Raw genomic sequence first — 66,283 nt, forward strand, 5'->3', positions numbered from 1 at the left:
CATTCAATAAAAGCCAAGTTCTACCATGATACCTCAGCTAATTTCAACCCCTGTGCTCAATTTCTCTTTGAGGCTGAACTTTCCTCGCGGCTTCCCCGACGAGTACTCCGTCATGGTGACCTTCCGTATGATAAAAAACACAGTGAGCAAGGTGTGGAACGTCTGGCAAATAGTGGACGAAGACGGCTACAAACAAGCCGGACTGAGGCTCAATGGGGACCAGCAGTCTCTGGAGTACTTCCTGATGGGCGCTGATGGCAACCTGCAGACCGTCACCTTCCCCGGCCTTTCTGTGCTCTTCAACACCAAATGGCACAAAGTGATGATCGGCGTGGAGCGCGACCAGGTCACTCTGTACGTGGACTGCCAGCCTGTGGATCAGAGACCCATCAAGGGCAAAGGCCCCATCAACACGGAGGGAGACACACTTATTGGCAGGCTGGATGCTGATCCCGACGCCTCCGTAGTGGTAAGCGAGGATGGAGAATTGCCCGCTGCATTTAATAATGTTCACTGACTCCACTTACAGGCTCTATCAGTGAAATGGTGCTCTCTGTGAACAAACACATTCAGGTTTATATGTGTGCTGAGCTCTGCTATAATTCTTAAGTGCTGCTGTCACAGCAAAGCTGCTCAGCTGGGTTCCAGTGGGGAAAAAAAGAAAAACTTAATCCCTGCACAAAGTAGCATTGATGGAACATCCAGCTCAACAACCCATGGAGGGAACTGATTCAAAACTACAAAGAAGCAATTGCGCCATGAAGAAGCAGTTCAACATTATTTTGCCAGTGTCTGAAAATGAATGCAAAGTATTGTATTTGCGGTAACATTGACATCTCTTTTCAGTTTGAACTCCAGTGGATGTTGATTCACTGTGACCCAAAGAGGGCCCAGAGAGAGAGCTGCAACGAGCTGCCTGCCACCGAGGTACAGTAACAAGGACTTGGATCTGCGCAGCATCTGCTGTGGTTTGTGGTTTTATTCAGGTTGATAGGGATTCCAGCATGCTGAGAGAAAACAAGGGCAGAAATGCTGAGATATGGAGTTGCAGAAGTGTCAAACGTACTGACAAGCAGTTTCCTTTCGAACATCCAGAGGTTGCAGTTTATCCAAAATAATTTGCAAGTTGGACAACAGTTGCAGCTCCACAAACATTTCTTGGAGGCAGAGCTGTTAAGGGGAAGGCTGACATGATCTCCTTGGCTGTGTTAAACCGCAATACATGGAGCCAAACCACAAATGCTAGGCTCCTTAGCTAACTTTAATAACAAAGAGGAAGTTCGATCAAATAAAAAAATGTGAGATCAGAAACCCAACCTGCATTGTGTGCATAGTGCAAGATCTTTGTGGTTACCATTTCATATAAAGTCAGCAAAGAATACAGCATGTGCCACTTGTGTTAACGATATAGTTGGCTGAAAAGGTTTCCAATTACTACTGACTTTGCTTTCACGAAAAGTGGGACAAGATGAAAGATTTTGTGATGGGTACGTAAAATGTGGTACCCATCTGTTAAAGAAAATGCTTTTAACAGGTTACATATGTTGCCCTGCCTGAAATAACTTTCCAAATAGAGGCACACTACCTGCTGCTACTTGATCATCAGCTGACAGGAATGCAATATAACACCTGCCGCCTGCTGTTTAAGACCATTAAAAGTGATTTTCTCCACCCATGTTGCCAAGGAACAAGGGTGGAGCAACCTAGCAACACCAAACAGAGTGAACTCTAAGAAAAAACTTCTGCTGAATTTTTTTTGTTTTACCATTTTGCTATGATGGAGGGTCAGTAGGTCGTTGTTTTATGTTATTTAGCCAGAACAAATGTGGTTCTCTAGCTTCAACATTAAAGTTAAAAGTCGGGAATGATATTCTCAAGGTAAGTTGTTGCCTTATTTTCATGAGTTGGACCTCTAACAGGTTTATATGCAACAGCCAATACATCAATTGTAGACGTTAGCTCAAATGCATTTGCCCGGTTGAAACATTGCAAAGATTTTGCACAACCCTGGGCATATTGTACACAATCACGCTGCTGTCACATTCCGTCTGAAAACTATAAAAACTAGCCTCTGTCATTTCCTGATAAAACCTCATTCTTTTGCATTAATGTCATTTTTTTTAAATTATTTTTTTAACCAGTTTCTGCCTTGTCGATATCTTTCATGTCAACAAAGAAGTTGTAATATATAAAGTTTTTATGACGGTCAACTTGACACTTAGTGGTATGGTAAACAAGCCCGAAAGGTAAACAAATATAGATGTTCAATGTCAGCTAAAATCCCGTAATGAGTTATGACACCCAAATGTACTTGATATAGTTCTATATTCCAACGTGCCATATGTCCATGTGGCTTCAGCACAATTAATGAGATTTAGGCCTGAGAGAAATACTTGTAGCCTATAGTGAAAATGAAAGTGAAAGCGTTTTTATACGGTATATCAAAATGCAAATATACCTTTCCACTGTAGACAGAAATATTTCCTGGCCTGGTGCACTCTATTAAGTTTCAGGCTAACATTCCTGCATCAAGCTGTGAGGTGGTTCTGTACGTGGGGAGTGTTGGTACTATGGGCTGTATATTCAAATGACAGCATGATATACTCACTACTAAGAACATGAACAGGCTTCTGCTGACACGTTTGGTGATGGTGGTGTGACTACTTTCACTAACTCTCCCTTTATCTGATTTCTCTTGCTTCTTCAGATGTATGCCAATGCTGAGGTATTTATTTATCTACCTACTCTACTTCCTGTTTGCTTTGTCATTTTAAGCCAATAATCTACTTCAGTGCTTCGGTTGCCTAATTGCCTCATTCCTTTGTTCTAAGCCTAATTGATGGGGGTTGTTTTGCTTGGTTTCTGTTTTAGAGCACAGATATATATATATATATATATATATATATAAATTGTATCTGAAATGTACCAAATTAGAAACAGGCCTGCAGGCTGTAAAAAGACACATGCACTTTAACAAAGGTACATTAACATAAAGATACCAAATTAAATGGACCTGCTTAGAGCAAGCATTTGTTAAATGTTTCTGTTGTATTAATTTAAAAGAAAAATATATAATAAGCCTTTGGTGTAATGTAATGTATCTTACTATTGCGGATGAATGATTTGATGAGTCCAGTCCCTGAAGGTGTACGTTTCATAATTTGTTTTATTCATGAGTATCATTAAAAGCTATATTTATAGTTTTTATTCAGTCATTTCACTGTCATTTGCTGACTGGTTGTCTTTACTCTCAGCCTGACAAATCAATCCAAGGCCCCCCAGGAGTCCCTGGCCCAGAGGGCCCCAGAGGGCCCCTAGGGGAAAACGGCAGGGATGGAAGAGATGTAAGTGTTTTCTCCTGGAGTCCTTTGATTGTCTGAATCACTTCTACTAACACAAAGCAAGTGTTTTCTTTGGATGACCCTGCTTTCTTTAACTATGTTGTTTTATTCGTCTCTCCAGGGTCTTCCAGGTTCTACTGGCAGTCCAGGCTCTCCTGTGAGTATGAAATGTTGAATAATGTTCTGACAAAATACTTTGCAGGCTGTGGATCCAGTCTCCCTCTTTCTGTGTGATACCTCAGGGATATGCTTCACTTTACTTCTGTTATCAAGCATTGAAAGACTCTTAAAACTGATCTGTCCAATGAATTGGCATGACATACTATCATGACTTGTAGAGATGGCAGAGATGGCACCAAGGACCTAAGTGTTAAGTGCAGGCAACATATGTACTTGTGTCTCTGCCATTTGTCTCTGCCCTTTTCCCTTCCAACCCACTTATCTGCATAGCCTTACAGAAGCTTGAGTTGTCGTTGAACAACAAGAGCGGTCTACCTGTTATTGATTAAATGTTGAATTGTCACTGGCTCTAGTTGTCTTAGCAACATTGCAGAGAGATGCAGGAAGAAGATAAAGCTGTTTTATTCTAGTTGTGTCTGTTTTCCAGGGCACCAAAGGAGAGCTGGGTGAGATCGGTCTTCCTGGACAGAGGGGCCTGCCTGGCCTTCAAGGATCTGGTGTAGGAAAAATCACCTCATCCACTGACACACAATCTTTCTAATACCTGCCAGTACTGTCTGTGTGTAATGGTTTATTTACTGTCGGCAGGGTTCTTCTGGTCCAATGGGTCCCAGGGGGTCTGTAGGGGAGAGAGTGAGTAACCATTTATGTAATTCCAAAATCATTAAATTAAAACGAATTGTAATTCTTCACAGACATAGCTATAAATAAAAACCTGTAGAAATCACGTAAAAAATGCCACAGTATAGTATGTAGTAAAATGTCATAAAAAGTCACAATATACTGTGTCATAACATATATCTTTAAAAGTAATAGAATAGTAAAATAATATCGTTATGTTTACCTCCTGACTGCAGGGACTTCCTGGCTTTCCTGGACCCTCAGGTCCTCCTGTAAGTGGAAACATCTCTCATTAAAGCAACATGTATGGAAATAACACTGTAAGACACTGTAATACTAATACACAGCTTATGTCTATTGTTTCACAGGGCCCAGAAAGTGAAGGACCCCCTGTATGTGTTTGCAACATCTTCTGTTTTATTGTGAAACTTTGTTGAAATGCGCATACATAATTTACCAGTTTATATGCTGCTGTATTAACTGTATTAATCTGTCTCTCACAGGGACCACCAGGGAAATCAGGAATCCCAGGAGACGAAGGAAACATCGGGCCTGAGGTCAGAAAAACACATAAGTTCGAAAACATTTTGATATGAAAACAATGTGAAAATAGTCAGTGGTGGAAAGTAACTAAGTACATTTACTCAGGTACTTCAGTAAAGTTATTGTACTTTCCTGAAGTATTTCCATTTGATGCTATACTTTATACTCATACTTCACTACGTTTCAGAGGGAAATGTTTTTCTTTCCTCCAATATATATAATTTAAAGCTATAGTTTCAACTTCCGTTAAGATTTTACATTTACAAAATAAGATATGCTAATAAAATATGATACATCATTAAAGATTAAATTGGTAGTTCCCACTCTATTTGGTTGGGAACCACTAAAATACCGAACTGTGTTAAGTAATTAAAACTAACTGCAGCCACTAACATCAGTAAAACGCTGCTTCCAATCTTCTGCATCAGTATTAACAATCTGATGTCATTATGTAATATTAGTCTGTCACAGGGAATACTTTTTGTGGATACTTTATGTAAATTTAGCTGATAATACTTAAGTACTTTCAGTGATACCACTTACTTATAATGGAGTATTTTTACATTGTTGTATTGTATTGTTTCACTGAAGGAACTGAGTACTTCTTCCACCACATCAAATACCTGTAGACGAGTTTTATAGCGCTATAAAACAGTTTAATATGTTGAAGTTACGGTTATATATCAAAGATTGCTTTTAAATGTTTGATATCAAATGTTATGAAAATATTTTCTGTACTTGCAGGGTCAACCTGGACCTAGAGGGGTAGCCGGCACCTCAGGACTTCCTGGTCCTCCTGGTCCACCAGGGCCTGTGGTAAGGACCCATTTTTATCAACACCAACAAGTGTATTTTTCATACATTTCATCCAATACACATATTACAATGTGTTTGTCTAAATTATTTGTAATTCATTTAATTTTAGACAGTTAATATCTGAGAGCATATTTGCAGATACTGATATGTAGCTGCTGATTGTTAATATTACCTGATGTCACTGTGTTTGAATTGGACACTTTTCATGCCAAAATGCTAAATTACTCCAGTGTCATTAGAGGCTCCTCATAGACGATATAGGTCTGGTCAAATCTAAAACAAGACAGCTGATTGTGCCATGCAAAAGTTAACAAAAATAAACCATCAGTATCTGCATGCCTATTCATTTGAGCTCAATCTCAGCTACATACTGTATGTTGACCAACTGCTGAACAGGTGTAACCCCATGCTAATTTGTCATCTCTATTTGGACACTGGTACATTTCTTCTTGAGCTCAGACTCTATGTGAAATCATGAGTGCATCGTGTCATTGCACGCTGCAGTGTCTTTTGACATTTCCTCTCTTGGGATTTTCTGCTGGTGGCTTTGTGAGGACATCTAAACCCTCCGCCGCTGTTTTAGATCTCACTCTGCTGTGTTTTAGGGACCGTCTGGTGCCAGCAATGAGGGAAGTGGGGAACCTGTGAGTGTTTTTCTGTCTTTCACACTCCGAAGTTAGTTTCCTGGATGCATGGCATTTGGATTGGTGGCAGTGCATTTCTAATCAAATGGAGTGATTCAAGTTAAGAGGCTCTGCAGCAGCTATGATGGTTGAGTCTGTTTTGTCTGTCCCATCTCTCGTTCGTAGTGTCCTGCTGCCTGCCCTGCTGGCCGACCGGGAATGAATGGGCTACCAGGGTTGAAGGTAACAAATGTCACTATTACACTTTCGATTTGGTATTATTTAGTTTTGAGTTAGAGATTCAGTGGCAAGTGAGACAATTTCGGGATTCACAAGAGTCAGATCAGATGATTTACAGCATTGAATTCAAAGTAACAGGAAAACGTGTAGACAAAAATAACTAAGCAAACATGGATATCATGCGAAAAAAAGATTTTAACAACAAAGTAATTTCTGATTCTGTATTTCATTGCATGATGCAAAATTTGAGAACACATTGAAATTCAAAATTTATAATATCTTTTGCACTGAAATATTTCAATAAATGGATTGTCATGAAAGCGTGTGCACACATTCATGGTTCCCTGCAGATAAATTGTAATAACTTTGTGAAAAAAAATGTATTTTCATAATTTAGGCTATACATTCACTTCACTAGGAGAGAAAACTCTGGGACACAATTAGACCTTTAAAAAAAAAATGAATACGCTTAAGCCAGTGGTTCCCAAAGTGGGGGTCGCGACCCCTAGGGGGGGCGCGGTGGTACTACAGGGGGGTCGCGGCTTCATCACCAACCCACACACACAGACGCACACATACACCGGTAAAACAATATAAAATAACCGACGTGACATGCACTGTGTTCCAACCACGCCACCAGAGCGGCTCATGTCACAGACCGACTGTGGCAAAACCAGCGAGAGCGAGAGCGAGCGCGCGCCCGAGCGAGAGAGCGAGCGCGCGCCCGAGCGAGAGAGCGCGAACGAGCGAGGGAGAGAGAGAGTGAGGGAGCGCGAACGAGAGAGAGACACACAGCGACACAGAGCGAGAAAGATACGGAGCGACAGAGAAAGATAAAGATTGGAGTGGAGAAAGACTACCCACTACTAGGCCAAAGAGCTATGGGCATACTGTTGCCTTTTGCCACATCCTATTTATGTGAAACAGGGTTTTCTGCAGTTGCTGCAATGAAGACCAAATACAGATCAAAGTTGAACATTGAGAATGAACTGAGAGTAGCTATCTCCAACCAGCAACCCCGCTTTGACAAAATCTGTAAAGCAAAGCAAGCCCACACCAGTCACTGATTGATATATATGAATAGGAATATACATAGGAATATGATCACAAAATAATATGGTCCATGTAGACCTGCACACCTTGTTCATAATTGTGTTATTTTATTGTTTGAGAAAACCTGCTGTTCAATGTGAGGAAATACAGTATATGTTGTTTGCACTTTGTTTGAAATTAAGTTAATTGTATTTACAAATTATTTTATATATTTTTTATTTTATATATATTTTATTATTGCTATTTTTTTCCCCAGTTAAACAAACTGAAGAATAAACTGTGAAGTGATATGTACTTATTTTAGAAAGAAATAAAAATATTTTATACAGTTCATGCATTATAATGCAATTCATTAAAAACCAAGAAAAATTTGGGGTCGGGTTGCGGGGGGGGGGGGGGGGGGGGGGGGGGGGGGGGGGGGGTCGTCCAATGTTCCTATATCATCAAAGGGGGTCTTGACAGAAAAAGTTTGGGAACCACTGGCTTAAGCTATGGCAGTGAGAAGATTAAATCTAAGAAATGTGTTTATAAAGTTGAACAAAATTGTTTTGTTGCCTTCAGGGACATGCAGGTTTGGCTGGGGAACCTGGAAAAGATGGAGTGGCAGGAGATAAGGTACTGTATGCGAGAGAATGGAAACTGAAAAATATCTGTTCAACAATGAGTTTTTTGTCTTAATATCCCTCCCTTATTTATAACACTTGACAAGCTGACAAACTACTGAGTGAATTCCCATTTCCAGTGAAAGGTTATATGTGTGGAAAGAAATGGAGAACAAATTGCACATACATGATTTGATTGCAGCCTGTAGACAGCTTAATGTGATTATCTATGTTCTCGCTAATTGATTCATTTGTTCTTGTTTACCACAGGGAGACGTTGGAGAGCAAGGTCCTCAGGGGCCAATAGGACGCATGGGAGATGATGTGAGGGAACTTATTCATCAGACATAGTTTGTTATGATATAACTGTATGTTATTCAATGAGAGGAATTGATATACACACATATATATATATATATATATATATATATATATATATATATATAATTGAAAGTGCTGTTTTGTCATTTCAGGGGCAAAGAGGGCCCATTGGATTCCCTGGAACCCTGGGAGAAAAGGGAGACAGAGTAAGTTACAGCAAAGTTTCATCACATTTTTTGCTTCCAAGGCATGCTTACAACAAATAAAGGTAACGTTTACTGGCATGTGATGCTGATACAAACATTTGTTTCCTCCTCTGTTCCCAGGGTCCTCCTGGTTTCAATGGTGTCCCTGGACCGACCGGCCCACCTGGAGCTCCTGTAAGCACTCTTAGTTTGATCAGCTTCATGTCCTCTGGTCTTTAACGTTTGCTCTATGAGCACTAGGACGGCATGTAGTTGAAAACTAACTCTCAGATGTACGTCGCATATCTTCTCTCAGGGTGTGGAGGGAATCCGTGGACGTCAAGGTTTGGAGGGGCCCAAGGGTGACGAGGTGAGTTCTACAATTCAACTTCTGGATCATTTTGCAAAAGCGTTATCTAAAAGACTGTTTCGTTTAAATTAGGGAGCTATGGGACCTCAAGGAGAGCAAGGTGCTTCAGGGGGAAAAGGAGACGCTGTGAGTACGCGGAAGGGATCGAAGGACATTTTTATTCTTTAGCACACTGTTTTTTACTGTGACTGGGTTATAACTGTGTTTGTGACATTACAGGGAGAACCTGGTAAAGATGGCTTAGATGGACTCTCTGGATCTGATGGAGCTAAGGTGACTTCTCTTTATTTATTCAAATATTTTTCAATGACTACTTTTTTTTATCAAAAATATCCATATTTCCCCCCAAGTTCCATTCTTTTTTTTTAGATGTAAAGCTTGTGATACAATTTGATTCATTATAATATTTGTTTGCATAATCTTCTATTCAACAGGGAGAGTCTGGTACTGCTGGAGGTGTTGGTCTCAGGGGGATTGTGGGTATTCCAGTAAGTCCATCTTCATTTTCATTCATTTCATTACTTCTTTTCAACTTACTATAGTGCGAAATATTTCCGACCTGCTATACTATGACCTTTTTACGGCTTTTTATTCAATATTTTATACTATAACTTTTTTCAACATATAGTATCTTTCCTCTCACGCCACCAGCAGGTTGACTTTGGTGGATTTTAGAGAATTATCTTAACACTAAACTAAGATGGTGAACAAGGAGAACATTACACATGCTTTATATCAGCGTGTTAGCATGCTGTGAGCATTTAGCTCAAAGCTTTGCAGTTCATAATGCCACGTTAACGTCATATGGGATGGGTTGTAGATATGGAAAAGACTCACATGAGACTTGCTGGCGTTCACGTGAGGGTACGATAACTCTGATTTGGCATTAACTCAACATAAGTAAAGACTCAGAGCCACTAACATGGCTGTAGACATATTGTCTTGTTTAAAAGTAATTTAAAACATGTTATATATTTTTAATGCTACTTCATTGACCCTTTTATTTGTGAATACATTCTAAGTTCTTTAATAACAAATTATTTTCTGTTTTCATATGATGTGTTGTTGTTCCCAGGGGCTGCCAGGAAAGCAGGGACTCGTTGGAGCCACTGGTCCAAAGGTAATTGGAATAATTTCCTATTTAATGAGGCATGTCCAAATGGTGCCACAATAACATGTGGATGCACTATTATACTTCAACAGAACTTACTTAACCAGGCTGAACGAATATAAATATAAATTTGAAGACTGACACAATCTCTGTTCTGGATTTAGGGCGATACTGGTGGTGAGGGACCCATCGGGCCAGTTGGACTTCCCGGAAAGACCGTGAGATTCTCCCATAAAGCCTCCTCTATAACTCAGTATATCTGTTAGTTTGATGCGTGTGCCTCAGATTATCAAACCCAATATCTGTTTTCATATAGGGTGAGCCTGGAAAAGATGGAGAAGATGGGGAACAAGGAGATAAAGGAGGAACCGTGAGTATACATTTACTTTTTAGTTGTGTTTGGGCCATTTTAAGGTTACACATCTAAAGACTTTTGAGTGTTTAATGGATTTTAGTTTTACTTTTTCTTAAAGGTTTCAGGTACATTAATATTACTAAATTGATATGTAATGGCATGTGTCATATGTTGTGTTAACTCTATCTTTAATCAATTTCCAGGGTGCAACGGGAAAACAGGGGCCATTGGGGGCTGCTGGTCCTCCAGGCATCCATGTGAGACTTACTGATTATTGATATAAAGTTCCATAAACTCATACTTTGATGATTAAACCATAATAAACCACATTAAAAGAGCACATGTAATAGCCAACATGCTTTACAAAGCAGTTCATGCTAATGATGACGAGAATTTATGACAAAAAAATTACAAAATATGAAACGTAAGAATGTATGGAATACATGTATGTAAAATGTTTTATTTCCAGGGTGACAAAGGAGATAAAGGTTATGCTGGTGCCAAAGGACTGAAGGGTCATCCTGGGTACAAAGGGGATCAGGTTAGACAAATCTCATTTTACCACCGTCACTTTCAACATCCATAATGATAACAATCTTTAGATCCTTTGACGAACCTCAAATTAAATGTTGTTGTTTAGGGGCCTATGGGACCAATGGGACCAAAAGGAAGTCTGGTAAGAACTATTCTAATCTCAGTATTTGTTTCAAATGTTTATGGTATTGACACTTTCACTGGTGAGACAGTAACATACTTGCCCTGTTACTTTTGCGTACAGGGGGACACAGGTATAGCAGGAGATTCAGGGGTCAAGGGAGACCAGGTATGTAAAGCTAAATGTTTTTTGAGAACTCATGTCTGTTGAAAATGCTATAACCTGTCTGAGTAGATTTGAAAGAAGTCAACTAATCCTTGTGTTTTCAGGGCCCGCCTGGTGTTACTGGAGTCAAAGGAGAGGTATTAAAGTCTGTACTGCAGCTCTCAAACAACACTTCTGTTCCCAAACTTAAACAAACTTAAGTACTGCCTTAAGATCACATAGAAATTGATAATTCCACCACTGTGCTGTAACACCTGCTATTACTGGTTGCGTGCATTGTATTTGAACAAAATAATGTAAACTGAACTTACTCTCACTGCCACACATGTAAAATACACAAGGAATTAAAAAGTAGCAGTTCAAAAATGAATGGACATACCGGTTTGTAGTCTTGTCAGAATGGGATGGTAATGACTTTTTTTTTTTTTTCAAGCGTGGTGAGAAGGGCATACGAGGAGCTACAGGAGATGAGGGCAGACCAGGCCAAACAGGCCACGGGGGTTTGGCTGGTCCAATGGGAACTCGAGGGCTGGACGGTGAACTAGGCCTTCCTGGAGCAACAGGCCCCAGAGGTCTACCTGTAAGTGTTACCATTGACAATGTACTGTATGTTGTTGGTTTAAGACCAAATACCATCAAAACTAATGATAATTCCTTCAGCTTCAGATGTAATTTGTGCTAATTAGCAAATATTAGCATGCTAAAATGGTGGGGCTCAGAGGAAGGGAGGGGTTCAATCCCAGGCTCCTCCAGTCCGTGTCAATGTTTTCTTGGGCAAGACACTTCACACCAATTCATAGACCGACGCCTCGGGAGCCATTTGGGGTTAATTAGTTTAGTCCTGTTTGGCAGGTGGCACCTTGCATGGTAGCCCCTGCCATCAGTGTATGAATGTGTGTGAATAGGTGAATGATGACATGTACTTTGGAGTTAGTGGTCCGAAGACTAGAAAGGCGCTATACAAATGCAAGTCCATTTACCATGAAAAGCTAAACTAAGATGGTGAACATGGTAAACATTAAAGATAGTGAAATGAAAAATACAAGTTCCAAAATTGGGCCCCTGTGTGACTTGTTCAATTAAAGATTTCATTCACATCTTGCTTTTAAGCAATCGTGATTCAGTTTGTGTGTTCTGCTAATGCAGCAACCAGCAGTCACTTTGCAGTGTTCATGGTAATTCATTCATTCACAGGGCCCAAAAGTGAATGACGAGAAGCTTCGGGATATGTGCTCAGCCGTTGTTCAAGGTGCAGTTTGTTCACTTTAAATTGACATCATCACATCCATATCTGCACTTATAATTAACCCATGATACAACTAATCATGGCTACTTCCTGTTTTAAGCTGATCTGTTCTTTGTCCTTGTAGAACAAATAGCAGAGTTTATGAAAGAGTTTCTGAAGAAGCCGGCAGCCATTGGTTCCCCCGGTATTCCTGGACCGGCAGGAGTTACTGGTCCCCCTGGACCAGCAGGAGTTGCAGGAGCAGCAGGGGCTCCAGGCCTGAACGGTGTCAAAGGCCATCCAGGGTTTTATGGACTTCCAGGTGCATCAGGCAAAAAAGGTCAGTGAGCTTTTTAAATCCATTTTCTGAACTAATTACAAATGCTGAACTCCAAAAACAGAAAGTCCTAAGATAACCAAAGCTGCTGCCTTCAGAGATCTTCAGTCAAGCCTTAATCGGTTTGCAAACACTGTATGTGTTTCACCAGCACTGCCTTAGATAAGCTGTGGTAGCTGCTTTATGCTATACCTTTATTTTCCTGGTGGGCATCCAGAACTCATATGGTGGATGTAGTGACAGGAAATTAAGTAAAGCCTTTAGATGAAACAAAAGAAGACAGTAAGACTTTGTCTTCACACTGCCACAGCACACTGAAGGAAGTTATGCATAGCACTCAGTATTTGAGTTATGCATAGCACTCTATGGAGAGAAGGGATTTGCCCATGCATAACTTTATACATTCAACGATTCCCTAAACAAGGCTGAATTAGAGTGGGGTCATTAAGTGTCCGGATTACATTCCCGTATTTGTGAAAACAGTAGGCCTCTCCATTTGATCTCAGCGCTAACTTTTGTGTCCTTTACGCGCTCTTCTGTTCTGCAGGTGATGCTGGGGAAAAGGGAGATAAGGGAGACAAGGGAGAGGACGGTTTAGGAATCAAAGGAAGCCCAGGCGCACCAGGTAAGCCAGGTAAGCCAACAATTTTGCTGCACTGCTAAGAATGTTCCTCTTTATGAACAATTGTAACTGAAATTTGAATTATCCTTACTGTTTGTGTCAGGAAATATAATCTTTTATGGTACTGCTGACAGGGGAAAACACTGTTTTTGGACATATTGTGGAATCCACATGTAGTACGGTATTCAAATGTCATCAAAATAAGACAAAGTATAGTATGCCATGAAAATGTCAAAAATTATGTCATAGTATAGTATCCCGTAAATATGTTGTACAAAAGCATAACAAAATGTTATATATAAGTCATATTATTGTATGTCTAAAAAAAGTCATAGTATAGTAGGTCTGAAAAACACATTGTACCACAATAATTTCATGAAAATATCATAAAAATGTATAGTATGCAATAAAATATTATGAAATGTCATCCTATAGTGTGGCATTCAAATATCATAAAATAATGATTATAGTATGTCAAAAAAGCCGTAGTTTAGTGTGTTAAAAAATTGTTATTTTGTACGTGAGAAGGAAGCCATAGTATATTATGTTAACAAAAAAGTAAAACGCATGTTTTGAACCTCCATCTCAGGTGCACCAGGTGCTGCTGGCATTGGCAAGGATGGCAAAAATGGACAACGTGGTGAGGCAGGAAGCCCTGGTGTCCCTGGAGCAGCTGGTCCACGGGGACCTTTAGGGCAGACCGGCCTTTGTGATCCATCGACCTGTATAGGCAGACTTCCGCCTCACTATATGCTCAGTGGAAAGAAGTCTGCCAGCTACAAAAACCAATGACACACCAGAACTCATTAATACACTCCAGATTGCATCGTGCAGTGACCAGGTTTCAGAGCTTCTCAGAAGTCTGGACGACATGATCTTTGGGAGTCCTCAAATGTCTCCATCTGAACCACGGACCTAAGAGACGCAAAGGGAAACAGAGACAAGGCACGATTGTAGAATACTGTAAAGACATTTTAACTTGTATGTGATTTTAGTGAGAGCTTATCTAATGTTCAAAGATAGCTGCTACTGATGCCAAAGCCACTTCTTCCAGCCGACGACAGGCGCGCATGCCCATGACTATTCCCATACAAATCTGAGCGGTTACAACCTGCTCATTTTAGTTTTTCTGACGATAAGGGTTCAGCAGTTGTAAAGTAATTTAAAAGTACATCTCTCTGATTTCTCTTATGCGTGTACTTTTTCATTCTTTCAATAAGCTCCCTGAAAACATTGCTTCTTCTCTTTTAGCCACAAGTAAAGCCCACAGCATATGATGTGCCATTTTGAACCACTGATTCTCCCCCGCAGTCATGAGCCAGTTAGAAACCAAATTTGGTAAAGATGAATTATGTTTTGAGGCTTTGCTGCCAAGTCAAAACTTTTAAAATGTTAACGTCTACAATTCACTACAAGTGCAGACATGATGTGACATCTCCAACAATGTGGACCTTTATCATCTCGGATCGCACATTTGTTTTGTCTGATTTTGTCATATTGATTTGTTCTTTTTCAAACAATGGAATAAAGTGATGTGTTTTTGAAGTGTTGCACATTACTGTATTAAGTTTCACATTTAATGGAGCATATCATCTATCTTGGAGCCGCTGCAGTGACAAAAAGTCTCATTACACAGAACGATACAATTACCTAGATTGGTATGTTGACAGATGACAGCCCCTCTACAGTAAAATGGTTTTATATTGAAAACAAGGTCCCTGGGTTGTTATGGATATAATCTGTACTCAGGAGGGCAAATCACTGTTGTCTGGTTACAAAGAACAGTCAACATCCGCCCTACCTCTGTCTGCACAGCACAAATACAGTCACAGATCAAATATGACCTTTACCAAGCTGCTGGGGAGAGTTAGCATAGCGGCCGTCCCAAGGACATCCCTTTGATTTAACAGATTGTGTCGTGGCTTAGAGCCAGTGGATTTTAAGTTGTGTGCACAAGTGAAAGGGTACGCAAGGGTCATACAATTTGATTCAGCAAAAGCCAGGTGATTGGTTTACATATTTAGCTTACAGATATTAAACATGATGGATTTTGATGTACAGGCACGGAAATGAGCAGTATTTTTAAAATAATGTGAGACGGACATTACCTATTAAAAAAACAAATCAAAATGTGTATTATAAAATGAATCCTTTCCAGTCTTTATTATACAGTACAGTACATGTGTCTTTGCAATACTTACAATATGCTACTATTTTAAAATCTCTTAGCACCAATTCATGAAGAAAAAAAAGGGGGGAAAACAGAATAATACATTTTAGTTAATGGGTTAAAAACGCATTTGTAATGGTTCAAATCATGAATAATTTAGCAGTATAACTTAAAACAAGTTAGCAAAAACAGCTATTTGAATAATGAAAGGTGTTTGCTTGTATGCATTACAACATTTTTGATCTGTGCGCAGCAACTTATCACACACGATAACACAAAGTATATTGGTGACTGTTACAAACATTAACATTAAGGGCGTTACTGATATGGTTCAATTGTTCAATAATAAACCATTGACAATGGAGCAGCAAACAGACATCTTAAATGGTATCATACCATTGAAAGAACAGGTAATTTATTCCACACATTTAGGGCCAAATTTTATTCTGAACTTACTGTAAATTTGAACTTCATTGCATTTCAAGCTCCTCTTTACCAATTTGATGAAAGGAGACATAATGTGATGCAGCTACAAATATTTGCTAAAATATGATGATTTCTCAAAGGCAGAGCTGATTTGAAGGCAAGACAAATTTAATTGGTTGAGTTAAATCTCAGAGGTACTGTAACTGTGTAGTTTGGTTTTGTAGTTTGTTAGCCTTGACAAGTCATTTTAAACCATTTTTAGGTAAAGTGCAAGCTAGTAAATCCAATCTGCTGAATACTTAACCTCAGTCATTTCCATTTATTTGGTTTTTACTTTGAGACAACATATTGCCTTTCGCATATACCACTACATAGCCAACTTTCTTAAAAAATAACATTCAATAACTATAGTTTGAGTAGAGGCCACAGCCCACAGCCCACGGGCCACTGTCCACATGTGGCAAAAAGTGAAAGTTGCAGGATAATGTTGATTGTTAAATGTGCCATATATGAGATTGGGAGCATGTCTAGTGACTCTCAATGGCTATCAATATGGGGGAGGCTGAGCCGGTAGCTCGCAGCTAACGGTGCTAAGAGCGCCATCAGTGAAAACAACAGCAAGTGCTGTGAACAGTGTTTACCTGCGGGGCAACCTAGGGGTGGGTTCTACGCCTCTGCTACGACACTGTCAGCTGTCACTGCTGTATGAGTGCAGTGCAGTGGTGGCCTTGAGCTAGCCAGTGGGACCTATGCACTGAAAGCATGCACGGCCGGCCATGTCAACACAGCAAGGAAAAACTCAGCTTACAACACACAGTGGGAATACGACTTCATACTCTGCTCCAGTAAACATTACTCCACTATATCTTTACATAGAAAATAGTTGTTTGCCGCTATATCAATGTTCTGAATTCCGTATATTGCACATTTAAAGTCAACCTTTTGCAAACATTACTCAACACTAGCCACCATACACTAATGGTCATACCAGACAAAGTGCGGCTGCAGCAACAAAACCCCTGATTGTACTGAATGTAGCAAGGGTGCATTTTATTGCTTATGAATTCAACTTTTCATTTGAAAAATGTCCTATTTCTTCTTTTAAAATATTACAAAGTGTTGCTTTAACTCTACAAATGAAATGACTCCTGCCTCCAGAGCAGCCAAGAAACATAGGTCAAAGAAAAATCTCCATTCAGCTTCGCCAACATCTTCAAAACTAAGTTGTGTCAGAGCCACTTTACTTTATTCATGAATGAACTTCCATTAGGTAACCTGAGAAAAAGATGACGAGTATGACTGATCCATATAGTGATGGATTAGTTTGTCCTGGCAAGCTCTCATAACATTTCTATATTCTCTTCTTGAAAATTGCTTCCCACATCCCTTTTGCTGTAGTGTGTATTGATGCGTTTCTTCACGTTTGTGAAAGGAAGACAAATGTGATACCTTTAGTGGAGGTTATTAAATAAGTTCAAGATGACCAGCACCTCTGAGGTTTTGGGAGAGGTGTAATTGGTCCATGAGGGGCGTAAAGGCAACACATCTTTCAAATGGTTACCACAATGGTCTGGTCATCAGGATGCAAGGAAGCAACTCTCCAATTTTAGTTTCTAGGGGACAAATAAGAAAAGCGATGTCTTTTCAGAGCAGGGCTGAGCTGCCCGGACGCTGCCACAGCGTAGGCACTTAATAGGCCTCACCGAACAGAAAGGAAGTGACACATTAAGAGAAAGCGAATGCGAAACAGGCAGCTTTTCAAGAAAGGTAAACAAAGGCTGCAATTAAACCACCTCCTCAAAGCTGTTTACTGCTCAAGTCTTTGCATACCCCACAAAGATAATGACCAGAGCCACTTCATTAAACACAAAAGTACAAATCTAACAATGACATTTCTTCCTGTCTCGACTTCTATCTTTAATACTCAGGTTTAATAATCATCCTGAGGGTTAGCTTGGCACAAATCATGGCATATATGAATTAAGCGTACACGTCACATTATTACTGTTTAGGACAGATTTTCAAGCACATTCAAATAAGATAGCCACCTGTAAATTATACAACATCATGTCTGTGTTGCATTTTCTCAGGCAAATAAACAGAATTTTGGAATGAAAGTCTAGGAATCTCTCCAAAAGCTTGAAACAACATTGCCAAGGCTGGCTCTAATTTCTGAGTTGTGACAGAGAGGTAATATCTTCTGCCTCTGGTTTATTCCCATAATAAAATCTTGTTTTGTTTATGTCTAAATAAATCAGACGGGTTTAGAAATTGAACAAAATTCCAATTTGTTTAAGGGGGAATTTTATTTTTCACGCCTGTTTTGGGGTGCCAATAATATCTGAAACAACCAGCTTAGAGGCAATAAGTGCAGGAAAGTGGTCATTCATCGCTCTCCACACTCACTCATTAACACTCCTCCTACACAGAATTGAGATCGTCCCTCACACTGTCTGTCCTCCCCAATTCCCATCAAACAGATAATTCCCCTGACTGAGTCATTATCTCGCAGAGGATCCTAAGCAAGAGAAGAAGTTAGTGAGCAGTGACTGACATCTATTGCTTGACATAGAACAGTGTGGGCTGTGAATGGTAACTGATGCAAAATGGTGTGAGGCATAAAAAAAAGCCTGTGGTGCAGACATATTCCTGCAAGAAAACGCCAAACTGAACTTTTGAGATAATTACTGATGAAAAGATACAATATCAGACTTCCAAATCTTCCCTACCGATGGGAGGTTTAAGAGGAGGGAATTGCATCGTCCTTGTTATCTCCCTATATATTTTACAGGAAGCATGCAAGTGAGGAAAAAAATAAACCTGTTTAGCTGCCCTCTCTACCCCATATTTAATCTGAAAAGGTCCCTCGATGCTTAACCCCCATCCTTCCCAAGCTTCTTACCAAAAATAAACAAAACAAAGAATCTGACCGGCAGCACGTGTTGCTTCAGCCCTCCATACTGAGGTTATCTTAAAAAAAAAAAAAAGTTCTTGATTCAGACCAAGTTCATAAATACAGCTGGACTTCAAGCTCTTTGTGTCCCTTCTCTCTTAAGTCCCCTTGACATTTGTGGTGTGGGGTCTGTGTGCCAGGCTGGCGTAGTAGGCACACTGGCTGAGGTCACACTGGCCAGTAGGACCTGGAGGTCCAGATTGACCGTGGGGGCCGGGGTTTCCTGGCTCTCCCTGGGCTCCAGCTTGCCCTGGGCCTCCGTCTTTACCATAACCAGGCAGACCAGCTGGACCTATAGTAGGAAGGACGACAATTTGAGGCTCCAAATCTGGTGAAACCAACCTAAGAAGAAGGAATACAGTAAGCAAGAGACTGGTTGTTACCTATCGGGCCAGAGGGTCCTTGCTCTCCTCTTTCGCCAATACCAGGTTCTCCCTTTTCTCCTCTTGTTCCTTTGTCACCTGGAAATTCAGAAAACAGGAGCCACATTAGCCGTTATATTTATTCGTCAACCAATTTTAACAACCTTGAGCATTACTGTATGTTGACATTCATGACACATGGCTGGACTGGAATATCGGGCATGTTCTTAGTGTGTGTGTGTGTGTGTGTGTGTGTGTGTGTGTGTGTGTACCAAGCCCTTGTAGCTGCCTCTGCTCAGCTTTTCTCAGCTATCTTAGAGTGAAAAAGTGATCTTGAAGAGGCACTCCACTGATTTTATCAGAGCCAAAATCTACCAGTGTAGGATAGTACTATCTCTGAACTCTGTTGTATAATATCTTCTGTTGCTCTGGTGAAGTGTTGTCAAGTCTGTGAAAATGACTTGAATGATACCAGTTGAGTTCAATAAGCTTGACTGAATGCATTTTACATGGAATTGATGCAATACAAACAGGGCTTGTTGGCTTAATTTGTACAAAAACTGCAGTGTAACAGAAATATGTTGTAGTTTTACGGGGATTATGTCCCGGACCATTTCTGTGCCGGGCACATCCACTTCCTGGAGTCTCTGCTGGGTGTCTGGCAACCTCACAGTCACAACAGGATTTAAATAAATCACTGTGGCAGGCCGAGACAAAGTCTGGCACATTTAGTGTACAGCCATCTAACTCTCTGGACAAATTAGAGTTTTTGACAAAACGTAAAACTATTCCTTCAGAATTTATCTCAAACATCCGTCAGATACAAATGTTCTTTATGTCCTCTTTGATCTGATGTAGATCTTTCTTAGTCAGCATTATATGAAGTAAAGGATATTTTTCACTGGCAATACAGAAAGTGATTTCATTGACAAAATTGTCTTGGAGACATCAAGTTGGACCAATCTGAGAGTTGGAAAGTAGTAAACACTGTGGAAATAATAAAGGAACAAAAACACATTAAAAAAGGACACACACAGGAAATAATAATACTGCCAAAAGTCTCTGTCCTACCTTTAGGGCCCATGGGTCCCCTGGATCCTTCTCCGCCATTTTGTCCGGGCATACCAGGCTCTCCAGGGGAGCCAGGTCGTCCAGAACTGCCTTCCTTACCTGAAGGGCCTGGAGCTCCTGGACGGCCAGCTGTACTCTTCACGTGGGCTGGCTGGATCTGAGCCATGAGGTAAGCCATTTTGGCTGGACACAAAAGCAAAGTTATTTGATCCCACTTTCATGAATTTAGATCCATTTTAACTGTAATGATTTTATTGTTAAAGAGGTACTGCACACTTAAACCGGTCTTAATATTGACATTTCTTTACAAGTGTATTAAAATCTGTATTTCATGGGTTTAAAAATGGCTCAAACCTGGAGGTGAAGTTACACTTTAATGTTTCCATGTATTGTTATCAAATCGTTTTTGTTTCGTTTACCTGTTTTGCGAAGGCCTTTTGGCTGCATCTTTGCATGCAATGTGCTACACAAATAAAGCTATTATTATTACTACTTAACTTTCAAACTACTCTGTTAAGGTTATCTTCGTCAGGTCAACATGGAGAGGAGACAGACAAAAAGAAATCGCCGCCTCACCATCTAATTGTTTCGCCAGCTCCTCCTGGATGAGTCGTCTCATCTGCTCCAGTGATACCGACTCTCCCTGAGACATGAAATATGGTAATCAGTAAATAAATTATTTATGCCTAAATTTAATGAATCTGTGAATATTTTTGTGGCATCAACAATAAAGTTTTCAGGACTATGACTCACTCTTTGGCCTGGAATACCGGGATTTCCTGAAGTTCCTTGTGGCCCCGGAGCTCCTAATTCTCCTGGTGGTCCAGACATGCCCATCATCCCTGTGTGGCCCTTTCTACCAGGGGGTCCAGGGTTTCCAGGCATACCTGGATCTGCTGATTGTCCTTTATCTCCCTTCACACCTGAATCTCCCTGGATCAGATGACAGCAATTGTACATTTTCAGACTTGAAGAACCTCCAATTTGCATCTCTCAGTTGTGTCAATCAGGCGACAGATTTGTATCTATTATGAGCACATTATCTGTCAGATTTTGCATCTCTAGTACTCGCCTTCTCTCCTTTGAGGCCTCGATCACCAACCCTGCCTGGCATCCCCTACAAAACACAAAAAACAGTGGACGTGAGCAAAAAATCTGTTTGTATTATATCATAGTTTATCGACATTGGTTCGATGAGGTCCTTACCTGTTTACCTTCTGGACCGATTGGACCAGGTGGACCCTGGAAATCAAGATAAAAGTCAACATTACCCACAACTGCTCATATTTGTGAGCTGCAAATAATCTTGGAATGAAAATGTTACAAATCTACCACTCACCTCGGGGCCTTTAGGCCCACTAAAGCCTGGTAATCCTGGGTTGCCGGCCTCTCCCTTGTGTCCTCTAAGACCCTATGCGACAGCAGAGACATGGCCGCTCATCACATGGCACACACATGGCACACACATGGCACACACATGGCACACACATGGCATACTGTACTTGTACTCTAAAAGCCTCGCTCATTACTGTGGATTCAGTAAGGATTAATATTTAGCTTCTTATCAACATGCAGCAGTGGCCTGGATAAAAGTCTCATAAACCAATCTTGCGGTGAGACATGCCAGCTTGAAGAGTTTAATATCCATATTTACAGGGCACATGTAGGCCTGAAGAACAGCAGGTTATGGCAACCACAGAGCGATTTGAACTAAAACAGAGTTAGCCTAATAAAACTAGAAAGTTTGGCAATATTACAACAGTTTTAGCTTCCCTTCATGTCACCGGTCCACGTCAGATCAGACTTTAAGGTGATTGTGATGTCCTACAATATTGTAAATGAACACGCCAATCCCTATCTGTCTGATCTCCTTTAACCTTATACTCCCATCAGGAGGGCTCCTATTGCTCCCCAGACTCACAGGGTTGTTCTCAGTTTCAATGTATAACATAAGCCTAAGTTGTCCCAGCAACAAGAATAATATTAATGTGTGATGCGCTCCTTTTTTAGCTTCTTGTGTTTGTAAAACCTGTGTTCTGTCCAGGTTTCATGGTTGAGAGGAGGTCTTGTGCCTCAGGCTCTTGCTCTATGGCGACACCTGAAAGCTGAGATTCATCCGTATCATTTTGTCATAGTAATTGTAAAGCCCCCTAAGGCAAATTTGTGATATTGGGCTGCTTTACATATAAAATTGACTTACATTGGCTTGAAGGAGTTTATTAATGCTTGCAGAATTGGGAGAATGTTTCACTTTCTCTTTTTCATCTAAACTTTTCTTATTATTGTTGAATATACAGTATACACCATCTCCTCTGCCTTTTTCCACTCACTGCATCATCCTCTCTCTCTCTGTGTGGTAAATCTGTCCATCTGATAACATTTTTGGAAATATCAGATCCTGACTCTAAATAGCTTCACCCTGCACTGAAATCACTCTCTACCTCCTCTCCCAACCCTTTCTGCATCTGGCTCCTGCCCTCCTCCCTCCTCCAGGCTATTTCTGGTGATCTGCTCCCCCTGCTGACTGATATCATCCACTCCTCTCTGATAGCTGGCTGCATATCGTCTGCCCTCGAGTTAGCAACGGTTACTCCTTCTCCCAAGAAACCGTCCTCCAGCCCACGGACCAGTGTGCAGCTCCATCTATTTCTGTCCAGAACACATTTTGTTGTGGACAGAATGTCAAATTAAGAATTCTCCTCACTGACAGGTCTCACTATCTCTGTCTACATTTCATATCTGTGACATATCTGTTATGGTGACCTCTGCCTGCCTCTTCATCTCCAGGCACAAGTGCCAGTGTTAGCCTATAAACCCTGTAATCACCGAACCCTCGCTGACTTTAATTAACCTCATCTTCGTGCTCAGCCAAATTAGTACACGGGCTCCAAAAGCTTTATGACGACTGGGACAGCGCTTTAAAATGACATTTTACCTTGGCAGTTAAGTGCAAAGCTCATATTTTACGTGTAGCTTAAACATATTCTAACATTAGCTTAATATGAGCTATGGGGACTCAAACACTCGCTCATGTCAAAGTAGAGCCGTCCTGAACCATCGCAGACGTACCTGGAGCACACAGTACGTGTATGCTGTGAATCTGTGATTCACTCCCTAACCCAGTCACCTGACTGATGCTGACTTTAAGCCTCATCCTAACCACGGTAAACTGCCCTCTCATCCCACCTGCCAACTCGTTGTGTCTGCTTTTGGGTTCTTACCTACCAGAACCTATAGGACTAGAAATGCACCGATTGCAGTTTTCCCGGCCGATTTTTGCTTCTTAAGTTTGACCTGCTGATTCGAATTTTTTCTTTTTTCTAAGACCTAAAATTGACCCCAGAATAACTTTTTTTAGATTCAGAAATAAAAACTAGTTTTTTTTTATATATGTTCACATTGAACATTTCATTTCGTCATATGGATTGTCTATACTGTGATTTTATTTTGTCCGTGTATTCTGTACACAACACGTCTGTCCGTCCTGGGAGAGGGATCCCTTCTTTAATTGCTCCTCCTGAGGTTTCTTCCATTCGTCGCCCTGTTAAAGGCTCTGGCTGGTTTCGATCGGTCCATCTCTACCTTAGACTGTAGCTGTACCCATTGCAAGTGATGGGCCTCACTTGTTAGTTGTTACAGAGTTTGTTTTTGGCTTTAACACATGTCTACAACACTGCGAGGTCGACAGGGACCGACTCCTCCTCTGTCTAAAACTACTCTACAGATTCAGCATTGCAGACCGTTAAAATTGGATCAAAATCAATGCAGCAGAAATGTCGTCTTTTTCAATTCCTTCCATTATTCTTCCTCGTCAAAACCAAACACAAAAGGCTTTGAATAATATGTTTGACATGTTCAGTAGTAGAGTTCCTCTTTAACAACTGATGTCACATATACAGAGTTGGGATGATAATTAAGCTCAAATTTACATTTATCAATAAAATGAAACTCTGGTATGAATATTGAAAGTAGACGTCTATTTTCTCAAGCAAAATACAGATTGCCTTGCTCTTATATTCTACCAACACTGGGAGAAAATTTGCTAAATCTGCTGTGCAATGGCCACTCTTTTTTTTAATTTATTGATATTTGGAAATATTTACTGTTGGATTTGGTTAATTTTTCCATAAATTGAATTGCAATCTGTGCTCTGATATGTCAACTCCCTTAAACTCATCAAGGGCAAATAGATGTTCCCACCCTGGTCAGGGCAACATTTACTCAAATCTTCCATCATAATCTGACAGATCATCTCTTCTAGAAATACTTCACACCCTCCTCTCGTCTTCATTTACACCCCTGCTTGCACAAGTAGCAATGAAAATGCTACTTTTTTCCTAATTCCTCTTATCTATGCTATTCACTGCCCTTCTCCTTTAAATGTGTTCACTCTGTGTAACAAAGAATTTTGTTTGTACTGAGTGTTGTGGTGAAGTGTTTCGGTGTCACTATTGTTTGTTTGCACCGTTAGTCATCCCATTGTTGTTTTAAAGATAGAAAATTGATAACTCACCGGAGTTCCAGGGAGACCTGCTTTTCCTGATGGCCCTGGTTCACCTGGCTTGCCCTGGGATGCAAAGGGGGGGGGGGGGGGGGGGGGGGACACAGGATGAGAAAATTGATGTTGAAGGACAGCGAGAGGAACGACTTGAGTGCCACCCTCATGTCAATATCCATCTGTCTGCTTGACAGCGCTGCAAGTGATTGAAAATGACTCACCGACTCTCCTCTTGGTCCACTAAGACCTTCTCTGCCTGGAGGTCCCGTAGAGCCCTGCCATGACAAAAAAAATAGACATGTTATATTCTGGCTTTCACATGCTGAAAAAGAGGGAACAGAACCATGTATCATCTGTAGGGCATGCTGAGAAAAAACTGCAGGCTTGATCACTTTAATCTTATTGGAAAACAGCCTCTACTGTAGCAGTGAGGTCAATCTGAAGTCCTTCCTTTTTTTGTGGAAGGAGTATGTAGGTGAGGAGGAAAAGATTCTTACTTTAGAAGACATACTGTGAGAATAATCCATCTCCAAGCCTCACAGCCAGAGGATGAGTTAAAAAGTTATTTGTGTGAGTGTGTGTGTGTGTGTGTGTGTGTGTGTGTGTGTGTGTGTGTGAAGTGTTACATCCTGCTTCTAGACAAATGGGGGAATAAAAGTGCTGCAGCCTTTGACTGTGTGCATGAAATGGATTTCAGTTTGTCATTTGGTGAAGATGAATTGCATGAAACTGTGTCAAAGGATATAAAGCTGCTGGTTCATAAACGTACTCTGCTGCTAATGAAGCTCTAGTATTATATACACGCGATTAAATATTCTGTGCTCTGCTGGAAACTTTGCATTCTGTCCAAAACCGTTTTTTAATCTCAGGAGTTTTGTCTGCATTCCCTCAATCAATGGAGGATTGGTTCCAGGCAGCAACAATAATTATTCTCATTGTGACGCAGCCAGGAAGGGATGCTGCATAGAAAGGAATGGCAGATAGGATTTTAATAGGGAAGACAAACATCTTCTGTGGGGGGCATATTACTTTTATAATGAAAATGCTTAAGTGAAAGCTATATTTTAAAGTTAGTTCTCTGTATTGTAGTATACTGAATGCAGTCACTTTATTGCACCTATTTGTTTCCTTGTGTGTGTGTGTGTGTTGTGTGTGTGTGTGTGTGTGTGTGTGTGTGTGTGTGTGTGTGTGTGTGTGTGTGTGTGTGTGTGTGTGTGTGTGTGTGTGTGTGCGTGAAATAGATAAAGATTGAGGGAACTGCAGATTGAAAATCAGAAATTCACAATTTTGACGTGTATGCAGCACAGTGCTCTCAGAAAGTATCAGGTATGTATGAAGGAAACAAAAAACATTCTGAGTAGAGTTACAATAGGGATGTTAATAATAATATATATTTAATTATTCCATTATTATGGAGTGCACATGAATTAATTTCACTTGTTCATTAGATACTTGAACTTCATGGTGTCTTCCTACCTCTGAAACTAAATCTACACACTAACACTAACCAATAATTAACAAATGTGTAATGTTGAACATACCTCTTTCCCAGGTTTGCCATCACGCCCAGATGATCCAGACTTTCCATCTTCTCCCTGTTTGGCACAGAAGAAAATAAGACTAAATAAGAGAAACCTCGAGGCAAAGTTAAGGTACAGTTCAGTCGATCGCTCAGGAGAAAATTCTCTTGGATCAGAAACCAAGTTTGACAGGTTTTGTTTTTATATCATCATTGTATTGTCATGTTCTTAAAAAGTTGAATTCAGCCAAGAGGTGAGACACTTAACTTAGAAAACATTATATACTACAAACAGTATGCAACATAGAGTTTCATGGAAACTGTTCTATAATTGTAGGATTCGCACCACAATCACTAAAGCTAATGGAAGATAATGTTATGGAGACAGGAGTGTGTTTGCGAATGGCTAATTAGTTCAAACTTTCTTGTTTTAGCTGCTGTTACAAGAGTTTATACAATGTCTTAGATTACCATTTTTGTCACCGTGTGATTTATTTTTAATTTCACAAGGATGGTTGGAGGGAGCCTGCAGATTTAAGATTTTCTTTGCCAACAAGTGTTTCTGTAATTGTAGTAATTGCTTTATATACGACAATAAATAACAGATAGGGCAGACTTGAGATCTTGAGATCTACAGAGTTAGTCATAAGAATCCATGACACATCTACATTGTACTGAGGTGCAGCGCTAAATCTGTGCCTCTAATTGTGTACAGTATGTCAACTTTCAATATCCTGGATAATAGTGACTATCATTTCCGTACGACTGACAGTTAGTGACAGTATATGAGTAGTGAAGGGCAATTTTCAGTGCATCTATGGAAACACCTTACGGCTCCTCTGATAAGTTGTCTAATGTCCGTGTGGCAGCGCGGGCTGCAGAGCTGAGAGGCTGCCCGCCACGCTGTGGCTCAGTCAGAGTTGTCCGTAATGAGCCATGCTATTGGTCACGGTGCTGTGGCAGAACCTCTCCTGTGGGTGTGTGCCGAGTGAGAGACAAAGCAGCAGGTGCAGTGGTTCTCTCGGAGAAGGTGTTTTCAAAGTGTCAGACGTATCTTGAAATCGCAGTGCGGCATGCCAAACGCTGACTGTGAGCTATTCCAACTGCAGGTAATAGTTCCAGTTATGGCTCTTGAGCAAAGGCAGTTATCTTTCTAAATGCATAATTTATACTATACTTCCCATACTTTTATGTTCTTATGTTCTTTCGTGAAGGTGCCAGTTTTCGAATCCAAGAATACGAGCAGAGAACGTTCTGCCAAATGTATCACAGTCTAATTGGATGTCTCCTTTTCTTCTTTTTTCACTTTAATACTGTCATTTGATGAAAATAATTGACATAATTCCAATTGTGTGATACATTTAGTGATAACGTTTATTTGTCAAACCTCCATAGAAGACATGTGACTGCATTGGACCTGTAGAGAGTCGAGCACTATCCCAATAACTGTCCCAGCATGCAGCACCATTGACTTGTTGTCTGGGAGACTGCAGGTCTCATCAAAATAGAGCAAAAACACTATCGTATACTAAACTGCACCAGGGGAAGGTGTTCTGCTTTTCCATACAGACTCACATTCTCTAAAGCTTTTTAGCTCACATTGTCAGGGTGGAAATGTTTAAATTCAACACTGCTGTCACAAAAAGTAGAAGCTTTCACTGCTTGGCCTCGTCAAAGGAAAAGTAAAACAGTTTGCTGCTTTTTGCCCTTGAAATCTTAAGTATTGTGTTTTTTTATTAATCATTGGCATTGCAAAAATTAGATTTTCTATGCACCAATATGTGAGATTTAATTTGACGAGGTAAAGAGAGTAAGTAGCTTCAAGTCTTATAAACATGAGTCAAACACCACCCCGAAAAAAAGCTAGTACTATTTAATGTATATCTACGTGTGGTGATGCTCATTAGGCAGGAAAATAGTGCCAAAGATGAATAATGGCAAAGTCTCTGTTTCAGAAAAAAAACATTGTGGTTTTTGCAAATGGACCTGTTCAAATGCACGAAAAGTACTAACCGTAGGTCCTGGAGCTCCAGGTTCTCCTCGGTGGCCCTTAAAGCCCTGCATAGGAAAAGAGACCACAGTGAATCAGTCACAGCTATTTGCTCTGCCAGCCTGCTTCATCAGATCCGTTTACTGGTGGTTACTTACCGGGAGTCCCCTGAGCCCCGAGTTTCCTTGTGGTCCAAGCTCACCTTGCTTGCCCTGAGATGAAAACAAAAATTGTTACAGCATCATTGTCTGGCCATGTTTTACTATGACATTTTTCTAAAAACAGAAGATGTGTTGTAGCTCAAGCTTCATATACTCTTTGGATCACTGACGAACATCCTCATCTACTTACAGGCTCTCCTGGTTCACCTGGTCTGCCGTCTTTTCCCATTTTCCCAGGCTGACCCTGCAGATCAATGAAATCTTTCATTTACCTTCTGCAACTGTTAACACCTACAATTGCATTTACAACTCAGACTATTTATGCCACACTGCAGGAACTGTGTGCATATTCATGAGGCTGTACATCCAATCATTTTTCTTACGATCAAGCCGGGAAGACCCGGTGGTCCCTGGATTCCTTTGAGACCCTCTTTGCCCTAGAAAACAAACAAACACAAACAGGTCAGTGTCACTAAGGAAAAAGAAATGATAAATGGCCACTATTACCACACGGGCTGGCTGACCTATATGGTAGAGGGAAGAGGTTTGTACAGTAATGACACATGGGTAATAAGTTTCTGAGGGGAAAAGTACATGGAGTGCAGCCTGACCTTTTCTCCAGGGGACCCCGGGGGGCCGACGGGGCCAGGCTGTCCATCGTTGCCCTGAAGAGGAAAGAGTCAATGTCAGTGGAGGTCAACCGAAATAGAAAGAATGAGTGAGGGACAAAATCCAATACAAATGGGCCTGTTTACAAAAAGCTTAATTAGACCATTTGGAGTGCATATAGTGGAAAGAAATAAGCCCGAAACAATAACTTACAGGTGTGCCCATCAAGCCAGCGGTACCTGGATGACCAGGGGGTCCTGGGTGACCCTGTAAATGCAGAAAAAAGAATTAAAATATAATTATGTGATTCATACCAGACAATATTTCTCTGAACATTTTATTAATAAACAAGGAGAGAGTGGAGGATATGAGTGAGACTGAGTCATAATGACAAATATACCTTTTCTCCTTTCTCTCCAGGGCCTCCTGGGGGTCCTCGATCACCTTTAATACCCTGTGGTGAGAAAGAAAGAAAGACCGTAAGAAATGTCACATTTCAAGAGGAAAGCATTATTCTGAAAAACTATTTGTCAAAGATATTTAATATTACAAAGGAGGAGAATGTAGTAATAGCTATGTTGTTTCAGAAACACAATTCAATACCCTTTTTTAGTGGCGCTAACATAAACCTTGTGAGGTTAATTAAACAAAAATGTTGACAAAGGCAACTAATTAGCATTTGGCACTTTGGGAGAAATAAGGGTGCAGTTAGTGCGCAAACTTGCCTTTCCTCCGTCGGCTCCAGAGGGCCCTTGAGCTCCGGCTGTTCCCGGGGGGCCCTGTAATATACACAGCAGAGCATCAGTCTCTGTCCGGGCAGACAGGGCCGAGCACCGGCACCGGGTTCTAATCGTTCACTGCTGCCCCCAGAGGACGCCCAGCTAATGATGCAGACAGAGCCTCTCCATCCGTCACACCAACTGTGGCTGATGATGATAAACGTGCAGCACGGACCTCATGCCTCACTTAGGACTAATATGGTGGAGACACACACTTTATAATACTCGTTTAAAGATGAGCCATAGTCTTTACATTACAGGAGAGGTGAGGTTATGGTTGAATATTAATGACCGTGTCCTACTTGGTAACCATCTTGACCATTTTTTCCCGGAGGTCCAAGGTGTCCTTTGTCCCCTGGGACTCCTGGGAGACCAGGTAGTCCAGGTGGACCTGCAGGGCAGTCTGAGCAAACATCCTATAAGATGGCAGAGACATGTTTGTGATGAAGTGATCCCTCTCAGGGTCCAAACATAAAGACTTTTCTCACTGAAGAGGGACGGAAATGCTCCTTACCTTCAGATTTAGGTCAGAGAGGTCTGCTGCCTTTCCCTGAGAGACGGGGAATAAAAGAGTTAATCCAGAGCGGTTCAATTACTGACTCAATTGGGCCAGATGTTAAAACCAGGAAATGTAGATGGGCCAGTCATTTTCAGCAGCCTAAAGTACATTCATCACAACCAGTATCTCAGATAATACTGGTTGTTCGCTGCCAATTTCTGTACTTACAGGATCTCCTGCTGATCCCTTGTCTCCCGGCCGTCCTGGTAAACCCTGCATTTGGTGCAAAGGCAAAAAAAATTACATTCTCTGACGATTTTAGAACCCTTAAAAATATTCCAATCAAGTTAAAACTCTGCTCATGATCTTTCATAATGTCACTTTTCATTACACAGTTTTCTGTCCGACTATCAAGGCAGGCAGATCAGAGCCAGTTATGTGATAGATGTGGCTGATTTGGGTGTCCATAGCTATGGAAGCATGGATCTCATAGTAATGCAACATGTATAAAATGATTTATCCATTTATTCATTGTTGGACTCACATTATGTCCTGCTGGGCCCTCAGGACCGGCGACTCCTGGCAGACCCCTAATGCCCTGGAACCCAGATAAACAGATATTAGAGAAACACCTTTTATACCAACATATTCAATATGAATGTTTAGAAAATATTTACCGAAGCTCCAAGGTCCCCATTATTTCCTGGAGGCCCCTACATAAATAAAGAAAAGAAACATGTCACATTTCCAAATATGTAAATAAATGCACTGGAGGAAATGACATGACCCTGGTTTGCATCGATGCTCGTACCGGTTGTCCCACTTTGCCTTCTCCTGCAGGACCCCTGTCCCCGGGTAACCCTGGTTCTCCTCGCGACCCGGTTTGGCCCTGAGAAAAAAAATTAAATAAATTGACTTCACCCCTTTAGATAATGTCAGCTCAGCAGTAATGTTTGGCTAAGAGCCTCGCTTGGCAAGAAAGTGTCACATTCAGCGATGCCTTCTGATCCCAGACATACCACCCTGTTTCTGTGATGAAAGAAATATAAGAAAAATACAATCAGCAGTTGACATTCTGGTGCTCAGAAGACGAAACAGCGTCGGTGATGAGGGTGAGCAACTTGACACCATAAATCCAGCAAATGCCCCTGTCCTCCCGGCCCTGACATCCAGCTCTTCAAGGCAAAGAGCCGGTCATTATCACAGCAGTGGTCACAGTGCAGTGGACATAGAAATTGCTTTTGCTGCTTTCAACAAAAACGAATTGTTCTTCTCATCCGTGCCAGAAAAACACATCAACAAAAGAGAACCTGTGCATGATTTAAAAAAAACAAAAAAACCTCAGGCAACCTACAAAGCTCTCACACACACGCACATATATATCTTGCTAACTTTAGAGTTACCTTTAGCCCCAGGGGTCCTTGAATTCCTTGTGGTCCCAGATCCCCCTGTAATATCACAAATTACATCAATCAAATTGCTCGCCACTCAAAGACAGCAATTATTATCTTTTGAATAAATAATTCAGAGGTGAAAGTGTGTACGAGTTGCTGTTCTTCATGCACATAAGTGTAGCGAGGCCTCGGGGCCTCGGGGCCACACCTGGCAGCTGTAAAAAAAAAACAGAGCTGCTGTGAGCCAAATGTGCTGTGCTCCTGTGCTGCTTTAATGCGATATGTCTTAACAATGTTTTTCCCTGTGTGCTCCTGCCTCGTCAGCAGGACGGCCACATGTCTGGGGTGAAAAATGATGAAGAAACGTGTTGAGCTGCAGCGCAGAATGTGCCTACTCAGGCACACGTTTTCCTGCCTTACAGCCGCTCATATTGTGCTGTGGTTCAACGTGCATTACAGGCAGGGAGAGGCCTACAAGCAGAACACATGTGGAGTACAACAGACCGTTCACAGGCACATTAATGAGGTTTCTGTTGAAAGTGAACTGACAAACATGCATTTCTATCATAAAAATTCCCTGTGATTTATAATCACACTTTACCGCTGACTTGCTGGTGGACTAGTCCTTACAAACTTTGTATTACATAAAGATGTATTTTAAGTATTAGTGGAGATGCAAATGTTTCCAAAGATACTAAATATATCAGGAAATGTGTACAAAACAACACACAAGACTTCTAGAATACTTTAAGGATTGTTTTCCAGCCTTAAAGCTACTTACAGAGAAATAAAAGGGAGCAGTGTGATGTTAACGGAGTTTTACTGGACGGAAAGATTTTGAGGAACCAGAGTGGAAACAACATCTGAAGTTATGTATCCAGGTCTTGGTTGAATCTATTTCACTTATATTTGTTGGCTCTTTCCCTTTAAGTGTCCGAACACCACATGCCTTTTATATACATTAAGAAACTGTCACTAAAAAGTAGTCCAAACATTATTCTGGAATGTTTGAAGTATAAACTGAAGTTATAAATACAACGTGACAGAAATAATATGTCTTACATTTTGTCCATCTTTCCCCTTTCCTGGAGGTCCGGGGGGTCCAGTCAAACCGCCATCTCCGGGTGGGCCTGTGGGACCTGATTGTCCTGGTTTACCTGGTTCACCCTAAAACAAATGTTACAATGAAGAATGAAGAATGAACTTAATTGTCTCTCAAGGCTACAGCAGCTACACCTGTAGGTGGCTTATATACTCCGAGGTGAAACCTTTATTGTGTTCTGCTAGTTTCTACTTTTAATGGCAAATGTTATCCTCTGTGTAATACTTGTATTGTGATTGAAGTTGTGTTATTTATAATCACAGCACTGTACAGAAAAACAGATATGTATCACTGGTATAGGAATTGGTGAAATACCAGCCCCTGGTCCCCCTAACAGTGAACTGAACAGCAATGACGTGATGGGAACAGAATCAAATCACACTTTTGTTCTTTTTTTAAATCAGTAACTTGTGGAATAAGTCAAAGAAATGAAACAAAGAGAGCGAACAAAGAAAATGAACAGGCCATGAGAGACAGTAGGGAGTGTAGCTACGTGGAGCCGCTGCTGCTTCAAGATTAAAATGAACTCAAAAGCTTCTCTGCTGAAACAATAACGGAGGACACACAGGGTCACACTCTCCTCTCTGCAGACTTATTTTCGCTCCGCATTGCCAAACTCACTCTGAACATAGTGTGAATACTTTCAAAAGAACCTCTTTCCAAATATACCGATAGCTTTTAAAAATAGAAGACTGACCTTGTCTCCTCTCTGTCCGCCTGGCCCGGGAGGCCCAATGATCCCTGGTATGCCCTGGAAGAAAGACAACTGGTATAGTTCCATGCTGAAGTGATTTGTGGCTACTGATCATATTTCATTGTATAGTCACAGAAAACACAAGCAGGCATCACTGACTTCCACGTTAAATTCCTCTCCAGAACCTTAGAATGGACTTACCACACTCCCTGGTAGTCCACGAGCACCTTGAGGACCAACAATGCCAGGTGGGCCCTGGGAGAAACACATCAGCCATTACACTACAGTACATCTTCCCATTTGGTGAGAAAAGGTGTAAGGCATTGAAACAGACAACGTACAGGGTCTCCAACACGTCCCGTCTCTCCCGTTAGTCCGATGTCACCTTTTGGACCCTGGAATAAAAATGGCAAATTAGACGTACTTAAAAATAGACAATAATAATCAATACACTGACTATAGGAGGTACAAGATTCCTAGCATCTTACCGCTAGTCCAGGTGGTCCCTTAAAGCCTTGTTCACCAGGTAACCCTCTTTGACCCTTCAGGAGAAGGCACATGAATTCACACAGTAGTGGTGTAAGAATAGGTGCCAATACGATATCACCTCCACGTATTCTTGTCAAAATGATTACGTCACGTTTCTCATGAGATGACGATGTGAAATTAATGAGGGGTTGTGTCGTGAAGATTATAGATAATAACAACATCTATGTTTGAAGAATTGCTACAATATTCTGTGACAAAACTTCATCACCTGAATAGTCAGAGGTAATGGAAATAGATACGAGCATTTGCAGGTGTGTGTGTGTTAGTTGTTGCATCCTGGGATGCTTCAACGTAAACATAGCAACATATTATGCATGCTATTCTGGTCCACCTATTATTCTGTACATATATAAACTGCAGCGGATAGAGAGTCAGGCCAGTGCATTACCGTCTCTTATAGTTTTATTTAATTAGCACAGTTAAGGCTCCATATTATAGCTCGTCATACCTAATCTCTACTGACATCTAGTGGACACTTTTGGACATTGCAAAAAGTAGTTTTGTTCATTTAAAGAGAAAGAAGACAAGATAGCAAAAGAGAAAAAAACTCACAATCTCTCCTGGTTTCCCTTGATCCCCCTTCTCTCCATTCGCTCCAGGTTCCCCCTAGAGGAAGATGCGAGGAAGAACAGATATTTTGACTCGTAAACCTTTAGGCGCCTCTTAGACAGAACAAAAATATCTACTTTTGAACCATCGACTAAAGCTGCAATAATCTTACAAGAGGGTTTGGTCTGTGTAATAAAATAGGTCGACTCACAGGCTCACCAGGCTCAGGGATCACATTTGCCACCTGTGAAGAAAAAAATCAGACAGTAGATAAAAACTTTCTGAAGCAGTATCCGTTACTTCATGTCTTGAATCCTATTTATATCAGGCTTGTGATTTTACAGTATGTTAAAGTGCAAGGTAGCAAAAGCTAAAATGTTACTTACATTTCCTGGAATGCCAGGTATTCCCCTGGCTCCCACTTCACCCTGAAGCAAGAGACAATACGGTCACATTGTGTGCATAGTAATGACCTCATCAGAGCTAATACTACAGGGTAACTGCTGTAAAACGGTGCGATACACAGCGAGAAGTCTTTTGATGGTTTGACCTTGTACATCATGTGACACTGGTTCCTTATTTACCTTGTCTCCCTTGTCACCTTTTGGTCCAAGTGTTCCATCCTGTCCTCTTTCTCCCTATGGAAGATAAGCCGAAAATCAAGATTATTGATGATACATTTCTACAGATCACAGAACCTATTTGCACATTAATGCAGGAATATGGGAACTTGACTAATTGGAAGTAGGAACTCAAGAGCAGTGAGTCTGAAAGTGGCATTTGGGGAAACCCAGCCGAACCTGAAGGTGTCCCAGGACGTTACCCAGCTAAACTAGGCACAGTTCATTTCACTAGAGTTTATTTCACCAGAAATTATTTCTGTTGCACAATAAAATAAGTGTCCTTCAGAGGTCGCAAAGCAATTTGTAGATATTACACAATTCAACCCTAAACCAACAACATGGGAAGATCTTGTGAAACAGTGCGTGAATGAACATTGTGTCGCTTGCCACACCTACCGGAACACCCCTATCTCCTCTAACTCCATCACCACCTGTTTGACCAGGGGCACCAGCTGCTCCCTGTAAAAAAAAAAAAAAAGAAGATATACATGTGACATGATGAACTATGTATCATTACAAAATATCAAACCCAAAACAGTCAACAGCTGTGAGCTCACTCTATCCCCTGGAGGTCCTCTTGGTCCGGGAGGCCCATCGTCCCCCTGGGGAGAAGACACGCAGCCGTTAAAATGTCAGATAAGCATATGGAAAACACACATGCTATATCATAAGCTGCATATGTCCGTTGTGTTTCTGGGTTCATAATGAAGTCACAGTAGTACCTTAGGTCCGGGCTTGCCCGCAAAACCATCTGCTCCGCGCTCTCCCCTGGGCCCCTTCAGACACACAAGATTTACATTTAGATGTCAAAATGTTGCTGTTTAAAAACCTGTGTTTGCTACAAGCGTACTGTAGTAAAGGTAAACCCACCACAACCTTTAGCCACTGTACTAATGTCATTGTGTCAATTCAATATCCCACAAGCTGTGTTTTCATTGTTTGCTCATACTGTTAGTTGTTGTAGCCTGATAATCAGACTGAAATGCCATTTTGTCTTGCTTGATTCGTACGTGAATCTCTGAAAAAACAGATGGTGGCAGTGATTCAGAGGCCTGGAAACACACTTAGTTCCTTATTTTTCATGGAATTTCCCAGGAAAATTGTCTTTGCTTACAAATTCTGTTTCTTCAACATTCTGCAGTCTATGTCTAAATATATGTGCTACTCAAATACCCAGCAAATTGTATAAGTAATGCAGCTATTTGCCATATTTGCATCTTATGACTTGTAGCTTAAAGACTTGGAAGTCATAAGCCTCAAAGTCAACATTCGTGCAGTGCTCACAGTGACTGAACATGAAGCAGTATTCATCTTTTTTTTGTTTCCTTGTGAGCAGAACTTCACAACAAGCTGAACGACACACATTTGACATATCCTGGCCTTGCAAAGTTGACATGGCTAACATGTTAGCAAACAGTTGCCTATTTATATATCTAAGGGACACACAGAGCAATATTGGCATGTATTTGAAGTTGTGTCTCTGGCCATCTGATGGACGTAAGTCCAATATTTACTTTCAGCTTTGTTTTTCTGCTCACTTAAGCTGCTAGTTGCTAACTTTCTCTGCTATTTAACAGCATACAGTTCAGATCTTTTTCACTAAAAATGTCTGCCTGCTGCAGCTGGAAACAAAATTTCAATGAGTAAACCAAAACAATGAGCTAAAAGACACTAGTAAGCACCATGGAGCATACAGAACTGCAGATTTGGGTGATAATTCTCTGTGGTTTTGACCCTGAAAGAGGCTCCTTTCATATTACAAATAGCATGTGAGCCATTGTTCACATAAGAGTTTTGTTTGGCACAGCTTTAAAGTGTCATGGTAAGTTGTGTCACTGCAAAAATCAAACAGAAAGAAAGAAAAGAAAGATGATTCTAAATATACTGACCAAAGCACCGTCGTTTCCAGGAAGACCGTCCAGACCGTCTTTACCAGGAAGACCCTTTGAAGATCAAGTGACGAAAGGTCGACATTTAGTGACGTGAACAGAGAAACGACAACAGAGTTTGAACACCTATGAATGAAAATACCATTAACAACATGTGGTTTTATTTGAGAATAAAAGGCCGACTCACAGGCTTTCCAGACTCTCCATGTTTGCCTGAAAATCCAATTTCACCAGGTAGACCCTTCATAAAGAAATAACAGGCTATTCATTCATTTCTTGCCAAAACAAATTATAATTTTTAAGAATTATTCTGTCCGGATTTGTATGTCTGGTGACTTACAGGAGGTCCAGTGTGTCCTTGGTTTCCTGGTGGCCCAGATAGACCCTGAGGACCCTGCAAAATAAAAGATATCAGTGAAAATGTATATCACTTGATGATGATCTCATGAATATTAAAATAATGTGGGCTTTTAAAGGTATCTATACTTTTTCAAGCAATATATTTGGATGTATGTTGAAAGCAAATATTAATATTTCCCCCATGAATTCTACTCATAAGTACTTTCAAGAGACAGTGTGCATCAGTACCAGTGAACAGCCACTAGAGGGGGATATGGCAGCACTGCTTACAGCTCATTCAACCTTGAATAGCACTTGAAGACAGGTGTGCTGTATTTCTATTTCGCTCCAGGGAGAAGTTTGGCAAAGTAATTGACGTAAAATGTTGGTTTAGATCTAGCTTGTTTTTCTTCCAGCTGTCCAAACAAACAGTGAAGACACCTTGGAGAGAGCAAATTGTGGATCGTATCAAATATTGAGCAGCCTACACAATTAAAATGCCAAATTAAATCTCCTCAATTGTCCTTAAGGTCTGACACATATGTGTGTACATTGTGCTTGTCATGAAACTGAAATTGTCCTTACAGGGGATCCAGGAAGGCCATCCACTCCAGGCAATCCACTTTCACCTTTCTTTCCCTGAAAGACATTTAAATTATATTAAAAACTAAATTAAAAGACATTCAATGCAAAACATTATTGGTTTCCAGGGCCAATAAGACTGTGGACGCTGGGGTCATGACCAATGTATTTTTCTTTTGTTCCATGTTGGGAGGTTTAGCAATAAAAGGATTTTAGAAAAGTTTCCGTTTTCCGAGTTTTTTTCTCCATTTGCAGCGTTTTGTCCAAATGCTGCACATGTTGTCTAATCGGTGAAGATGTGTATGTTAATTTAAATATAGAAATTATTAGTAGACAGACAGTCACAAGAAAACTGTGCATTTAATCGCTACGCACTACTGACTCTAAATAATCAGAAATATATAGTTGAAGGTAATTGTCTTTTCACAATGTAGTTGAAATGGACAACAAAGCTAAATGAACGAATTCTGTCTGTGGAAGTTTTTCACTTGCGTTCCTGTCACATTTCCACCCGTATGTCCACAGTACTTTAATGTTCTTTTCTTTATAATGTTTCTTGGTGCTGTCCTTCACATTCACATTCCAACTCAGGCTGCCCTCAGCTGTCGTATCAGGATAGAGGTGAATATAAAAGGCCTCAGCAGCGGTGACACACACGACTGATGAGAGCTTTGCTAGAGTGGAGGTGAAAGTGGCTCAATCTATAGCAACTCAACCATACAGCCAACTCTATCAGTGCTGGCAGGAGTGGAGACCCCACTCACACTCTCTACCGGTGCATCTTCAGATGAGGTACAACAACCATAAACCTGAAGAAAATAGGTCAAGCTCGTCACTATCTGTATTTTTCACTTGGAAAGCATCCATGAGGCTGTAAAAATGCTTCAGCGGGACTTCCAATTATATTACAAAGTAAAAGCAGAGCTGCACAGAGTGAGATTTTATTTGATCTTGTGGAATCTGAACCCAATGTGATGGCTTTATTCATCGAAACGTCTCTCATTTAGGCCCAGTGGAGGTTTGCCTCGTCTCTGCTGCCCAGCTGAGCAGCTGCAAATGTTGATTTCAACATATTGCTAATGAAAAGTGAATTGCTCCCAGAGGAGACGGGGAGTGGAGGTCACTATCTTTGTTAATGTGTTGGAAGAACAAATCATGTAGAACCAATGTGTCTGTTTTAATTACACACTGCCGTGTGAATGGAACAACGTGCACTGAGACAGTGTAGAGGAATATGAGAGAGACACTTTTTGTAGGTAATTATACAAACACTGATAACAGCTACAGTATCAGCTGAGGAATAAATATCAGTTGTCTTCATTCTAAATAATCCCATTGGAATATGATAAATACAGTTATGGGAGCACAGTGTGAACTTCCAATTACTGTAGATTAGAGTAGCAAGAGCTTCTCTGGAGGCAAAGTAATCTAATTTTAGTCCAAACTCAGTGGACTAAAGCAGGAAAAAGCACATGATCTTAATAAGATGCAATGCATGACAACATTTCAATCATTTTGGTTTATCTCCTTATCACAGGATTGTTGTTTTGTTAAACATCATAAGGTTTGGTTTCTTGTGATCACAGAAATAGTCATTGCATTGCAAGAAAACGGTTTCAATTTTCTCAAGATTACAAAGAAATTCACTTTTGATGCAAATCTCCATTAAATTGCGTGTATATACTGTGCTTGTTTGATTATAGTTTGATGGGAAACATTATTGCTCTCAGAGACAGTTTGCATCCTGAGTCCTGGTTGTGGTTCAGTTTAGGCAACAAAGGCCTTTTGGTTAAAGAACAGTGTGTAGCATTTAGGTTCTATTGAAACGGAATAAACTATACATAAGTATGTTTTCTCTAGTGTATAATCCCCTGGAAATAAGAATTGTTGTGTTTAGAATGAACGTTTAAAACTACGGAGCGGATCCTCTTCACAGAGCCCCCCACCCCCCATGTTTCTACAGTATCCCAGAATGCTCTACAATAGGGCCATTCATGGTTTCACATGTTCGTGTTGTCCACCTTAGTTCTAAACACGCTTCAGTTGTTTGCATTTTGCAACCTCACCACTAGATGCCGCCAAATCCTAAACACTTTTAAGGTTACTGAAAGATCGGGGATACGTCTGTTTTTAAGTTTTAAACCGCACAAATATCTTTATCTAACTGAATGTCTGTATATTCAAGACATTTATTAATAACGTTTATTTATTATGTTGGTAAACATGCTTCTTTAAAAACGTATGTTGTCTTGGAATGTAATAATTCAGTCTTACATAAATGAGCAATCATGAGTGATCATAAAATAATGAAACAAATGTGTCATTTGTGTGTCATTTTCCATCATAATCATGGGAAAATGTATTTGCCATAGAAATATTTGGCCATAGAAAAAGGCAGGAGATAAAAGAGGAGGAAGCTACTTTAAATTTTGGGTAGGGAACTTTCTTGCAAGGAATTGAGCCTCCTGTCAGGTTTTCAGACAGATTCTGTCTGCTTCACAAGTATATGGGGTATAGAGCCATGGTTGGTGTGAAGGTCTGCCATCCTAGAAACTGGGCCTGATTTGTATACAGACTGAGTCAAATCACGGAGAAAAGTCCCTAAAGGAGTCTTGCAAAGTTCATGGTTCAAGTTAATGGTTTCGTCAAAGTTCAGATTTGCCGTAATTTGCTTGAATCGTAAATGCGCGGTGCATAAATAAAAAGGAAGAAGGATGGATTGCCAATCGCACTCCTTTTGCCCTATGATATAACTCAACCAATACGATTCATTCTTCCTCCAGAGCAGTTTTGCTTCTGAGAAATAAAGAGATGAACTCAGTCCTCTGAAGCCAGGAACAACAGAAGTAAGCAACACGAACAGGTATTTAAACAATATGTACTTTGTTGAGCATCTTTACGTACCAAGTACTGAAATAATGAAGAAATGTGGAGAACAAATGACAGTCCCATAAAAATGAGATTCTTACCCTCTGGCCGAACTCTCCAGGTTCCCCAGGAAGTCCCTGTAGACCCGGAGGGCCCTGAAGAACAAAATGATCAGATACATACAGCACAACTGGCATTTTCATGAACTGCTCAGCACTACAACTGAACAGGTGACCTTTCCACTGCAACAAAATACCAAACACTACACTGCAGGAAAGAGGAAGTAATGAATCATGATCCTTACTTGAGGCCCCTGGGGGCCCTCGGGCCCTGGAGGCCCAGAAGATCCACCGTCTCCCTGAAACAGGTCAAACACAATAGACATATTACGTGATATAACTTATATTGCTATTTGAGACTAAACTTACAGTTTACACTGTATGGTTGAACATTTTCAGATATCATATCCTTTACAACATGGCACACAATGGTAGTGTGTTCATTTGTGTTCATGGTGGTGTATTTAGTTGTCTTTGAGGTACTCTTTGAATCTTTACATTCCTATGATAAATAATTAGATTATTGAACGATTACTCACCTTGTCACCCCGTAGACCTTCTTTTTGAAACTGAAATTAAAAGATAAGATAAACAAATAATTGTTTTTGAATCAAGTCATCGACAGATCGACTGTGCTACCACGGAACAATCGTTGTGAAACATTGAGGCCATAGACAGTATAACTGGCAACCCTTATCTCACACAAACGGTATTTGTACAAAATAAATCCTCTGTGGCTTCATGGAGAAAAGATAATTGCTTCTTCTGTCAAAGTATTCCCCTTTTGAAGAAAATAAACATATCGGAACGATGTGTTTCTCTGTGCTTCATAGGGCTGCAACTAATGATTTTTTTTCATCATCAAATAATCTGCTCAATATTTTTTGATGGATCGTTTTTAATCTGTACAATATCAGAAAATAGTAAATAAAAAAGGAAGAAACGGCCCATCGCTTTTCAGAAGTATTCAAATTGTTTGTTTTTTCCGAGTGATTATGTTTACTATCATTCATCCTCCAAGAAAAGCATCCTTAAGAATATATATATTTGCTTGATAATGACATAAATGATTGATCCAATATCAAAATACAGTAGCTGCCTGTCGATCAACTTATCGGTTAAAGCACTAATTGTTCTGTCTGTCAGCGATCCCTCTAGATGTGCTTACAGTTAAAGAACAAGGTCAGCAGGTCCATCTCGCCCATGATTACCTGGTTAGACTTAAGTAATAATCATGTGCCGTTTGTCTTTCTAACTCCATCCCTCCATTATGTTCTTCATCGCTAAACAAGCCTGTAATTCTTTATCATTTTGGTCTATTTTTGGTACTTACCACATCCCCAGGTAATCCGCGAAGGCCTCTCTCCCCCTGTGACGTAGTTCACACAAGAAAGATGAAAACCCCGTTATTATAATCAAGAGACTTTCAGGATAAGGCACCTAGGGCAATATGGTAATGATACGGCAGCGACCATAATTTATGAGATGACACGTGTGTACTTATTGTAGGCCTAAAGGAAAGTGAAACTTGTGGGTAAAGAGACATGGGAATTTGCTGCGCATATGTGTGTATGCGTGCGTCCGTGTGCACGCATATGGGTGTGGTGTAAGCATGTGTGCTCCACTGGAAGATTCATCAAAGTCAGTAATTAGAGACAGACAAATGAACTCACAGAGGAGACGAAGGAATGTCTGGAGAGAACAGACAGTAGCTTGAAAAACTGATGATACCTCCTTGAAATGATTTACATCAGCGCAGCTTAATAACATGCTTACGACAATATCTACCTTGAATTGTTTCTAATCAAGTGAACATTTTTTTTCATATAGCACAGGAGGGGGCACATACCTTGATGCCATTATTTCCGCTGGGCCCGGGTGTACCAACCAGTCCTCTCAAACCCTTATCAATTTCAGACAAAAGCTTCATTAATACAAAGGTGACTCATCAAATATGTCGCAGATTAATATCCGTGGTCTGTTCGTAACTGCAGGATCTTAAATAGAGGACTTACATCTTTCCCAGGAACACCAGGTTTGCCAGGAAATCCATCGAGACCTGCCTCACCCTTAATAAATGAAAGAGTAGAGGAAAGCATTGATAACGTACTGCTAACTGTTGTGGAAAACAGTCAACTCAGGAAGTGATTTATGTTACATTTTGTTTACAAAAAAAAAAGCATAATTAGCATGTGCAGTGAGGGGGCAGTTTTTAGAGTTCATCCTAAGGTAGACATGAATGGCTATACCAAAATTTGATGATAATCTATCCGGTAGATGTTGACATATTTCAATCAAAGCTACAAACGAATGCTGAATAAGGAATGTTTAGGCCACAAAAACGGCTACAATTAACTTCTATGAACTGGAAACGCACTCTGAAACGCTGGAATTCGAACACGCAGACTACAACCCACTCAGACATCGCCGTGGCACCAACCTGTCAATCAAAAGGTAGCCGCACCCTAAAGCATACCCTGCTTTATTGTCTACTTTACTCTGAATGGGACCGTAACTTACGAAATAAACATCATGCTGTATTGAAGAAGACTTGAAACTGGAGATTGAGACCATAAACTCATGTTTACAATGTTTACTGAGGTAATAAATCAAGAGAGAAGTAGAGTCATTCTCTCATAGACCTCTATATAATCTGACTTCTTTTTGCAACCAGAGGAGCCGCCCCTTATTGGCCAGAAGAGACAATGCAAGTTGAAGTTACTTTCGCATTGGCTTCACTTTTCAGACATGGGGGTTGCTGCCTGAGTATATATCAGTTGCAATGGATATGTGAAAACCTTGACCTCCTGGTGTTGCAAGTAGATCACCAAAGTCACCACCACAAAGGGGCACCATTACATCCGTACCGAATTCCACGGTAATCCATTCAGTCAAGATATTTCCGTCTGGTCCAAAGCGGTGGACCGACGGGCCAGCATAACCGTCCAGAAGAAGCGCTGTGTTTTCAGTCATCAAACATTGCCATGACTTCAACCCCAGGTGCCTCCTCTAAACCACCTATTCCCTTAATCGCTTTACTGAGACAAGTACTTTTCCAGTCTTCAACTACAGGAAATTGCTTACTGATTGACTGACAGACAGCTCTAAACCTGGCATCAGCATGTTTGAATGGAGCTTCAGTATGAACTTGCTGCACATCCTCATGCCATATGGCAAAGTAGTTATTCCATGTTTACTGCTTTATACAGGCCCCTTGTTAAAGTCACAAAAACATCTTGAAAACTTGACTTCCGTTGGAGATCATTGTGATGCTGGGAAAGAACCTTTCACGGATTTATTAGAAGTCTGACTTGCATTCTAACATCATCGTGATGGCTGAAGAGGGGAGGTGTTAGCAGCTCGGAGGAAACTTCAGACATCAACAAAGCTTCAGTAGGCCTGAATGAGCGGCACTATAGCCAAACGCCCCCACAGGATCCCAGACAGGAAGTGTGGAGAGTGAATCAAGGAAGCCACATCTGTTTGCACCATTACTCCCCTCAGCTCTCTGTTCCTCTGAGAAGAATTGCCTCTGTCAGAAGTTAACTCTGTGGTCAGGGTTTTTTGCAGTTTGAACTCTATTCTGTACAGGTTCAAGCTAACATACATGGTTCAAATCCTGGGACATGCTGGTGAAACATGGACAGTAAAAATAAATGTGTAACCCAGCACCTACTATTTTTTTCAAGTGCTTTTGAGCAAGACGCTGAACCCCTATCTGCTGCAGTATATGCTGATCTGTCACTTTTGATTTATTTATATCAAAGAACGTAGTGCAGTATTACTTACCCGGGCTCCCGAAGTTCCTTTTTCTCCTTTTCCCCCTGATTCACCCTACAGCAAAATGCAGCAACATTATAATATAATCCATAAAAAAATATATATTTGATAATTTATCAATATCAGATCTTCACTCGGTGAAGTGCATTCAGATCATACTCACAGTGACACCTTTTGGACCTGGGGTGCCAGAAATTCCTTCATCCCCTTGAATTCCCTGAAATAAATTGAGCAACATTCTGTTAGCGGGAGTTTTTTAGACTTGGCACTCTTCCTAACAGTGTTGCAGTGACATACTGTAGGCCAACTGGGGGGCTGCTGAGTCAGAGGTCAATCAATGTAAGAAATGTAACTGACGAACTAGGAACCTGCCCCAGCATACACAGCGTATGAATGTTAGCATGTATTTGGTGTCGCTCAATGATGAATTTATGTCTAATATTCACTTTAATGTTCGGTCTTTACAAACTCCTGAGAAGAATATAGGTTGCTAACTTTAATGCTTGAGACGGATGCTGTTGCAGCAAAATCGTTAAACCATACAATAGCCTACATGAACCATAAAAACAAAACAATGAGTTAGGCTAATAAGGATAAATTTGGTGATAATTCCCTTATCCCCTTGGAAAAACATAAGCCTACTGTAGATTAGACACCATATTTGAAAATTAGAAATGCTAAAATGCTTCTTTTAGAGTGTAGCATAGGACGGTAGCATTTAACTAATTGAGTATTCTCTGTATTGTATCAAAGGGGGCAATCAGTCCCTCCAGTCCTGGTTCGAGCAGCCTGTCACAGTCCATTGACCGAACCTGAGCCAACACCCTGCTTCCTCCCCCTCCTTGGCTCTTTCCCCAGCTGCTGCTTCATCCAAGGGAAAGTCAAACAAACTGCCCCCTTTTTCACAGGAAATCGATAACGGGCTGAGAGGTAATTGTCCAGAAAAATGAATGTACGGCCATTAAACAGAACAAGTGTCTCTCTGAGATCAGTGCCAATAACGGAATGATTAAAGATAACCTTTTTTTTTCCCCCGCATCAACATCATGATAAGTAAAATGTATGTGCACTGGCTCGTGAATTAATTTTAAAAATGGGAAGACTACATTCACAGACCTTTTGTCCAGCTTGACCTGTCAGCCCTGGACCACCAGCCAGTCCTGCTCCACCCTATTTACAGAAGAAGAAAAAAACACTCGGATGAAAACACACAAGTGTTGCAAACCCTGACTGAAATATCAAAACATTTATGACTTACTTTGTCTCCTTTGTCTCCAGATAAGCCATCGATGCCTGGCACACCACCAAGTCCCTGTCAGATGATGGGAAACACAAAATGAATACCAGAAGAATATGTGAACGTTTTTAGATTCGACATATTAAAGAAATCCGCCACATGTCCGGGTTCACCAGTGCCACACCTTCTCTCCTTTTTGTCCAGGAGCACCTGTCAACCCTATCCTGCCTGTATCACCCTGTGAACAGAAGGCAAGTATTTACTTTGACTGCTCTGTCGAACATAAGCATGCAGGATGGCCGGTAACACAGGAGACGATGGCGTGCTGTCAGAATATCAACCTGGTGGCATCGCAGAACGAGGTTTAGTGCATGATGGTCGGAGGGTTAATGTAGAACAAATGTTCGAGAGGAATTAATGGATTTCATTATTTGAACAGTGATGCATACATTTGGACAAAAGACAGGCGTTAATATCACACAGAACACAAAGAGTTACACACGACAAGATACACAGAGACACTTTTGAGTGAATGTTTGGGAGCCGGAATGTGCGAACAGCTGTCATCACCTTCACCAAGACCCACTATGGTCTGGTCACACATCCAACTAAAGACTCAAGGAACAATGGCTTTCCATTGGCTTCACAGTGTTGCACTTTTGGTTTGAACACTGATGTCATAAGCTATACCAAGGACTCCCTTGGAATTCGAAGGCTGGACTGAGTGAAAAGTAATAGCAGTTAAATTACACAGCACCACGAGGTCTTGCCCACCGCAAGACTTCCCTCTGCTTCATAAACCACTTTACAAGTCACAGAAGGTCGCCCTTTAATTATTTTAGGAGCTTTTATCGTTTTAACGCACGTCATTTCATGCATCACAGAGATTAGGAGAAAGGCCCCCCGCTCCGCTGCCCCATATAACGAAGAAGACATTATCTACAACAACACTGCTACGCGGGGAATTGCCCGCCATTGTCGGCTAAAGATGCAATTAGAAGCAATCAAAGCCGCATGAATTCACTTTCACCCTATGCGACTCGATGACCGACACAGCCGCTTTCAACCGCTGCTTGGAGTCGCCTTACGTCATGTTTCCGCATCAGCTTTAGAAATGTTTGCGACAACAAATTGCAGCCTTCTCCAGGAGGAAAGGAAAACAGATGCTCATGCAGAAAGTAAGACATAGGAAAAGCAACAGGGATATGCTGCATTAAAGTTTGATTTAATGCAGTTTTATCAACCCAGCAGGGTTTCCAGCACCAAGAACAACAAGATGAAAATCAATGTATCACGAAATTAGTACTGCTGTCTGTCTGACTGCTTTACTGACATTAAAATAACGCTTGACAGCTCCCCACTGGCTTTTTAAAACACTTTACATAAATCTGTATTATTCAAAGTAATTACAGATGCATTTTTACAACTATCACAACCAAAGTAGATAACACAAGTGAGAAGACCATGTCTCAGCTTCCAGACCTCTTGGGGCCATTTTTAAGTGTCCCTCTCTGGACAGCTTGAATGATGCATACTCAGGATTTTGTCTCAAGGAATAAATTATACTGTGAGACTTCCAGCTGGCAGTGCCAGGCAGCACAGAGGCTGTGATTTGAACAGACTTGGTGGGCATCTGCGTAGGCCTGCCCTCTCGTCTACATATCCTCTGTGGTACCCTGACCTCTAATTCTGACAATCACAGCTGTTTGAGCATTTTCCTACACACTCCCTGACAAAAAAGAGTCAAAGTGATAAAAATATACATAAACTACCAAAATGGAAAAAAACATAAAATGAAAGAGAGGAAAAAAGAAAGATGTAAAATAGAAAATTGAGGGAGAAATTACAAAATTGTGTCCAAGATGTACATGCATATAAAATATGCATGGAGCCAAACATGCAGCACCAGGAATAGCAGGTGTACTTACCTTCTCACCTATGTTACCTTCGACAGAGACTATTTTGCCCTGCAAATAATTAATCGATAAGGATCAATTATTCTCGAGGCGGCAAGAAAAGCAGAGATAATAGCTGGAAGGCATGCAATCTGAAATAAATGAAATGTGTATCATAGTATATCTACAGAAAGTCATTACAACATTGAACATGATGTGCTGAAAATCAACCAATTAGCTATTATCTCTCCATTAAATGGAAAAGCACGCTTGTAAATGTGCACATTTTAATTTTTCATACAGTTTCTCCTTTTTCTCCTCTGATTCCTTGAGCTCCGATGGCGCCCTTAAGGCCAGTGTCACCCTAAAAACGTAAGTTCACAAAGTAAACAAACCACTCTGTAATGAAAACTGTAAGCTTTTGTTACACACAAACTAGTACTTAAAAGCAATTGTAGATGACCTTTCCACCCTTAGGACCTGCCACACCGGGCGCACCGATTTCTCCCTGTGAGAAATGAAAATACAGAAGTCTTTCGAAAGCCATTCAAGAAAGGATTCCCACTCATCTGTGAAAATAATAGACGGGGATAAAGTCTGGTAGAATCAGGTGGCTTTACCGTATCTCCTGCAGGGCACGAACAGTTCACTTGAGGGCCTCTTTGTTGCTCCCCAGTAGTAGGTGTTGGAGCGGGGATTTCAATTGGGGGGGCCTCCGTAACAACTTTCTTGGGGCACTGAAAAGATTAAACGTATGGCAAAAGTAATGGTCAAACCAAAAAATAGCATTAGTGGTGTCAGGACTGTGTGATGAGCATTACACAATAATAATAATAGGCTTTCAGGTGATGTCACTAAAGTTGCTGATTGCTTTTTAAAGTTAAAGTAGTTTGATATTGGGCCACGTTCATTGGAAGCTGCTCAGTGGCACATGAAGCAAAAAAAGTTTGACTTCCGAGTATAAAACAACCCAGATCTTCCGGCGATCTTCCGCATCCATTGGCCTATAGAGCAAGCGCACAAGCGTTTCTTATAACTCCGCCTCCCTGCCTTTCGGTCAAGCCTCGATCTCGTGCTTGACCGAAAGGCCATTATTTCTACAAGCCTCTTTCCCAGTGTAAGTCTATGGGGAAAGTCTTTTTAGGCATCACGTGATGGACCCGGAAGTTGTAAATACAAAATGTCTTCAAAGCCCGGTGCTCCTCTTGGGGGCTTGGATTAGCATTAAGCTTATTTTACTGTAGCCATTAGCTTAGCTTAGCATAAAGACTTAAAGCAGTGAAATACAATAGTAGTATTTTGTTGCTGTACAAAATGAGCCTGGTTATATGTCAGCTATAGAAAATAACAAAGCCAGAAACAGAAAGTTCATGTTAACCTATCTAATTGTTTTCCAGCTAAAAATCTAACTTTAAATTAGAAACTAGCTTGACCTAAAGACAAGGCAGCTTACTCTGTTAAACCTGTAGTTACATCTACTTTTAGACACTGCCGAAAATACTCACAGGTCCATTGGGTATATCACAGCAGGTTTCCAGCTCTGCATGCTTGGAATCACAGTAAATCATCATCCTCTGGAGGTCAAACTGCACAGAAACAGACAGACAATTGATGAAATTATCAACGTGGAGGGTATTGGGAAATTTAAAATCTATTACAACCTCTCACAATGCTTCATTCCACTATAGGAGTGTAGTAAACAAGCACAGATATGGGGCAAAGACTCACATCAATTGGCACACTGTCATACAGCCTCTTCCCAATCACTGTCTTCCCCTGGATATCAATGTCCTCCCTGTCTCCAATGGGCAGAGTCTGGATGTGTTTGCAGTCCAGGTACAGAGACACAGACTTGGCCTCCACGCTGAGGGCAATCTTGTGCCAGTTGCGGTCAAACAGGTTGTCAACTTCAGGGTTCTTGAACACAGCTCTGACGGCGTCTTTTGTCAGGCCGACAGCATTGTACTCCACCCCCTTGTTCTCACCGTCCAGGCGGATGGACACCTGACAGGACAGAGGCAGGATAATGTTAACGACAGCAGCTGAAAGATACAGGCCGACAGGTTCAGGGATGGAATGTACCCACTGAGGACATGTACTCAAGTAGTGTTCTTATTACAATTTTGAGGTACTTGTACTTTATTTCAATATTTCCATTTTCTGCGGCTTTGTGCTTTTAATCCAAACCGATACATTATGATGATTATATGTATTATTATAGCTTAAGATAAGTATTTACTGATTCCCATGGGGAAATTCACAAACTACCCATGAAGCATATAAAGTGATTAAAATTAGCCCCACCGTTAACAGATGCAATATTAAAATGTATCCATTCATTCATCAATAATTACAACCCACAACTATAATATATCTGCATAATGAGTACTTTGGTATTTATCATTTTGAATGTAGGACAGAAAGAAAACTTGTTGTCTGTGGAGTCAAATATGAAAGTTAATAATCAAGCCGGAGTAAATCCGTCTTGACAGAAGTAAATATGATATTTTCATGTTTTAATGTCAATGTTTTAAGAAGGACCTGAATAGTCAGTGAGCTGAGCCTATTCTGAGTTGACATTGTAATTGCTTGAATCCAGCCACACAGGCAGTTATAGTCACATTTACTACTATTTACATTCGGCTGACCCACCTGTGGGATTCCATATTTGTCAAAAACCTGCCAGAGGTACCAATCTTCACGTCTTGAGGTTTTCCTGAATTTGAATGTCGTCACAAAGGCATATTCATCTGGCAACCCTTGAGGAAACACATCCCTGCAGAATAAAAGCACATTGTTATAGCTTGTATAAACAGTGCTTTATTTTACTTAGACACAGAGTTACAGTTTAGACTTTAATGTACAAACTCATAATGAAACACAGTGTCTATGTTTCACCTAGTAACCTTTTCTGTCTATACTGTTCCTTCTCTCCTAAGCAGAGTGACGTGGCATTATTCTTATAAAGAACTAAATATCTCTATACAGTTTTACATTTTGACATCAACTGTAACACATGCTGATACATCTGACAAAATGTCTGAGAAAAACATTTGATTTAAAAGCGCACAAAACATTATTTTGTATTTTTATGTTTATTTTCAGTTGGGGCCTAACAGCTCATTTCTACCCTGGTGTTCCCTGACAGGTTTCTCAGTCCATCACTTTAAATCACATCTTTAAAAATATTTAGAAGACAATGTACAGCTTATTGTTTGCAATATAACAGAGTGGTCACTCACTCTGTTTGCTGTACAATGGGCATGGTGCCAAGGCGAACGTAAGAACTTTGGCCTTCGTCCTCTTTGGTTCCCAGAATATCTCTCACGTTGAAGTGCTCCATGAGGTTGAACCCTGCAGCAACACAGTAAAATAGCCCAGTTGGACTCAAGACAGCCTCTCACACATAAATAAATAAGCACACAGGGCTCTTAAGTCTTGAGGTTGAGTTAGGACTTTGTCAGATTTCTTGGGTGCTGGGGTTTAATTGGGTCAGTCCCACCACACCCTGCAGCCACTGTGTTTGTGACTATTTTGGAGGAAGATTTAAATCACTGAATAACTGGAAAATAGAGCCATTTGTTGGCAATTCAACATTTGTTTGATTTGTTGCCAGAGGAAAAAACTAGTTGCCATCTCTGTTAAGGTCTGCGTACGAGTCTCGAGAGTGTGTGTGTGTGTGTGTGTGTTGCCCTGCAGCGTGTGATTTGAAGTGGTGTAACCACAGGTCATATTTAGGTGGTTTGGAAAGGACACTCCCTTGTACAACAAACAAGCACTGTAGCTATGGCAATGCCAGCAGGATGATAGCTTGTACAGCACTAATGCTGCCAGTTTGTCCAGCAGATCTCACTGAAAGCTGGTGGTTATGTTGTTGTGCGACGAGCAGACTGTGCCATTAGCAGACAGGATGAGGACAGCCTCAACATATTCCTGCATGGCCTCAGTAATGAAAAAAAATCTATGAGAAGTCAGGTTTACGTTGGGAATATTAACACCGGTGCTCTAATCTTCCGAAGAGGAAACGGGAACATTAAGGTGGTAATGTGAGAGTCTGGCAAAAGCTTAGTGGAGGTCATTAAAAATAGCCTTGAAACAGGTGGTAAGAAGCACAGGCTGCCCATGTGTCATTAGCAACAGAGTAAAAAATAACCTTAAAAACAAAAGCCATCATAACAGACCGAATAACTGACTGGGTCAGTCATCTGTCACAGCTACTCTGTCAGTGTGGTGTCTTAGATTAACTGTTAGAGATAACAGATTATTACGCACTCACCACAGGAGGGAGACTTTCTGCTGGTTCGTACATGAACAAAACCTGTTTTGGGGGACATTTTTCATACACCTCCATTCATTTTAGATGCCATTTAATACACTTGCATCTTTAACAGCTTCCACATCTGGTCAGTAGATGGTGCTGTCTCTGCTTTGTCTCAAATGCACGACAACCTGTTTAAGCATTTTGTTTGTCTAACCAGGAACAAGATTAAAGAATAAATGTGAATTTTGTCTTTCAATTTTTGGATCTTGTCCCTTGTTAAATAAAAGTGCAGTTACTTTTATTTTTATTTCATGTTCTTTTATGCTATCGGCAGCATTGTTTGTATAGCATTATCACCCGTTTGAAGACTAAATCTACAAACTCACGAAGGAGAACTAGCATAATCTGAAAGTGCCAGACTTATTATTGTAGCTATGTCCACTTATGGTACCTGTGTGATCTTTAGGTTTTTCAAAGTTTAAAACCGATTGACACACTTATACTTGTAAAAACACGACATCTCAGGCTAAACGCATGCAGCTAAAACTAAAGTCTGTTGAAATCTGCTGATAGAAACCTGGTTTGAAAGGGATTGGCTTATTTTTTTCACACAGAGAAGGAGTCTAGCATTTCTACAATGACCGGTGGTAATAATTTGGGAAGTGAAAAGATGCTACACTAAGGGATGTTTTGCTGCTCATCAGTGCTCGCTGAAGGGTTTGCTCGAGGAAGCCGTGCAGCTGTGAGCCTCGACTCTCTTTGTCACCATGCTTGCGTCGTGCACATTCGCTCACCGCGCCGTTTCTGTGGCTGTCACGGGGCCATCTCAGCACAGAGCTGTAATTTGGACTGGCAGCGGATAGCATATAATCAACCCAAAAAGTTATTTTGGACGGCCCAAAAAAACGACCAATGGGGTGATCTGCGGGAAAAGCCAGATGAGTTCACTGACTGGGAAAAGGCAAACGCATACACACAGCATTCTTTTGATCAGAGCAGATGGCAGCGGTTGTGCAGTAGATAGTGGGCACATGAGCTGCAAAGACGCTGTGCAGCCTCCTGTGTGTGCTCAGTACCCTGAGGGGTCAGACTAGAAGGCCCATGATAAACACAAGTCTGACTCAAACCGCAGGTCTCTTGGCTGTCAAATCGTAATCAGCGGCAAAATAGTCTTGACATTTCTCACGGAGAGTTATACTCTCTGCACCAGAGTAGAGGACATTTGTTGGGTAATTATAAGTGGGAGCTTACAGCTTGTTGTAAAGAAAAATACTGTTTGTCTTGTTCTTCTCTATATGTAGACAGGTTCTCTATGTGCTTCCCCACAATTTGAAAGAAAAGCACTTTACTCAAATAAGTTTGACAATGTATGTCTTTAAGTGAGGCCACAGTTACAGACTTACAGCATTTTGGGAAAACCCCGGACATCTTTGTCATGTCAGGGAGCTTCAGACCTCAGATCGCCGTTTGATAACAGCGGTGAAGGCCCAATGCAGGTTCAGGCTCTGAGATGTGAGTACGACACAACTGTCAATAGTAAATTGAAAAAATATATTTTAGCTGGGGACCTGCTGTGGCCTCTTCATGTTCTCTGTGAGAACCATTATAATATAGAAATCCACTTAAGTTACACCATGACAGTAGCTAAGGATTTAAAATGATTATATTAGCTCTAACAGCACCATTGCATTTGTCGTGTTGGTTCTCATCTAATTTCCCAGTAGAACAAGACTTGGATCGGAAAGACAAACAAAACAGCCCGAATGATTTATTCCAATTAGAGTGCTTACATCTGACAGAGTGGTACATCTGTATCAGGAAACATCAGTGGTTTTTTAGTGATTTATCTAAAGTTTGTTCCAATTCCTGTGCAGTTTAGAGGAAAAGCCATAATTAGCATAATTAGCACTTGTCCAATGGCAATCATCTGATAAAATGCCTCTGCCAAAACACACAGGATTAGCTGGTCTTTAACTTTGACCAAAAAGCTACTTTAACTTGTAGAAACAACATTTAGTTTTGAATGTGTCAGGTTATCATATCAAACTTGAAGCTTTCTACCAGTGGGGGCAACACTGACAGTGATATACTTGTAATATACTTGAGTTTTTCCATCATATGCTCCTTGATACTTCATACCATTCTACCACACTGTAGGACTACTGACGTCTGTGTGGAGTTTGCATATTATGTCTAAATGGATTTCCTCCAAGTGCTCTTGTTTCCTCCCTCAAAATGAATACATTCATGTTAGATACATTAGAAATACCAAATAGGCTGTAGGAATGAATGTGCTTGTTTTGGCCCTGTGATGGGCAGGTGACTTGTCCGGGCTGTACCCTGCCTCTCATCCAGTGCATGCTGGGATAGGATCCAACCCCAACAACACTGAAAATGATGGGTGGGTAAACCAAATGGATGGATTGTTCGATTTGTGGATACATGTTCATTATTCCTTATTATATTGTATTTGTTACAGGAATGCCCACTTCCATCACAATATAATGATGCTTCAAGAATTTCATCGGTCCGGGTTTCACTAAGTTTTATTGACAGAGGAAGATTTAAATTTGTATGGACCTTTATAGCCGGACAACACTACGTTTCTTAAGAAACACAAACTAATGTTTTTTGGGGAAAATAACTGAATACTGGCACAAAAGAGTCCATCAACAAAATGTCAGCAATTTGCTATGAAAGACGGCGTATCAGTTCTCACAGATTATCAGGTAAATGCCAGATGAATTGCAAATTGCAAATTGAGAGTCCAACTTTCTAAAACACAGCTTACACTACTCTGACGTCTCTCTTTCCATGAAGTTCAACGTAGCAGGAGTCCAAACAGTCATGCCAGTGCATCTGTTTTATCTCTTAGCGTGATGGATGTGGGTGGGAGACGCAGACAGGAACTCAGATCCCCCAAAAGACACTCTTATAACAACATCCGACCTTTCTGGTTAAACACTATATGCAAGAGTTCTCAGAAACCTGTACTACAGCAGTTTGGAATTTATGAAATCAAAACATCAAATGGTGGAGGACTAGTAATGCGCTTTACTTGATAGACGACTAGTTATACAGCTGAACATGAAAATCACAGCTGCATTTAAAGGAACAAGGTGTGTTTGCAAGTTTTCCCTCCTAAAAGGAATAGTTTGACATTTTGGGAAATAGGCTTATTAGCTTTCTTGCTGAGAGGATCATGTCTGCATAATAAATGTGAAGCAGAGGGAGACAAGTAGCTTGATGTTTCGAAACTTTTGAAACTTTAAATAACAAGATATTTCTCTGTTAATGAGTGAGCTTTTCTCAGCAAGAAAGCGGAAAAGCCTATTTCCCAAAAATGGGACTTTGGGACCAACATTTTGGTGTGATTGATTAAACAGTTCAAGCAAGTTTGAAGGGCCAACAAATAGATTTTCATATCATGGAAATGGCTGCTGTTTACTTTAGACAAAATACATCTACAACACAGCAGCATTAGTTTGCAAAATAAGCTGTGACTAGTGGGAAAATTGTGTGTAAATTCAAGTCTGCCAGCATTTCGTTTTTGCAAGTATATTGAGCTTTTATAATGGGAGCTTAAAACAAGACAGAAAATGAATGTTGCAGAAAAGTAATACTTTTCAAGTCATGAATAAAACCAATTTCCAATCAGATCGAAAAAGAGGAAATTGTGAGTGAAAACTGTCTAAACCTTTGCATATAAATAAAGTTTCTCCTCATGTACCAAAGCAGAATGTGGGAGTGTAGGAAATGCTTTGAAAAACACAGAGCTGACTTTGTGGTGGATAAGTATTGCCAGCGCTGCATGTCGCCATTATAAAAGCAGCAGTTTGCACATACCTGGAACCTCTTCAAGACCATAAATGGTGCTGTTGGGCTTAAACCGATCAGGTTGAACCTTCATGTTCGGACACAAGACATCTGAGGAGAGAGGACAATAGTTCAGTTAGACATGCTGTAAATCAGGATACAATGATCTGCTGGGAGCACAGGTTAGGCAAGTGACTTTTATTGGTAGCCATCCTTTTGGAAATCTAACCACGTGACAGGAAGCAGTCATTCTGAAACTTTATGAGGGGTCAGATGGAAAAAGGTGTGAATTGTTGGATTGTTTTAGGAAATAGAGATCTCATTGGAACACAGTCTCTGGACTGATATGTGATCTGAAGAGCACCAGTGCAGACAGACTGTCCTTACTCTCTCCTGTTTGAAGTCTGGGGAGCAGAGTGTGTGGTTCTACATGAGCATGAGGCACCTCCATAGGCTCAGGGAGCAGTAACAGTTTTATATTTCCACACACACATATTTCAGTCATGGTGATGACAACGAGAAAGGCAATACAATCAGTTTACGTTTTTATTGGCAGGAGGGGTATTTTCTATCTGTGTCAAGATGCCAGCTTCCCTGCTAAAGAGCGCATATTTGGATCCTGTTCAGTTTATTAGATGTAAACATTGGAGAGATTGACATTTTATTAGGGTCAGTTCAACTAAATTACACAAAAACAACAAACATATTTTGTCATTCAGAGGTGGTGAGTCGAGGTTGCTGCCGAAGTCTTAGATGCGTTAGCAGCATGGCTGGATGGCAGTGTCAATTGGTGGCTTCACCACTATGGTCCAGATAGAAACTATTGCAGGGATTGACATTAAATTTGGTACAGACAACCATATCTCCCCCGGGATACATTTCAACCACTATTAGTTTTCATCTAGCACGATAATCAGTTTCACATTTAACTGTCGTATTCTTTGTTTTATGACCAAACACCTGCAAAACAAATGGCATTCCATCTGCCTCAGCTGTACCTTATGTTTAGTGTTACTAACCAACTGCTAGCATGCTATTATGCTACATTTTAGAAGGTGAACATGGTAAACATTATACCTGCCACATCAGCATTTTAGCATTGTCATCGAGAGCAAGTTAGCGTGCATGTTTTTAGCATTAACCTAAAGAGCTTCTAGCGCGATCATTGACCCTAAGTCACGTTTGAATGCAATTTTTCATTTTGAGCACAATGTGAGAACAATGAACAAAATTTCGATTGACTCCATTTCATTTGAGTGTCGTGAGAAATCTGGGTAAAAAAAAAACTAAACTATCTGCAGCTTTACCCTTTTTATCATGTAAGGCTTTTATCCGAGAATACATCCCATTTATCAATCTAAATTAAGGGCTGAAACAGAAATAAATGTCCTATCCCCACTAATTAATTGGTGAATTTGCAATGAAATGAAAGACAAATCTCATCAGTCTGTTCTAAAATAACTTTGATCTGGTCCCCTGCATTCATTTTAGAACTGACAAGGTGAATTTGAATAGATCCTCCTCATCCATCCCACACAGGAAGATACACTTTCACATTGTTGATTAGGCATGACAGCAGGATCCTGTCATTAGTTTGTAATCAATCTGTTCAGAGAAACGTCTAATTAGATAATGTCAGCCCAACAATTTGTCTGCGTCATGACTGTCAGCCCTAAATATTATCTGAGGCCGAAAATATCACAGTGAGACACTCCAACTTCCCTAAAAGATCGAGTATCTGTCAAACATCTACTATCAAACCCTGCAATTTTCTTAAATCACAGCGATAAAAATCATCCTACCGGAGTGGCTTTTAACCTTTGCGGTGTTCTTTATGAGCACAGCTCTGTTGACATGGCTTGTTTTTCTGTTCCATGCAAATCCCAGACCATGCTTAATAGGAAAATCCAAGCAGCTAATGTTAACTGTCAGCACTTGCATACTCGTTAGTAATTCTACAAGTGGCGTTATCTCCATTTCACAGTTATCTCTAATTCCAGCTGTATAGTGTGTATTGTTTGCGTCTTCAGTTTGCTAGCAGTGACATTAAAGGAGCCTTTTTTTCTTTCTTCTGCCTTTAAGTCTTTTTAAAGTGATAGTTGAAGATCTCAGAAAAGATGGTTGGTCTTTATTGTTCATAAAGCCAGCAAGTCTACCAAAAATTACCGTTCTGTGAATGAATGGAAATGCGTCACTCTTTTTTAAGATGGTGTTGTTGCACAGCCGTGCGACGTAGCATGCTGAAGCTGAGCTACTCCCTGCACTCGTGGCCCTGGAGCTATAATTTAGGAATCCGTCTGCGAGTATGGAAGCAATGTAAAACCTGCCTTTGGAAATGGATGTCTCAGACAGATTCATAAGCAAAAAGCTGGAGCATTTCACACCTAACACCACCACTTTCTTTTGCAGCTAGGCTCTGATACATTTTTTATTCTTACTATTACCCATGCTACCTGTCATCATAATGGCTGCTGTATCTGTTAAACACACTGCGGGTGTTAGACAGGAGCTTTGATAATAGAGTTCTCTGTCACTGGGGTCATGTAAGGTCAAGTGTGTGAGTGAATGCGTTGGTAAAGCGAGGCCACACATGCTCTCATGAATCAGTGCAGAACATAAGTAGAGTCTGTTTTTAAACCTACGGATTAAAAGGTGAAAACATTCAACATGGACTTTGGAGCGGCTGCACTGCACCCACATGAAACATTGGAGCTATAATTTTCTGGGTGAAAATAACTTCTGAGCCAGTTGCGCTGACCACTGATATACTTAGAGACTCACTTGTGGTGATTTTAGAGATTACAGAAAGAAAACATTGGAACTTTCTGTCTGTGTAAATTTAGACCTTGGTTAGTTCTACAGAGCTCTGAAGGTGCATGCACAGCATGTTTTATAATATATAACCTACATTATATAACCTACATTATTAGTTGACAGATTCAATATTTATGGAGTCAAGGAGCAAAGTCAAAGGCCATTGGCTTTAAAATGAGTGTCTCTGCAGGATGGTATGTCCTTAAAAAAGAATAAAGGAGTTTCAGAGTCTGAATCAAAACTTCCTTTAGAAGAATCTCTAGTTTTGACTTGCCAAACATGACAATTTAGAGCCAGATTAAAAGTGAGATTTGTGAGTTTGTCTTTGCTCATCTGTGCACTAAACCATGTAATCATGTCTTTCCGTTTTTGTATTTAGTTTGTGGGTAAGACTTATGGAATCCTTTTCTTTCCTGTCTGGCTAATTTTAGGCAGGAATTTAAGTGTTGGAGTGCAAAGCATCCATCTTCTCCGTGAAAACATTCATGCACAGACATTTCTCCACTTCTCCTCACAGCTACCGGACAACATAAAGCTCTATGTTTAAGCTTATTTTAGCTAATTCATTTGGCTATGTAAGATAATTTCTAAGCCTGTGTGCATGTGTTGAAAGATTGTCTCAGCAAACTAGGAGGAGAAAACAATGAGGTTAGCTTAAGACAGGCTTTCCAGTGCTAAACACCACTGCACAAAAGCAGCAGTCAAATAGGCAGCTAACCCACAGAAATGTCTTGGTTAGAAAACTGTCATCTACAGCCCCCTCACACGCTTCACATTCAGTTAGAGAGAAGCTATGATGACACTGTATGCATGTGCCGCAGCTCTTTGTGGTTAGGGGTGGGGTTCTGTGGTTAGGGTCTTTCCTCCATGTAGCGCTTCTAGGTTAAAATAGGAGTCCAATTTGATTAAGTGAGTGCACATTCAGGGTGAGGCAGGCTCTTCAAAGTGAGGCTTCAAACAGAAGCCATGTGGCATGCAGTGTGAGTGATGTGTTGGCACTGAGCCCGATGGCTGACTTACTCTCGCAGAGCCTCCTCCTCAGCCTGCCTCTGATCTTGTCAATGGCATTGAAGTCTGTCACATGGAAGACGTGGGCATTCTTTGGCTCGGCCGCGATCTCTTCCAGCTCCACCTTCAGCGCCTCCCCGATGCCCACAGCAAACATCCTGATGCCAGCTTTGGCAGCCGCCTTAGAGGGCTCCAGAACATAATCCTGGCTTCGGCCATCTGTGAGAAGGATGGCCACCCTCTGAATGCCTCTGGCTGTCGGCCTGGCTCCGTTTCGCTCCGTGAAGATGTTGGTGGTGGTGTAGCTGATAGCGTCCCCGGTCATTGTATTTCCCCCCAGGTAGCGTATGTTGCGGGCAGCTCGTTTCACATCCTCCAGGGTGCTGTGTTTACCCAGGGTGAACTCGGTGGTGGGTCTGTCACTGTAGCGAACCACGGCTATTCTTGTCTTGTCTGGTGCCACATCGAAAGACTCGACAATGTTGGCCACCCATTGCCTGATTTTCTCAAAGTTCTCCTTTCCAACACTGGAAGATGTATCCAGGATAAACGCCAAGTCATAGTGGACATTTTTACATCCTGCCATGAAAAAATACAGGAGGATTTAGTCACATACAGTCAACATGAGCTCTTTATAATGGAATATTCAATCTAATTGTTTTACCTGCCCTCTGAGCTTCCACTCTCTCGCCGGAAAGAGTCAAAGCCAGGATGATCAAGTTCAAGGTGATCCTAAATCCCAGTCGTAATTCCATCTCGGTCTTGGTTTGGTTCTGTTTCGTTTAGCTTATTACCACCATCAAGCTGTTCAGTCTGTGGAAAGATCAGTGGAAACATCAACAATTCACTATTCTTCTAAAAGGGACAGCTTGGCAAACAGGATTTGTGATCATTTCTCTCCAACAGTGAAACCAAAGTGGGTGATGTACTTCCTGTAGTGCAGGGAGATTGCCTCCTACAATGGCCTGCACATCTCTTTTGAGTAGGGACTTGTGGAAAGCTGATCTGAGATTGCATTTGTCACTTTATGTGTATAAATCTGGGGCTCCAACGAGAATAAATCTCATCTCATCCCGCCTATTGTCCAGTATTTATATTGTCCCTTGTTTCAATTTCTTTCTGGCATAGAAGCTTGCAAGAGAGGTTCTCCACTCTCAAGACGTGATGATTGAAACCTTAGACTGAAACACACATCCCTCTACAGCAGCAAGAGAACACTCCATCCAGAGAAAACTTGTCAAAGATTGTTGGAATTTTTTTTTTTTTTTTTTTTTTTACAATCTCCACTCACAAAACAGTAAAAGAACAATGTTAGGAGTGTGCTGATGTTGCACTGGATGATTTCACCACACAGATGTTTTAAAATTTGAGATTCGTGCAGGTATCTCTCGTTGTCATTTGGAGCTGCTAAAGTGAAATTTGTGCAGCTTTGACCAACCGGCATGTTGCAAAGGGCCGATTAGTCTGTCTCTGTTGGATTCATTTATGAGGCTGTTGTGCCTGGGTGGCACTGACAGAAACCTGTCATATAAACACAAAACTATTCTTGATCTTATTGTACACCAGTGGTTGCGATGCCTGCTTTTGGGGCTGATGTGTGACTGACGGTAGCCATAACATGGAGTCATCCTGACTGGGGGAGTGTTTCATTGCGGGGGGTCACTGGGGGAGGTTGAGGAAAGTCTGAGATATGCACAACTCGGAAAGCAATAATACGAGAGAAGTGCTTTACCATCCTTTAACGATACTACTCTTGTATCTGTTCATTAATATGAAGCTGGACCCAGACGACTGTTAGCATAGCTTATCATAAGGACTGGAAACAGGGACAAACAGCTAGCTTGGCTCCGAACATGTTTTATCTTGTCTGCTTAATATGCAAAAAAACTAAAGGGAAAAAACAGCAAATTGCAGTTTTATGGGGAATTACGTGCCAGACTATTTCTTGGCCGAGAGCTGTGAAGGCCCCAGGAGCGGATTTAGACTGTGAAGCGATTTTGGCATCGTGGCCCTACCTGGTATTCAAACTTCTGCACTCATCACGTGACGCACACTGGCCAAAAAACAATCATTGGAAAAGGAGCGGCTGTAAAGAGGTGACTACTTATTTGGAAAGTCTAGAGGAGCCGTATGATTAGATTAGATAAATTGTTAGATTGTTTGCGCCGAGTGAGCAACTTCCCTAGGAATGAATGAGGCGCCATCTTTGAATCAGGTATCCATTTTTGTATTAATACACTCCTAAGTGACTCTACTTCCAACCATGAAAATATCGCATTTCAAACACAACATCTTCCATGAAATTGCATGTTCTCAATTTTATATTGTCTATTTTAAGCAATAACTGGCCACCCAAAATGTTATGCTTTTTGCGGCAGCAGAATGTGAGCTGGACAGACACAGAGGCGCACACTTATTCATGGATGCACACAAGCACACACACCACGCGACCTATCGCATGATCTTCCTGGCGGAGATAATAATAATGATAATAATTATAATTCAATCAATAACAAGGGGTCAATAATTGAGCTTGGGTGTAAGGAAAATGCGAGAGCAAGGCTAGATGTTTCCCCTGGCCTCAAGTCTCAAGTATCAATCTGCTCATTGAATTTTTCTCAGCTAATAACTCTGTTTTCCAAAATGTTGAGCTGATCCTTTAATTTAAATAAATTACAGCTAAACAGTTTTAAGATCCAACTATACTGTTTCTCCTGGTTTAAAGATATATGTTGCATATTTTAGACTTTTTAGGTCAGTGGACAGTGGCCTAAAGTGAAGTAGAAGTAGTATGTTGGAGTAGTTAGAGCAGATAATTATTCAGGAAATGGTCAATTTTCAAACAGCAACCTGTTGACTGTGGCCTATATACCCAATAGAGTCTGCTTTATTCACTGGCAAAGCAAAGTGCTTTGGCCTCCAGATTTAAGTTTCCTTATCTGATTCTCAATTGGGCTATTTCTGCTACTTTACTGATGCTATTAATGAGTAGAATAGGAAAGCTATAGCTGAAACACTCCAATTGCCCCAATTAGTGAGCATTTAAAATTTAAGAAATTCAGCCCAGCGAGACTTCAGTGAAAAAAAAATAAAATATCAGCAGCCCAACGAAAGCTGCTGAACATCATTTAGATTCATGCTCCTAATCCTCTTTACCCAACTTTGCACAAGTCTAACATTTTCTAATTTGTCTCCCTTTCATCTCTGATCACATTTAAATACACTGTATGTCTCTCTCAGTGCTGTGCTGGATCAATCTGCAGTAATACAGGCAGATAGAGTATCCGAGGTAAAGCTAAAGACAAGCTGGATCGCCTCTGTCAACATCTGAACCTGAGGCCAGATTTCTTACAAGCTGTATCTGTATCATCAGGCCTGTTTCCACTTCCTCTCTCAATGGTAGACCTGGGACTGCAATGTAGATGTGTATAACAGAAGCAGAACAGTTTGTCATTCCCAAAATGTCAAAAACAGAAACAGTGTTTTTTTCCCATGTGCAACCCAAGAACAATGGAAAGAAAGTCTGTTCACTGACAGTGCACCTGAACAGTGGATTCAAAACTGATAAAGAATAAAAACAAGTGTTTTACAGTGAGTTTTTATAGGAAGATAGCAGTGACAGATGGGTCATTTTATGATGCAGTTTTTTTTGTTTTCTTACCTGGCCTGTCACTTGTTCGTCAGCAATTCTGAGGTGTGTCTCTCACTCTGCCTCCAGCAGTCACACCCTGAATCAGCAGCGAGGCAGCATCATTATCAAGTGACAATAATCCGAGATACCTCCACTCCGCCAGAAATCAAAATGAGATTACCATTTAATCCAGGGTGACAGTCCAGGGTACAGTGTTGTTAAAAAGTGAGGTGAGCTTCAGAAACCTTGTGGATGGGTGGACAGAGTGGGAGGCAACTGTGAAAGGGGAGAAGTGTAGGGTTTCACTGGGGGATGAAGTGGCTTCCACTGTTCTTGACTGGGCTGTGCTCACATAAAAAAAAGGCTGAGAGGCGCAGCCAATTATAGACGCAACTTTCTGGATATTTTTATCTTTTTATTTTCTCTCCTTTATGGCTGCGCCCATCTGAAGTGTTGCCCTCAAAGAAAAGGCACTGCCTCTTGGCAACCGCGTCAACTGTCCGGCCTTTGCCACTGTGATAGCCACAGCGGAGCCGCCCTGGGGCTGGTGGTGGGCCGGGCCGCGTTGGCTTCAACCAGCCACACACTTGTGGAGCAGGGCTGTATTTAAGTTGGGGAAATGATTATAGAACACTTGTGCTTGCAGCTTTGTGTTAAATGTCTGTCCTTGCTCTGACTAAAAGCTCTGTGATCTATATCACTCATGTCGTGCTGTTTTGATACGTTTACAATCACACCAGACTACAGATCTTTCTTGTTTTCTCATATATTTTCATGCATAAAACATGAAATATATATATTCTAATTTACTTTCTTTACTTGCACTTATCTTACTTTAAAATTTGTTTTCTTGTGCCAATTTGTTTTTCGCAATATCCCAATTCCCTCAAAGACGATGACATTTTTATTCTACAATATCCACTTTGTAGAACTGATCATTTATTTACAGCAAGAAAACACACTCATGGATGAATAGTCACATATCTAATTTATTCCCCTTGATAGAAAAGTCAGTACCGTTTGCCAACCTGCAAATCTACGCTTTGATTTGATATGCACATTTAGAGGATGCCTGTAATTCACATTTCAGTGTACACAGATGTCCTTATCATATGCGGTCATGGTCCCTGGCAGGAGAGGAAGCTGCAGTGAAACACAGCAGCTCTGCCTGTCTGGCAGACATTCTGTGCTTCTCTAAAGTCCTCTGCATCACAAGTCTCGTGTTGGCAGTTTTTTGTTGAACTATCCTCTTTATAGTGCTCTTACAGCTGTCACTGCATGCTTTTGCTGTGTTAGAAAACGCATCCAAATTGCAGTGGAGCTGGTGAGTTACCAAAAGTCTCTAAAACAGTGTCAATATTTGAATGTCATGGACAACAAACAAGTTAGCCATCACATCCAGGCCTATTTACAGTGCCTTTGTAGCCAAGGAAAGTGAGCGCAGGGCAGGCTATGTATAGGCTCAGGGTGAAGTGGATGGGAAGTGGGCTGACGATTTGGGGCAGATGCACGTCATGCGCGATGGTGTGAGTCTAAGCAACCGTCGCCTTATGTGAGAGGGCTAAAGAAGTGACCGGCTTGTAGGGTGAACGAGAAGCTGTGAGCACCATGTAGTCGTGGAGAAAGCCATCTGTCGTCTGATCGACAGCTAGCTTTCTACCTCCCACGTCAGAAAAAATATGTTAAAGCATTCATGTGTGAATTACATCAGCATTTTAAATTAGCACTTTCAGCATGCAACAGTAATAACCACAATAATTAAAAGTTGAATTATGCCGGAGATGCTGCGTGTGCCGCATTTAGCCTTGGTGGGGAATCTGCGGCACTGCTTTACAATACAGACAGCAAGAGGGCGCTGTTCTTCCAGTACCAGAGTTTTAATGACAGATTAAAAAATGTGTCAGGTTGCCTTTCGATTGGCAACCTTCAACTTGCTGGTATTTTCTCCCTGTCAGTTGTGTTTTAACAATGGACCAAATGTTGCCTGATGGGGAAATTGAACTGCAAGGGTCAACTTAGCTTACACTGCACTGGACACTCACAGGGGCACAAGATCAGGCGTGAATTGCGGCATCACATATCACAGAAAAATTCATCGTCAGGCTTCAGGAAATGCGTTTGTGTCCGGCAAGTCACTGCACAGACCAATCTGCATCCTCTGAGGAGCTACTGGCAGCTACGGGTTAGCGTAGATGCTGCAATAACATCAGTTATATCCACACTGAAGAGTATTTCTTTATTGAAAGAAGAGCAAGGAACAACACTAAAGGCTTTTCTCAATGGAAACAATGTTTTCGTTATTCTCCAGATTGGCTTATTGAAGAGTTTGATTGACAGATGGTTCACCCAACAGACAGCAGGTCAACATCCAGCAAAGAATTCACATCAACTCTGCAGTTCCCCTCAGCTTTACGGAGCATTGTAGCATCGTTCAGCTACTTGTTTTGGATCAGTCTGATGCTCTCCTCAACCTTGTTTATAGCTGTAGCAGGTAGCTGTCTTCATTTTTTTAAATATTAAAGTGATAAACTCGCTATAAGCTACCTGCTTAGCATTAAACAGCAGACAGAAGAGCTAGCAACTACCTGGTGAACACAGTAGAACAAAAGACACATATAGTCCCCTCAGGATTTGGTAGGGACCACATTAACAGAAACATGACTCCAAATGAATGCTAAGGCCCTGATCAGACAGAGCGCATTTTAGCAGCCTGTTTAATTGAAGAAGAAGAATCAATGAAGGAAACCCTGCAAACAGTAAGCTGTGAAACAAAGCCTGGTGGAATTAAGGC

General features: G+C 40.9%; 2 protein-coding genes across 2 annotated transcripts in view; one reads left to right on the forward strand and one right to left on the reverse strand.

Annotated features, from left to right (window-relative positions):
• col9a1c (collagen, type IX, alpha 1c) overlaps positions 1-14,157 on the forward strand; it is a 21,247-nt gene extending 7,090 nt beyond the window's left edge. The window contains exons 5-38 of the mRNA XM_076112705.1: positions 73-469; positions 847-927; positions 2,708-2,725; positions 3,255-3,344; positions 3,463-3,498; positions 3,949-4,020; positions 4,110-4,154; positions 4,379-4,414; positions 4,511-4,534; positions 4,646-4,699; positions 5,430-5,501; positions 6,107-6,145; positions 6,311-6,367; positions 7,979-8,032; positions 8,290-8,343; positions 8,493-8,546; positions 8,667-8,720; positions 8,842-8,895; positions 8,968-9,021; positions 9,115-9,168; positions 9,330-9,383; positions 9,971-10,015; positions 10,171-10,224; positions 10,323-10,376; positions 10,565-10,618; positions 10,831-10,902; positions 11,002-11,037; positions 11,140-11,184; positions 11,286-11,318; positions 11,615-11,761; positions 12,376-12,430; positions 12,552-12,746; positions 13,291-13,377; positions 13,955-14,157. Of these exons, the coding sequence (XP_075968820.1) occupies positions 73-469; positions 847-927; positions 2,708-2,725; positions 3,255-3,344; positions 3,463-3,498; positions 3,949-4,020; positions 4,110-4,154; positions 4,379-4,414; positions 4,511-4,534; positions 4,646-4,699; positions 5,430-5,501; positions 6,107-6,145; positions 6,311-6,367; positions 7,979-8,032; positions 8,290-8,343; positions 8,493-8,546; positions 8,667-8,720; positions 8,842-8,895; positions 8,968-9,021; positions 9,115-9,168; positions 9,330-9,383; positions 9,971-10,015; positions 10,171-10,224; positions 10,323-10,376; positions 10,565-10,618; positions 10,831-10,902; positions 11,002-11,037; positions 11,140-11,184; positions 11,286-11,318; positions 11,615-11,761; positions 12,376-12,430; positions 12,552-12,746; positions 13,291-13,377; positions 13,955-14,157 (2,533 nt within the window). The remainder of the gene's footprint in view (positions 1-72; positions 470-846; positions 928-2,707; positions 2,726-3,254; positions 3,345-3,462; positions 3,499-3,948; positions 4,021-4,109; positions 4,155-4,378; positions 4,415-4,510; positions 4,535-4,645; positions 4,700-5,429; positions 5,502-6,106; positions 6,146-6,310; positions 6,368-7,978; positions 8,033-8,289; positions 8,344-8,492; positions 8,547-8,666; positions 8,721-8,841; positions 8,896-8,967; positions 9,022-9,114; positions 9,169-9,329; positions 9,384-9,970; positions 10,016-10,170; positions 10,225-10,322; positions 10,377-10,564; positions 10,619-10,830; positions 10,903-11,001; positions 11,038-11,139; positions 11,185-11,285; positions 11,319-11,614; positions 11,762-12,375; positions 12,431-12,551; positions 12,747-13,290; positions 13,378-13,954) is intronic.
• Positions 14,158-18,226: 4,069 nt separating this feature from the next.
• Positions 18,227-60,634, reverse strand: col22a1 (collagen, type XXII, alpha 1). Its single transcript, XM_076112947.1, has 64 exons — positions 60,526-60,634; positions 59,874-60,440; positions 56,070-56,150; positions 51,205-51,316; positions 50,615-50,738; positions 49,691-49,966; positions 49,468-49,548; positions 48,583-48,699; positions 48,426-48,470; positions 48,264-48,326; positions 47,996-48,034; positions 46,252-46,305; positions 46,089-46,142; positions 45,947-46,000; positions 44,994-45,047; positions 44,840-44,884; positions 43,066-43,119; positions 42,900-42,953; positions 42,384-42,419; positions 41,590-41,619; positions 41,296-41,349; positions 41,093-41,146; positions 38,127-38,180; positions 37,543-37,596; positions 37,390-37,443; positions 37,203-37,256; positions 36,036-36,089; positions 35,871-35,915; positions 35,710-35,772; positions 35,275-35,328; positions 35,077-35,118; positions 34,902-34,934; positions 34,694-34,747; positions 34,081-34,134; positions 33,934-33,987; positions 33,794-33,847; positions 33,596-33,649; positions 32,859-32,963; positions 31,806-31,850; positions 31,214-31,291; positions 31,080-31,115; positions 30,947-31,000; positions 30,631-30,675; positions 30,418-30,453; positions 30,206-30,319; positions 29,850-29,903; positions 29,525-29,578; positions 29,338-29,391; positions 29,127-29,180; positions 28,899-28,952; positions 28,706-28,759; positions 28,513-28,566; positions 28,378-28,422; positions 26,387-26,440; positions 25,067-25,120; positions 24,861-24,914; positions 21,687-21,758; positions 21,554-21,589; positions 21,420-21,464; positions 21,101-21,280; positions 20,924-20,990; positions 20,348-20,530; positions 19,298-19,375; positions 18,227-19,206 (listed from the first exon to the last, which is right to left on the reverse strand). Exons 1-64 carry the CDS (start codon positions 60,614-60,616, stop codon positions 19,013-19,015), a joined length of 4,869 nt encoding a protein of 1,622 aa, XP_075969062.1. The 5' UTR covers positions 60,617-60,634; the 3' UTR covers positions 18,227-19,012.
• Between the last annotated feature and the right edge of the window lie 5,649 nt (positions 60,635-66,283).

The sequence above is a fragment of the Anarhichas minor genome, unplaced genomic scaffold (assembly GCF_050575085.1).
Source record: "Anarhichas minor isolate MPS153535 unplaced genomic scaffold, ASM5057508v1 ptg000051l, whole genome shotgun sequence".
Classification (NCBI taxonomy): domain Eukaryota; kingdom Metazoa; phylum Chordata; class Actinopteri; order Perciformes; family Anarhichadidae; genus Anarhichas; species Anarhichas minor.

Coding starts and splice junctions, on each gene's coding strand:
- col22a1 (XM_076112947.1), bottom strand. CDS start 60,616: ATGGAATTACGACTGGGATTTAGGATCACCTTGAACTTGATCATCCTG. Junction 28,953..29,126: donor CGGGGTCCCCTGGAGAAAAG/GTCAGGCTGCAC, acceptor TTTGTTTTCTAG/GGCAAAGAGGGTCTCAAAGG. Junction 21,759..24,860: donor CAGGTCTCCCTGGAACTCCG/GTGAGTTATCAA, acceptor GCTGTCGCATAG/GGTCTTAGAGGACACAAGGG.